The sequence below is a fragment of the Alosa pseudoharengus genome, unplaced genomic scaffold (assembly GCF_046254945.1).
Source record: "Alosa pseudoharengus isolate Yale_2024_CS ecotype anadromous, Long Island Sound unplaced genomic scaffold, YU_APseudo_1.1 YU_APseudo_1.1_scf_4, whole genome shotgun sequence".
Classification (NCBI taxonomy): domain Eukaryota; kingdom Metazoa; phylum Chordata; class Actinopteri; order Clupeiformes; family Clupeidae; genus Alosa; species Alosa pseudoharengus.
Window position 1 is genome coordinate 39,827,813 of NW_027468774.1, and position 72,089 is coordinate 39,899,901.

A 72,089-nucleotide genomic window follows, 5' to 3' on the forward strand; every position below is an offset into this window, starting at 1 on the left:
TTCTTGCGTATTTTAACGTGCGGTTTTTGATTGTGATTACGTGATCATGTTAATTTTGAGAGCACTGATATACAGTAGTAGTAGTGTTTATGCAGGTCATTTGCATTCCACCTGTCATATGCGCCCCTCACTTGTAGGCTACTGGGTTGATGCCACCTAAAATCTCACAGGCACACCTTAATTATAATTTCTGGCTACGCCCTTAAAGTAGCCCAATTTTATTTTTTTATTTTTTTATTAGCTTAGTCGCCTGCTATAGTTTTAGTGGTCACCTTGCTATTTTATAGTTGTATCAGGTAGCTTAGTTGACTTTATATTCTCCCATGTGGGCCTAACACTTCAGCCATTTGGAACAGAAGAACACACTAGAATAGGCCTGTTTAGTAAGCAGGATTTGATAGCCGCATTCCTACAGTTATAAAATGCAATTCAATGCGGAAGTAATCCAAGTATTCAGAATACGTTACTCAGATTGAGTAACGTAACGGAATACGTTACAAATTACATTTTTGGGCATGTATTCTGTATTGGAATACGTTTTGAAAGTAACCTTCCCAACACTGCTCATTCACACATGCACACACACACACTGTCTCACACTTGCACTCTACAACTCTGTCTCTCTCTCTCTTGGCATTGTTCTCTCATTCACACACACTGAACTTGGACAAACTCACTCAAACTTATCCACACAAAGACACGCACGTGCTCCCATACTTACATACACGGTCCATGATAAGCAACCCAAAGACAACAAGACAACGATTCCTGGAGTTGCAGAGCAGTGGTGTCCAAGAGTGCTGTTGCTGGATCTAGCTAGAGCTGTGTGGCTCGTATGAAGCATATTTTGGGTTCGGCATGAGAGCTTTTCTGACACCCCTGAGGCCCCGCTGAGCTGAGGAGAGGAATATTAGGATTGTTTACAGTGCTACCTCTCCGATACCGGCGCTAATACCGCCTTTGACTGGCCCAGCGCTGAAAGCCTAAATTGCTGCCTGCTGTTTAAATAGTGGCGATTGTTCCATTGGGCAGCTGCTATGCTGTGCGAGGGACAAAGACTGAGAATTGCACCTATTTCATGAAGGAAACAGGAAACAATACATCGTTTGCACAGTTTGCTTTGGGCTCAATTGTTGCCATTGGATTCTGAGAAGATTGGGAGATTTATGACCTCAGAACCATCGATCCAACAGTGAGACCTGAATATCAAGCAGCCTTCCAGTGCCAGTTAGGTAACTGGGGTTTGAATAGAAACCTCTCTTTCTCATTTCATACAAGTTGTAGTGTTCCCACCGCACTACCATTACCTTGCTAGAAGGGAAACGATGGTCCAGCAGTTGTCCAACTGAGTCCAAGTTGACTCAACTTGATAAAACAATCATCCTTCATTAAGCAGTCACTCATTAACTACATTATAAAAAAATATAAAGATATACATTATAATAAAATAATAACTGCACTTTCAGGGGACATTTTTGAGGGAGTGGAGTTCTGAAACAGGAGCTATGATGAGGAAGTTTTCTTCCTCAAACAGAAGGTTGTTTTCTGTAACAGAGGTACCAAACTAAGTCACTTACCCTGGTCACAGCTATGGCTACAATGATGAATTTCACACACACACACACACACACACACACACACACACACACACACATTACCACATAGTAAAGTGTCATACTTCTATGTAACAGATTTTTTTGTTTTAACAAAAGTGCTTTTTTAATCTACTGTTTACATATTATAAGTGTCCCTGTTGGGAACCCCTGTTTTTCGAATTGCATTTCCCATGTTGCATGTTGCAATTGTGATAATCACTACAGGTGTTGAATCATGTGTGCATGTGTGGATGTTTAAGTGTACGCATGTGCTGTGCTGGGCACGTGTGTGTGAGGACCTGGGCATTTGTGTGTGTGTGTGTGTGTGTGTGTGTATGCGTCCGTGTGTGTGTGTGTGTGTGTATGTGTCCGTGTGTATATGTGTCTGTGTGTGCGTGTGTGTGTGTGTGTGTTTGTGTGTGCGTCCGTGTGTGTGTGTGTGTATAGCACATGCAAGTGAACAGGAGCAGGCATGTACCTGTGTATGGTTAGGTATGTAGGTACACATGGGGTGACATGTGTATTCACAACTGTTGTTGTTCACTGTACAATGCAGCTTCTGAACGTGCCTCTGGATGCGTCTCAGGAAAGAGAACCTGATTCACCGGTAGATCGCCTATGCAAAGCTTGCAAAGCTGAGTATACAATACATTGCAACCTGTGGTGCATATAGAGGAGACCCTGTGCAGTTAATCAAAGCTTTTGTAGAGCAGTTTGTCTCAGTGCACTGGACCATTTCTTTGCTTGTGTAATGACCCAGTTTTTGGTTGGCGATGTCTTTTTATGGACCCCCATATACAAAGAATGTTTTTTGGGGGAAATACATGAAGAAAGAGTAGTGTACTGACCAAAAGCAGTATTAAGGGACTTGACATAACCTACAACAATGAAACAAAGGAATACATTTAGCTAACTGCTGTTTCAGACATTAGGACGGATGCCTGTCAGAAGGAAAGAGAAGGAGTTTTGATGTCACAAGAATGTGGCTAAAACTGACACCGCAGAGATTTAGTGGTTAGCATTCTTATTTGTTTGACTATTATATGAAAACTGAATCAATTCCCATATGTACCCACTAAAGAAAGTGTGTGCCTGCAGATATAACATAAAATTAGGTTAGCCTGCTGCTGTGTAACTTTGACTGATTGATTTAAAAAACAAAAAGCAAAAAAAATAAAATATATATATATATACCACAGATCCAAGCTTGAAAAACCAATGTCTCCTTTCTTTCCTTCCTTCCTCCCACAGAGAATCTTTCTTTTTTAATTTTAACAACCTCCAATTACCTTCCCAACGTTTCCTTGGACTACTGCAGTGGGCCAGCAGCTCATACGGCATGCTTAGCTCCGACTTCAGCCGCCACCGTCTCCGCACACTAGAGGCCAGAGAGCCACTTTTCCTCTCCAGAAGGACCTCACAATGTGCCCAAAAGCCTCTGTTAATATGTAATATGCTACTATAATGTGGGTTGGGAAACAAGCCGACATAGTATCCTACACTCTGTGGGTTTGCACTGTCAGACCGCCGCACAGACCTTGAAGAACCAAGAACAGCTTCGGTCTGAACAATTCGGGGGACACAGGATATTTCAGGCTGCCTCGCTAAGATCAGGGTTGTGTGTGTGTGTGTGTGTGTATTAATTAGAGGCATAGCACACTAGTGGACCTGTCTTGAAGGATCCTTATGACATTCCACACTCGCTCCCCAAGTGGGTCACATGACTCAGTCGCCACGCGCAAGATGCCATCATGGCCATCTCCTGCCCACATGCTGACACCGAGGTCAGCTTCCGAAAATGGCACCCCTCCCAATTACTCCCATATACTTGCTGTCATAATCATTAGTGAACTAGAATGATTCATGCAGCAGATGCTGACCTGCTGATGAGTGCAATCTGCTGCCTCATTGCATGGGTGGAGCAGGAGGAAACATGGCGGAATGACTATCTGTTGCTTACTCACAAAACCTCAAAGTTTCCACTTTTGAGAGAGACACATGTAGTGGAGGTGTATTGTATTGGTGATATTTAATGTGTGTTTATTTTTGTCTGTATGGAGTGAGTGGTGGAGAAACAGGGCAATGCTGAAAGACTGGTGCGATATCTGTCCCCAGCAGTGTGTGCGTTTGTCTGCTTTTGTGTGTCCGCAGAGTGATAGGTATGTGAGGAAGAAAAGGGCTGAGCTACAGTATATGGTTGTGAACATACACACACACACTGTGAGAGAAGGGGAGAGAGTGAGAGAGACAGAGAGAGAGAGAGACAGAGAGAGAGAGAGAGAGAGTGATAGCGGGACAGAGGGTGCTGAGTGGAATCAGTAAGCGTCCACATGTCCTGTTTGTGTTTATGAGTGTGTGTGAGAGAGAGAGAGAGAGAGAGAGAGAGAGAGAGAGAGAGGGAATATTAATATGATAAATATACTATATTTGCATGTGTGTGCTTATGTGTGTGCCTGGCAAATTGTAATTCTGCTTCCTGTTTGCTACCTCAATTGAAATGCAAGTGAAATTGAAGAATTTACGGTAATTGGAATTTAAAAGCCAGTTTCGATTCAATTCTGGAATTGTGCACAACCCTGGTGCCTGGGTGTGCGCATGTGTCATGCTGGTGACAGACAGTCAAGAGTGAAACAGACAGCAGGAGTTTGGGAGCTGAACCATCAGGTAGTGCCCACTCTGCCCACCCCCCACCTCCATGAGACCCCAAGTCCAGCCTACACTCCGCCTCTCCTCTTTTAAACTATGATGCACAGAGTCACATAGAGCACTCAGATAGTTGAGCAGCAGCCAGTGTAAGAGCTGGTGGTGTGTGTGTGTGTGTTTGTGTGTTTGTGTGTGTATGTGTGTGTGTGTGTGTGTGTGTGTGTGTGTGTGTTTGTATGTGTATGTGTGTGTGTGTGTGTGTGTGTGTGTGTGTGTGTGTGTGTGTGTGTGTGTGTGTGTGTGTGTGTGTGTGTGTGTGTTTGTATGGTGGGAGGGGGCGGACTCGGTACTTTAAAGAATTCTGCTGAAACAGTATCCTGCTTTGTGTCAGCAGATCCGTAACAAACCAGATGTGAAGCCTGAATTCTGCTCTGAAAATTTAATTCACCACTTTAGAGCATCTTATTCGGGGAAACACGACAAAAGAAGGTCAGCCACAGATGTAGATAAAAAAAACACAGAAGCAATGCTAAAAATGCTGCCTCTGTAAACTGAATCAGCTCTGCTAAGGAGACCCTTTTTACCCTATGGCACAATTTCAACAAACAGTGCAATTTCTGACAATTACCTGAATGTTAAGAAAACAGCACATGATTTAAAGAAGAACGGTGCCTTAAATGGAAACACTCTCTTTCTCTCAGCTGAAACACATTCTAATACAACTGCATTTTAGACCTAGTTGCATAGGTCATTGTCTCTGTGCGAAGATAAACATATGTCTATAAGTGAGCTGCATTGTGTCTCTAAATTCACACACGGCTACCCTCTGTTCAAAAAAAGCAAAACAAATGAAAAACACAAAAATCTGCTGAACATTGCAAGAGCAATAAGGATTTTTAGGGGCATTATGACTGAGTTGATAAAACACAGCTGCCCCTAAAAGTCCCTCATTTTTCTTGCTGCCTTTTGGCTCCTCTTCCCAGACATGTGTTCCAGCGGAGCTTACAAGCTTGCTTTTACCCACGCCATCTTCACTGGCCACTGGGTGCAGACAAGGCTTGCCCAAGGAGAGAGGGAGAGAAGAGAGGAGAGGAGAAGAAAACAGGAGAGATGTCGGACTGAGAAGAAAAGAGAAGACAGGAGTAACATGAAAGGAGGAGAAGAGTGAGAAACAAGAGAATATGAGGGAAAAGAAGGGAAAAAAGGGGAGAGAAGAGAGAGATGGTTGATTGGAGAGGAGTGATGAGACAAAAGAGTGAGAAGTTAGGTGTTTTTAAAAGGGGGAATGGCAGAAAGAATCAAATGAAAAGATGAAAATGGAGGATGAAGAGAAGGTGCAGGAGAGTGAGAGGACATGAAAGGTGGGAAGATCAGGAAAGGGGTGGAGGGGTGGAGACCAGACTGAAGAGGAGGAGAGAACCATGGGAAAGGAAATGAGTGGAGGGCTGAGAACAGAAGATTCTTGCACTCCTAAAACAAATGTGTTGTCCCTATCTGGATACAAAGATGTGTTAAAACAACGCAAGTTGTGTTGTTTTCAATGCAAGTTGTAATATTTATATATAATGTGTTATAACACATTTTGTGTAACAAATAAAAAAAGAACAGAGATGTGTTAAAAACAATGCCAGTTGTGATGTTTTCAACACATTCGTTCTTTCGTTCGAGTGTGGAATAGAAGAGTGAAGAAGAGACAAGATTTGGGGGAGGGGGGTGTGCTGACAGAACAGAAAAAGGGGACTAAGGACGATTTACGAACTAGAGGACAGCTATATGCGCAGAGTAGGCAAAGGAGAGAATTAGGCAAATGCAAAAGAACCAGAAGCACTCCACACCATGACCAAACTCTCTTTTGTCTCTCACTCTTTTCCTTTTGCATCCAAAATGAAACGAAACTCTTCAAGCTTCAAGCCGTTCCAAAATGGAATGAGCGTAACCTGTCCCATGCTACACCTTTCCACCAAACTACAATAGGTCATTTTTTGTGTAATCCTTCACACAGACAGATAGACAGACAGACAGACAAACCATATTGAAAAAACACAAAACATCTGAGACAGAAGTATTAATAAGAATGCTGGACTGGATCAGAGGAGAGTGCAAAGCAGCTCTTTTTGCTACTGCTACTACAACTGCCTCCAGCAATGGGGGAGTCAGCATTCTGTTACCCATCCAACAGCCAAAAAAATTAAATTAAGACGAGAAAGAGAGAGGGGGTGGGGGAGAGGGGAATTTCTCTCACTTCCTCCTCCAAAGTGGCATGCCAGCCATTTATAAATTACTCTTACAAAAAAAAGGGTCAAGGAATAGAGTGCGGGGGCTGCCTGTCTGCGCCTTTGGGGGAGGTGAACGAGTTCAGCGGACTCCTTTCCCTAAGTGAAGGCTTTCCCCGGCTGCAGAGAAAGTGACTTCAGCATGAACTCACAAATCACTCAGCTGGCTGCAGACATATGACAGTGAGAGAGGGCTGACCAGAATATTTGAGCTCTAATCAATCAATGCCCTTCTGTCTACTGGGAGGGCCCATGGAGACCACAGAGTTGCATGAAGGCTGTGTCTCCACCATTCACCTTTACAAATTGCCCACTGTTGCTACATCAGGATAGCAAAGTGGTAGGTTACTGTAGGAAATACCTGGTGCTAAGGCATTCAGTACATCAGTTACTCAACTGATGGACCTGACTGGACGATGCTGAATACCGTTGAGAAACTCTTGGCAGACAAACCGAAGCACTGCTTTATCTCACAACTCAAATCAGAAACCCTGGTCTCCATCCCAGAAGCTCCACAGCCAACAAGCTCATTCAAGCTGTGCTAATCCAAGCAGATATGTTCGAGCCTGCAGGTGGCACAGACATTGACAATTCCCAGTAGTATTCTGTAACCTTTTTCTTAGTGATGGCAAAAGGCACTTACCACCCTGAAAATAGGCAGATAGCCTACTACGTTTGCCTTTTTCTATTAGAAAACATTAATACTTTATATAGACAACTTGTAATGTAATGTACTTCTTAATGGAAGTTGTAATTAAGTTCGAACATAGCCTATTTCTTCCAGCAATAAATCCCAATATTGAGCCTACTGATCAGTGAACATGTTGTTTTGCACTCATGTGCATGAATACATTGTACTGTCCCAACTTTTCAGAACACTCAGTTTAGTTCTTCTAACACAACAAGACCAGCAGATTGAAACAAAAACATAAGTAGACTACCTAAAAGCAGGAGACCTTCTACTATCATTATGAACAATTAAAAATGTTCAAATGATGTTGACTCCCATGTACTGTTTTTTTAAAGAAAAGAGAGAAAGGAAGGAAGGACGAAAGAAAGAAAGAAAAGAAATAGAAAGAAAGAATGAGGTAACATTTTAAATATCAACAGATGACAAACTGTGGGCTGTTGCCTTCACAGCAGCTCTCCAAAGATCAGCATGACTTTGATGTTAACATTAAGAATAAAAGTATCAAACTGCCATGTTGGAAATACAAAGCAAAGTAGATTATATGAACCAGAGACTGGGACTTTGTAGGCCAGTTGAGAGATGTAGAACAACTCACTTTGCCCGCAAAGACCCAACTTCTGATTCACTGTTTTATGCCAACATCACGGTCGTTTTAACTGCGAAACGTAGCCAACCATCTCCATTGCCCGATTATAAGCATCCAAATGTTTGTTTGCAATGGGGAGTCCAGTAACCCACGTACATAAACATGTGAACTGATTATCTAATTTCAGCAAGTGGTCAGAGTTTGGCCCCAGAGCTGTGCGCTTCGGTCTGAAGCCTCACGTGCTTTGCATGATTTCATTCAAAGCAACCCTATAGCCTAATGTTTCCATATTCTTTCATTTCTAATGGGCTTAACTATGACCTCTAACTCACTAAAATAGCCACTTAAAATTGACAACATGCGTGTTTGCCAAAAAGGTTTCAAGTCGTAAACTTAAAATCTATTTACCTGTCCCGGATCTCCTGTGTAGGCAGTATAAAAAAGTGATCACTGAAGTTGGTCGACGTCCAATTCATTATCATAACCTGACTCCAAATACACGAAACTGCGATGCGCTATGTGTCCCACGATTGGCAACTGTTTCCGAGGGAACATACCCCCATACTTCATCATAGTCCTTATCCTCTTGAAAATCTATTTTTCTCCAAAATAATAATATACACAGTAGGCTATAGGATGTCATAAATCCTGATATCGACTAAAATAGAATTAGCGCTGGAGAGCTCCCAAAGTTAGCTATTGCAGTTCATTATGAGATTCAACAACTTACTGGAAAGTATATTACTGCAATGGGAAGCTCCACACGGGTGCTCTGCGTCCGCAGTGTGTGAGTGCGTAACAGCGTTTTGCAGCAGGAGACGACATTGATCTCATGTTTGGGTGTTCTGCAACGGGCTAGGCAAGTCGACACTCCCTAAAAAGGACAGCGTAGGCTACGAAATCCTGTGTGTTATGTCCGACGCACCTCTTTCTCTATCTCACCCCCCCCAAACACATTTGCGCGCGCGCGCACACACACAATTATTCATCAACTTATTATTTTTCAACCTTATGCTCCCAAAACGTTGACACACAAACACACTACATCAACATTTTTACAGCCGTATGCTCCCAAACGTTGACATTCAACAATTCAGCATCAGGGATGTATAATTACTTACGATGGATCATATGTTACAGTCCACTTTAGTACGGATCCACGTGGAGACAGTATATGTTCTTGTTCTGATTTAGGAACTGTTGTCAACCTTTTGGAGATACATCTTTGTTTGTTAAAAGTTATCTGAAAACGAGTTTAGTGTGGCAGAGTTTACATTGAGGACTGTAACTTACCTAGACATGATTGGCTGGTAACAGTTTCCAACATCAACTGTGGAATAGGACATTTTTTTGTTTAGGGCGACATCCTTTGGTCATCACTTGTAATAGCGACTCTAGGTCTATCACACGATGAGCCTGTTTCTATGTCCGAAAAAGTGTAGTTGGCATCGTAATCAGCACCAATGGACTAAATGACCATATTGTATGTGGGGTCTACGTGACGTGTAGGCTAGTCTACCTTAAGCGACATCTACAATTTGTCTACTTAGGCCAACATTTTGCAAGCCATAACTTTATTTTGCTGCGCTACTTAGCTTTGGCTTCTGAGAGCACAAGTCGACAAACGGCACAACTCTTCTACCGAATTGTTTTTCGGGTAGGCTACTTCCAGATTTTCTCTATATCAAAAGTGAATGGGTTTACTCACAGAGGCACGGACGGGGTTCGAACCCGCGATCTTCGGTTTACGAGACCGACGCCTTACCACTTGGCCACCGCGCCAGACAGCACTAGCCGAAGCAAGAATAGTACACATTTAAGCCTTCGATTAAACATGTTTTTATCTAAAGGGATTGAATTTAACCTATTGATTGTGTATAGTACAATCTCAACATATGCCATCACGAGTGAGTAGCATACCGTTCATAGATCTTGTTCACTTGGCGAATGAATAGCGTAGTTCTGGCTGTGCTTGCATCGTCCACACGGACTTGTGGCTAAAGCTTATCAAGAATCGTAGCTTGTCTGCTGCTTTGGGACACCAGTATGCCCTCTCCATTGAAGAATCGCAGGGACACGCACATAAGTGTTACCAACATTTTATGAACTGGTTCCACCATGACCCTCCCTGGCAATCAAACTGTTAGATTGTTGCCAGACCCGTAGCCTAATTCAATTCTTCCTTAAAACACAACAGCGGAAGAAACTGTAGGCCTTGGTTATTTCAACTTAATTTGTGATAGGGTTGCCACATGTAGGCTACTGGATTTCCCGGGATTGTTCTCTTTTTTGAGTGACGGTCCCGGATAATTAATAATATTTTCCGGGACAGGAATTGTCCCGGTTTTTGGTGAAAATTAACTTCTGATTATAATTTCTGTTAGTTTAAAATGAAACAGCTATTCAGTTTTGTTCTTGGTTGTGTTTATCGTACATCAAATCCTGTGTAATCCTGTGTTACACACACATAAAATGCATGCTTTTTGTTGATTGGCAGCAAAAATACGGTTTACCTTATTACCTATAGCAACTGCCGCGCAACCACTGGGCAAATATAGATAAGATAATCAATATAGATAATGAGACTATAGGAAATGTTTCAACATTGTATATATAGGCTGCTACACAGTAACGCCGCTCTCACCACGCGCATCACGCACAAGGGCACCAAGGGACAGAAGTACCAAAATGTAGCCAATAAAGAGCTTTACTGCAAACTGCTTTTCTCTCTTAGAGAATGTTTACGATGTCAAAATGCACCAACTCCGTGTTACATGCAAAGATGATCATGCAGCAGATCTAACTTGAACGTTACTTACTTTAATTAATTGGGAACTAATCATGAGTGCGCACCAGAGAGAGAGAGAGAGAGAGAGAGAGGATGGCAGGTTCCAGGTGGCTTGTCATTGTATCCCCTTTTTAATATAAGAAACGTATAATTGCTTGTAACAATTTAATATTATGTATGAAAGACTGGCTGGGCCACGTCCGAGAGACTACACCCAGGGATGACCGGAGCACTCAGAGAACTTTTAAACTTTTTTATTAAGGTGCACAAACGACTGACGTTTCGACGCATTGCGTCTTCCTCAGAGTCAAATCATACTGGTAACATTGCAGAGATAATAAAGTCCATTCTCCCCTCCCTCTCCCAAGACATTGGTTAGTAGTGAGGGGTGCATGGGTATTAACAGCAATTAACCAGTACAAGCACTCGTAGAAAGAAAAGTAAGCATACATCATTGGTCAGTGTAAATCAGACGTGAGTCAAAATAAATCAAAATAAAAAATGACATAGTTAGAGAAAACAGGAAAGACATAATTCTTCATTTAAACCATGGGGCTCAACTGTGTTGAGTGTATGGATCCAAAACGCTTCTCTTTGAAGTAGCATTCTGACAACGTCTCCGCCTCGTTGGGGAGGCAGTATTCTGTCAATTCCCCAGAATTTCAGTGTGGTGCAAGAGCCATGATTCACCTGGACAAAGTGGTGCGCTATAGCATACAGGGGCGCAACTACCCATTTTTGAGGGGTATGCAACAACAATATTGGCGCCCCCCCCCCCAAAAAAAAAAAAAAAAAAACACACAAACTAAAGCAAAACAAAAGACCAATAATTTACACTATTACTGTGTATTAGTGTCTATTGAATATGTTTTTAAAGAAATGCTGCCAATTTGATGTTTAACTTGATGTTATACTTGATAAGTAATTTAAATGGTGCATTGCCACTTTAAGAGAGTCTAAACGGTTCTCATAACGTCCTTTTGCCAGCTAATGCTCACAATGGATAAGGCTGATAGGCACTCTAGCCTTGTTTGTTTGCACCACATTGACAACACAATATTAAGTTATTACAAGGAGCCTTCATTGTTATGGAAAAATGTAATGAGTTACTGCTAGCATGACATTTCTGTTTGCAGTTGGCCATTAAAAGTACAGTATGAGCATGGTAGCCACCTAGCTATCTGAATGGAATAGGCTATGTTTCAATCGGTGTTATGCTTAACAAACGCTAGTTAGTCTTTTAACGTTCATATTTGCAAGCCTCCAAGTACAGACGTCATCACTTTAAATCCTACCTGTTGCCTTTCACCGTCCACTTATTTAACTGCTGTTGCATGACATGCCATCTCCTTTTCCCTCTTTCTTTTTTTATTTTTAGTCGTCAACAGCTTTTTTTTGCTGTATCCATCTTTTTCCATAGACGGCAACTCACTACTCGTAGGCCTATCTGCTCGCCCAGCGCTCACGGCGCCCCCACTCCCTCTTCTATGTCAAAATTCTATAATGGAATCTTATGAGATAGGGCGCCTACTCTAGCCTGTTAGTCCTCTAAAATGTTATAGAACATTGAGAAAAAGTTGAAATTATTTAGAAACGGACAGCAGTAGCTACATATAGAAAATACCAAATATATATATATATTTTTTACCATCGCTTTGGCGCCCCCATGGAGCTGCGCCCCTATGCGCCGCATATAGCGCATACCCACTTTTTGCGCCACTGATAGCATAGTCCATGTTTTGGTTTCGTTCGTAAGTTCGTAAGTTACTTCAAAATCGTAATGTACTATGCATTACTTATTACTGTCATTTCAAAGTAATTTGTTACATTATAATATTACTGTCTCTGAATTGTAAGGCATTACACTACTATTGCATTACTTTTAAGTTACTTTCACCAAAATATCTAGAAATATGGATTTGCCATTCTAAATGCAGTTTATTACGCTCAATGCAGCTCATTGCTCTTCCAATGGAGGGAGATGTGGTATAGCATAATGACTGAGATAGGCTTAAGGCTAACAACATACAGTAAGAATGCAATAGGCGCAGTGCTCATGATGCAAAACAAGGAACAATCATAGTCAGAATTTTGTTAAAAACCGACAAAAGGTCAAAGTCTGGTAAATTGTGATATAAATACTGTAACTTTAGGCCTGCTCAATAGAGAGCCTATTGTAAATCAAAGCTTAATAAAGACATGTCAAGATGATGGCCTACTGGCCATGTCGGTGCCCTAAGTGAGTGGCTTTGAGTGAGTGACATTTAAATGGTAACTCAAACACCTAAAGTAAAATAAAAGGCCTATTATACAGACCATTACTGTGTGTTTTTTAACATTAATTTCTTATAAATGGTGCACGGTCACTTTAAGAGCATTGATCTTTACGTTCTCATAATGCCCTTTTGCCAGCTCTTGTTTACAAGCCTTGTTTGTTGAGTTACATTGATAGCACAATATTAACAATAATATGCACAATGTTAAGTTGTTTTAAGCAGCCTTCATTGCTCTGGAAAGTATGCAATGACATGTTGCTTCACATTTCGTTTTGCAAATAAAAGTGAATTATGAGCCTGGTATCCACCTAGCTATCTGAATGGATTTTTTGTCGACTTGGCATATCATGTGCTTCATGTAGCCTAAATGCTTGGGAAACGAATTATTGAAGACCCACCAATTCCATTCTACTAGTACTACGTGGTGGAGATTGAGAGAACCCAAAAAGTATGTACCATGGTGTTAGTGCATTCTGACATTGTAAACGTTATTGATGAAGAGTGAAACGCAGTTTGCAGTAAAGCTACTATTCATTGGTTACATTTGGGTGCCCCCTCTGTCCTTTGGTGCCCTACGCAAAGTGCGTGATGCGCGTGGTGGGAGCGGTGGCACTGCCAGGCTACACAATCTTTTTCTGCATTTCTATCCCTTTATTCTCTTTAATTCAAGTTCACAGCTCAAAGCTGTCATGCACTAAAGAACATAGTTTGTGTTTTATCAAGAATAAAAAAGATTAGCGTGGCACCACTTTAGATGTTTCATTAAATGACTTGTGCTATTTCTCGAGGCATAGTGAGATCTTTTGGTTTCGCACACAAAGTGCACTAACTATTATGTTCTTCATATCCTTGTCTCTGACAAGCTAAAAATAATGAGCGTAGGCTTATGTCCATCCCGCAAATAGAGTCCGACTTTGAGTCTGCTGCAGCCACAGTCATCTTCAACCAGTATCAGGAGATACGTTCTACTATTTTGCGCGGATTTTTTCTCGTCTGTTGTTCTCGCGGTGGTGTTTGCGAATATGTATCAAAACAAAACAAGCGCTTACTTTTGGGTAAAAATGCATTGTAACGCGCGTTACTGAAGTTTGTACCGAGTAAATATTACCCAATTTTTTTTTGGTAATGCCTTACATTACCGCGTTACCGCAAACAGCAATACATTACAGTAATTACATTACTTTTGTAACGCATTACTCCCAACACTGCTAATTGTTGACTGGCCGTCTCCGAAATTGGGGCTTGCGGATAGGCTGTATCTCCCTTCAAATACAGGCCTGCAAAGAGAGGAGGGGAGACGGGGGAGAACCGACGCAAGGACGCACCGAGGGCCAGCTGATCGGGCGACGCTGGAGTGGCTACGAGGACCGAGGCTACTGATAATACGCACGCTAAGTATTTACGAAAGGAACGTTGATTGTTGATTCCCTTACCTGTGCTTTGAGTTGAACCGTCCAAGTGCTGTCTCGCGGTGTCCTGATTCCTGGTTTTACTACCATTGCAGCGGTGCTGAGGTGACCACGGAGTATTCCCCCAACGGGAGGATCAGCTGATTGGATCAGACGTCGGGTGGCTAGAGTCAACGTTCTCAACCTTCGCTGTTAAGGGAAGTCCTCCTTGTAGTAGCCTATGTAGCCAGTGTAACCATTAGCCTATCACCCCATAAAGTGTTGATTGTTGAGCCTTGCGAGAGCTGCCTCCTGGGAATTCCCGCGGCACGGCTCGTGTTGATGACATCACCGTCACGAAGGGAATCCCGAGATCTTCCTGGAACTCGAGCCCTGGGGGCGTGGCCTCGGCCGACTGGACTCCGACTACATTATAGGGACTGCGTGAGTTGCTGAACAGATCGAACTTGTGCTTGTTTTGAGAATACTTTTGTACTGGTCGGAGGGAGGCCTGCCCGACCAGTACTGTCTTCCCTTTCTACTTAAGACTGTTGGTAGGGGAGTGGCGCCCCTAGGGGTGGACAGCACATTACATCCCCTGCCATTGTCTGCTGCTCTCATCCTACTGTGTGGCGGGTGACTTTCGAGTGCATTTTGTGCCCTTGTGTATTTGCTCATTGTGGGACATTTTTGTAGTGAGATTTGGTGTGTTATCTTGCGATGTGTGTGCTGCTATGGTAATAGGTTTCTTGGTGTGTGTGTATACATATTAAGCTGGCGAAACTTGTGGGCGGCCAATCAGTGTGCTAGTGTGCTGTGTGTGCTCCTGCCCCTAGTGGTGATCTAGATCTCGCTTCCCCCTATGCCGAACAGTGTTTTATGTTGTTTGTACTAATAAATATTGTTATACTGATATTACTGCCTCTGTGTTGTCTGTGGCTCGGGAGGATTCAGTTATTGTGGAAAATTATCACAAGTGCGTTATCGACATTTGGCGTAGTCGGCAGGATCCTCCCTTAGCACAGACAATGACAGACGAAGCGCCACAACCCAGTAATGCAGCGGGTGCAAGTAATGTGATCATGATGCCATGGTTCCTAGGGGGACCCTGGGTGCCAAAATTTGGGGATAGAGAAACAAGTATTGGCTTTCATGATTGGCATATGCAAATTGAAACTTTGATCCGAGCTCAGAACCGAGCTCAGACCCAGCAGGTTGACTTTGTTTTAAGTACTCTCCAAGGTGACGCAAGGCGTGAAGTTCTGCTACTCCCCACAGATGACCGTAACACCCCAGACAAGATTTTCAAGGCCCTGACGGACCTCTATGGAGAACAAGCCACGGTGGTGCAACTCAGGGCGAAGTTTTTCACATGCAGACAGCAGGCCGGAGAAGAGGTGGGTGGATTTGTGTTGAGATTGCGGGAATGTCTTGCCAGGTGGCGGAAGAAAGAGCCAAGGGCTGAAGGAGAGCGGGATGATGACGACGAGATGCTCCGCTCCCAACTGGTGGCAGGTCTACGACCGGGACCCATACAGCAGGAACTCCAGAAGCTGCTACGACGACAACCTAGTCTCACATTTATAGAGGTGAGCAAAGAAGCTAAAGCTGTTGAGCACGAACAGGGCCACGACGTGGAGGAAGCCACTTCTAGGAGGACCTATGCGCCCGCCAAAGCCTCCAATACTGGCCACCCTGCAGACAACTGGCAGGAAATCAAACAGACCCTGAAGGCTGAAGTGCTAGCTGAAGTCAAGGAACAAATGCTCACCTTAAAGGACAGTATTTTGGGGGAAATACGCCAACAATTCCGGGGGAATCGACCCTCGGCCCAACAGGCCGAACAGCGAGGGACGTCCAGATGGGGGAATGACCAACGACGTCGGCGGGAGAGAAACCCAAAGTGGGATGACCAGGGCCGTCCCATCTGTCTGCGCTGCGACCGGCCCGGACACATGTCACCTTATTTAGTCGCACGTTTTTCAGCCATCATTTACACCAAGAGAAGGTTCAGGGGGCAGAGGAAATCCCTTGGCTGTCGTTGAAGGCCGCCAATGGACTTAAGTTGCCTTATGTGGGCTATGCGATACTGGACTTCCAGGTTGGGGGGGTGCACGTTCCTGCTAAGGGAGTCGTGGTAGTAGAAGATGACTGCCTGCAATCTGACTATGCCATCCTTGGGATGAACGTTATCAGCCATTGCTGGGAGGGGCTATTCCAAAATGGGCACCCAGGCCTGGCGGCCTTCAAATCTGCAATTCCCAAAAGAACCGGGGAGGCATGGGAAAAAGCCTTCCAGGTGTGTCGTCGGGTACAGACGTCCAAGTCTTCAGCTGTCTTCGAGGGCACTGCACGCTTGCAGCAACATGGTTCCGTCTCATTGGCCCCCATGACCGAGACCTTGATATGGGCACGCGTCCCTCAAGCTGGGGGCACACCTGATTGCTGTGTCATGGTGGAGGACCTGGGTGGAGACCTGCAAGAGTGGCGAGTAGGCCGGGCTGTCGTCCACATGCAAGCTGGTAAGCTGCCTCTCCGGGTTTGCAACCCCCACCCCTACCCTGTAGAACTGCCTTCCCGAAAACCTCTGGCCACTGTTGTGCAGATTGATCCAACTGATGTGCAAGGCCAAAGACATCTGGTACTCCAATACAGTGGAGAGCGAGAGGTGGAGGTGGATATTCGTTCCTTCACTGCTGGAAGAGCAGAAGAACACCTGGCTTTGTCCCTGAAGGGTGAGGACTTGACCGAAGAGCAACAAAGGAAGCTGGGGGGCCTGCTCCGTAAATGGACCCACGTCTTCGCAGCCCATGAGGATGACTATGGGCGGACGAGTGCTGTCCTTCATTCCATTCCAACCGGTGATGCCCCTCCAGTGCGGGAGCGCTACAGACCAGTCCCCCCTAGCCTGTATCCAGAGCTGCGCACGCTACTGACAGGGATGCTGAATAGTGGGGTTGTTACGGAGAGCTCCAGTCCGTGGGCAGCGCCAGTAGTTCTGGTAAAGAAACGGGACGGCAAGTGGCGTTTTTGTGTTGACTATCGAAAACTCAATGCGGTCACTCATAAAGACGCCTTCCCCCTCCCACGCATTGAAGAGTCCCTCACCGGGATGAAAAAGGCGAGGTGGTATTCCACCTTAGACCTGGCCAGTGGTTACTGGCAGGTGGAGGTCCACCCCAAGGACAAAGAGAAGACCGCTTTTACAACGCCCATGGGTCTTTACCAGTGGGAGCGTATGCCATCGGACTATGTAACGCGCCTGGTACTTTCCAGTGCTTGATGCAGCGGTGTCTAGGGGAGCATGTAAATTATTTCTTACTGATCTATTTGGAAGATTTTGACACCCACCTGCACCACCTCGACCAGGTTTTCGGAAGGCTGGGCCATCATGGCTTAAAACTCAACCCTCAAAAGTGCAAGCTGTTTCACCGAGAGGTTAGGTACTTGGGCCATGTAGTAAGCCAAGAGGGAGTGGCGGTCGACCCAGACAAGACGACGGCAGTACAGCAGTGGCCCGTCCCTAAGACAGTGAAGGAGGTACGCTCCTTTCTAGGATTCGTGGGGTACTACCATCGCTTCGTCTCGGGGTTTTCCAAAGTGGCGGGGCCTCTAAACAAGTTGTTACAAGGTACAGGGGGCAATAAGACCGCAAGCATAACGTGGACTCCTGCTTGCCAAGAAGCATTCGAGACTTTGAAAAGGACCCTCACTCAAGCCCCGGTCCTGGCCTATGCGGACTTCACAGCCCCTTTCCGCCTGTACACTGACGCCAGCTTCCAAGGCTTGGGTGCAGTCCTGGCACAGGTACAAGAAGGGAAAGAACGCGTTATAGCCTATGCCAGCCGTAGCCTCCACCCCACGGAGAGGAACGACAAGAACTATAGCTCCTTCAAATTGGAGCTTTTGGCACTGAAATGGGCTGTAACGGAAAAATTCAAAGACTACCTGTTGGGGGGCAACCTTTACAGTCTATACAGACAACCGGCCTCTCACCCACCTTCAAACAGCGACCCTAGGGGCCACCGAACAGCGGTGGCAAGCACAGCTAGCCTGTTTTGACTTCCGGTTGTGCTACAGGCCAGGGTCCCTCAATCAAAATGCTGACGCATTGTCTCGGTTGCCAACGGAAGCCTACAGCCAATCGGTGGAAGTGGAGCTCCCCCAGAGCTCGCCCCATGCAATCGACACTGGAGTGTCGGAGATTGAAGGCGGGGGGGGAGATTGGACTTGCATCCAGGAGCGGGACCCAGACCTGGGGAGGGTCCGGCAGTGGAAGCGAGAGGGGAAACAGGAGCAGCAAATAGATCTGCGGCTTCTCACATCTGGGGGGCGACGTCTTCTGAGGGAATGGGACCGCCTACGACTCCAGGATGGGGTCCTCGTCTGGCAAAGTAAAGACCCAGCCACCGGCCAACTACTGTCCCAAGTGGTAGTACCAGTCCAGGAGCGGCGTAAGGTATGGACCGCCTACCATCAGACTTTGGGCCATGCACGGGGGCAGAGGATGGTAGAGGCACTCCGGGGCCGCATCTTCTGGAATGCGGGGGACTCCAAGCGCTGGGAAAGGGAGTGCCACCAGTGCGTGGTGCGGCGTGCGGGGCAAGAAGAGAGGGCCCCACTCCACTCAGTGGTGAGTCAATATCCCTTTCAGATTTTGGCCATGGACTATTTGTCTCTGGGGCGGGTGAATGATTCCCATCCCTGTGTTCTTGTCATCACCGATTTGTTTTCTCGGTATGCTTTAGCCGTACCGACCAGAGATCAGTCCGCCCTGACGACAGCGAAGGCCCTGTGGAAGAACGTGATCCAGGTGTTCGGCTGTCCCGAGCGGATACTGACAGATCAAGACGGGGCCTTCGAATCCGAAGTGATGCGAGAGCTGTGCCAGTTGTACGGGTGTACCAAGAGCCGAACGACCCCTTACCACCCGCAAGGTAATGGGGCCTGTGAGCGGTTCAACAGAACCCTCCTGGGACTGTTAAACACCTTGGACCAGGAGGGTCAGGGGCATTGGGCGGAGCGGCTGCCTTACCTCCTCCATGCCTACAATAACACCCCTCACAGTTCCACAGGACTGACCCCATTCTACGTCGTCTTCGGGAAGCATGCCAGGTTGCCCCTTGATGTCGCCCTTGGAATCTCCCCACCAGAGGCCCCATGCTCCCGAAATGACTGGGTCCAACACCACCAGCAGCAGCTACTTGCTGCCTACAAGAGGGTGCAGGAACATAGCCAGCGTCGACAGGAGTGGGACCAGAGGCGGTACAACCAGCGGGCTAAGGCTTGTCCACTGTTGCCTGGGGAAAGAGTCCTCTGCAGAAACTTCAGACGGCGTGCTCGGGGAAAGTTGGGGCCTTTCTGGGTCCCAGAACCCTGGGTGGTGGTCTCTCAGCTTAACCCTGGGCACCCGGTGTATAAGCTGCGTCCAGAGGGCAAGGAGGGACCTATTAGGACTATCCACAGGAACAATATCCGTCCATGTCCGGCCAGTTGGACAACTCAGGACGCAGGAAGAGTCTCCCGAGGGGCCGACCGGGTGAGTGAGGTGGGGTTCGGGCCTATTTGTGTTGGTAGTGACCCAAAGCACCCAGGTTTCCCACAGGTTGAAAGGGGGGAGGGTGCTCCAGAGTCCAGACCCCCAAGTGTAACTGATGGGGGGCTGGAATCAGGTACAGGGGATGTTGAAAGTGGGGACTCTGCTGTAGGACTAAGACGCTCCACTAGGAGTAACATCGGGGTCCCCCCTGTGCGATTTGGGGAATAGCTGGTGGTCGGGACGACCACTGATCAAGGGGGGAGGGAAATGTAAAGTGGCTTATATACGTGTATATGAAAGGACTATCTGTGGGCTGAATGGGGGGTCATTTGTGTATATGGATGGACTAACTGGTTATGGACGTTTATATGATATGGACTCTTGTTGATTATACCCTAATTGGACTTCATGCTAGCAATGGCTAATTGTTGACTGGCCGTCTCCGAAATTGGGGCTTGCGGATAGGCTGTATCTCCCTTTAAATACAGGCCTGCAAAGAGAGGAGGGGAGACGGGGGAGAACCGACGCAAGGACGCACCGAGGGCCAGCTGATCGGGAGACGCTGGAGTGGCTACGAGGACCGAGGCTACTGATACTACGCACGCTTTTTTTTTTCGTATTTACGAAAGGAACGTTGATTGTTGATTCCCTTACCTGTGCTTTGAGTTGAACTGTCCAAGTGCTGTCTCGCGGTGTCCTGATTCCTGGTTTTACTACCATTGCAGCGGTGCTGAGGTGACCACGGAGTATTCCCCCAACGGGAGGATCAGCTGATTGGATCAGACGTCGGGTGGCTAGAGTCAACGTTCTCAACCTTCGCTGTTAAGGGAAGTCCTCCTTGTAGTAGCCTATGTAGCCAGTGTAACCATTAGCCTATCACCCCATAAAGTGTTGATTGTTGAGCCTTGCGAGAGCTGCCTCCTGAGGCACTGTTTGTTTGTTTCCGGAAGCTGGGAATTCCCGCGGCACGGCTCGTGTTGATGACATCACCGTCACGAAGGGAATCCCGAGATCTTCCTGGAACTCGAGCCCTGGGGGCGTGGCCTCGGCCGACTGGACTCCGACTACATTATAGGGACTGCGTGAGTTGCTGAACAGATCGAACTTGTGCTTGTTTTGAGAATACTTTTGTACTGGTCGGAGGGAGGCCTGCCCGACCAGTACTGTCTTCCCTTTCTACTTAAGACTGTTGGTAGGGGAGTGGCGCCCCTAGGGGTGGACAGCACATTACATCCCCTGCCATTGTCTGCTGCTCTCATCCTACTGTGTGGCGGGTGACTTTTTGAGTGCATTTTGTGCCCTTGTGTATTTGCTCATTGTGGGACATTTTTGTAGTGAGATTTGGTGTGTTATCTTGCGATGTGTGTGCTGCTATGGTAATAGGTTTCTTGGTGTGTGTGTATACATATTAAGCTGGCGAAACTTGTGGGCGGCCAATCAGTGTGCTAGTGTGCTGTGTGTGCTCCTGCCCCTAGTGGTGATCTAGATCTCGCTTCCCCCTATGCCGAACAGTGTTTTATGTTGTTTGTACTAATAAATATTGTTATACTGATATTACTGCCTCTGTGTTGTCTGTGGCTCGGGAGGATTCAGTTATTGTGGAAAATTATCACAAGTGCGTTATCGACATATACACCACATGGTGGTGTTACAGTTTATAAAAGCCTTGATGTTGTATCGTTTCCCAGTGTGTGGAAGCGAAAAGTACTTGGTGTCGTTAGAATTGGAGCAGTGAGTGCAACGACCGCATCTGTAGAACGCTTGAACGCCTGGGGTGGTACTGATAGCCAGGTTAACTGCTTAGGAGGTCTCATAGATGTGTGTACCAGTCTATCTCTTAAGGAGCGGGATCTCCTAAATGAAATTAAGGGGGGGGGGGGGTTCAGCACAAATGTCTTTTAAGGATGGGTCAGTTTGTAAGACATGCCAGTGTTTTTTGATTATGTTTTTTATTTCCCCACTAACATCTGAAAATTCCGTGGAGAAACAGAGACGCGGAGCTGAAGCGCGCCTATTTCTCAAGGAGGTGTGGCCTGTGGGTGGATTTGGCTCGCTGATACGCTGCGGAGATGTCAACTTCGGCATAGCCGCGTTCACGGAATCGATCAGCCATCTCCACGGCTTTGATCTCAAAGTCGGCTTCAGTGCTGCAATTTCTTTTGAAGCGCAAGAATTGACCAATTGGGATGTTTTTAATCAATCTCTTAGGATGGTGACTGTCTGCTCTGAGGAGCGTACCTGCTTAGAGGTTTGCGGTAGATGGTTGTCTCCAAATTGCCTTGGGTATTTTTCCGTATAGTTAAGTCCAGGAAATCTACGTTTTCAAGTGAATGCTCACTCGTGAACTTAAGGAAAGGGGTGGTGCCGTTGATATATTCCATACAATTGTTCAACTCAGCTAGATGTCCGGTCCAAATAAAAAATACATCATCTATATGTATCTCTTCCATAAGGGGATATTGTGTAGAAATCTATTGTTGAGGGAATTGTAGATACATTTTTCCTCCCAGAGTCCCATCACTAAACATGCATAGGAGGGCGCAAAACAACTTCCCATACTGACACCTTGTTTCTGGAGATAATACGTGTTGGTGTATTGGAAATAGTTTCTAGTTAAAATCAGCTCCGCCAGCATCAACAGAAACTCATTGGGTACTACTGCAGCTGGGCGAGTGGCAAAGAAATGTGACAGCGCCTCGATCCCCGCCGTGTGTGGGATGCAAGTGTAAAGGCTTTGTACATCACAAGTCACCAATCTGTACTCATCGTCACCGGTAGGCCTAAAAGAATTAAGAATTCTTAGGATATCCGTCGTATCCCCCAGGTACGAGGGCAGCTCAGTTACATACTTATTCAGAAAGAAATCAAGATATTGAGACAGTGGTTCTGTTAAACACCCAATACTAGACACAATAGATCTTAGGGGGGGGGGGGGGGTTGTCAAGAGACTTATGAATCTTAGGTAGCCCATAGAACACTGGACATATAGGATGTTTCACTGTTAGGAAATCTCTCTCCCTTTCTGTAATCCAACCGCTAGAGTGTGCTGTAACCACTACTTGATCAATTTCCACTTTATATTGATCGAGGGGATTTTTAGGAAGCGCAAGTGACACCTGTCTTAATATTATGTATATATATATTTTTTTTTTTGCTGGGGGGTGGGGGGGGGGGTCAGTCCAGAGTTTGTTATCAAGTGATTTAGACAGTTCTCTCATTAATCAAGTCCAATTATTATTATTATTATTATTATTATTATTATTGTTGTTGTTGTTGGTATTACGTTATTATTAGCCTATCATTAGCCTACATCAGTCTTTCTCAAACTTTTTCAGACGAAGGACCACTTAACCAATAAAAAAGAAACGCACGAACCACCAAGCTAAAAAGATTAGACCTACTTCAACAGTATATTAGCCTACAATAGGCCTACAACATAGCAAACAACATTATATTTTATTATATTATATTTTACCACGTCGGCTCATGGAGCACTTAGGATAGCTTGGGGATCACCAGTGGTCCCCAGACCACACTTTGAGAAACACTGGCCTACATTATTATAGGCCCATTGATCCCAGGTGTAGCCAAAACTAACGGAAACGTCTGTATTAAAGTTAAATCAAACACACCAATCTTTGCCATACGTCACTAGAGGAGTCAATGGTCCGCAGCTCTTCCATTTTACTGGATGGAGTCTGTCTGACAGTCATGGGTTCCCTTCCCCATTTAACCTACAGAGGACAGAGCAGCAGTGTGGTCTCCTGGCCCTGCTAGAGACAACATCAGAGCATCTGGAGGGAACCTATGGTTCCCAAAGAAGAAAAAGTAACGTCTGCCAGTTTGCTTGAAATGTTTGCCTCCTCAGTTTGCTAAACTTAAACTCACAGTGTAGCCACTGGATAAAACGGTAAAACTTTCTCTCTCCTATAAGCTTGTAATGAATCGCAATACTTTTTATGGAGCAGATACCTATGTTTACCTTTTTTGGAACAGTGTTGGCCTGACTTTCCACTTTGTCCACTGTCTTTCTTCCCATCACATACATCACACAGGTCTAGCCTGCACACATTGATACAGTCCTCAACACCTGAAGATGGCTGCAACACATCTTACCCTGAAACACAACCCTTAAAAGGAGGGCAAAGAAAAATGTGAGCAATTTGAATATGCTTCATATGAAGTAGAAGGATGAAAGTAAAACTTGGATGCTAAGCCTGTATTATAGTCCCACTGATCCCTTTAGTTTTATGCTTATGTGTATTGACGTTGCCAAGCTTGTTCGTTGATGCACTATCGTGTTCCCCTGGAAATCCAGAGTTCTCGCGAGAGCACAATTTGAATTGTGCCCGCAAGATACTCTGGCCACGAGCAATGATCCAAATAGAGCTGCACAGTCCCGCCCACAGCCAAAACGCGGTTAGGTGCCGGATGTAAGATTCCCATTCATTTGTCCCATTGACGTTTGGAAAAATCTGTATCTAAAGAGTTTTACAGCATGTCTTAGGCTAACCAGCTACGGCATAACTCATAAGCATACAACATATCATTTCGAGTGAAAAAACGAAGAGAAAATCCAAAAAAAGTCAAAGGTACAAGACTGTGTACATATTTTCATTTCCGAGCAAAGGAACTACTCATCCCATAAACCACCGCTCCTCACTGAATAATATATAAGCAATGCACGAACCGTGCGAAATCATTTCAAAACCGGCTACAGCACGCGAACCCTTTCCTCCAAACAGTGATTTTTATATAGTGAATGTGCAGTTAATAGCAGTTATTTCAGGAGTAATCGTGTAAATAATAGTGTTTTGATATTGAATTTTATATTTATCATCGTGTATTTTATATAGTGTGTGTGAAAGCGGTTAACGTTAACGGCAGTGCTTCGTAACGTTACCTGACTCATCCTATGCTGTCATCACTGCTCAGTCGGGCTGATGCATGGACTGGTGCATGGTCTGCTCTTGCCGTGAATTATTACACAAAATGTTCATTAAATGCACGAAGTATTCCTAGGTTAATGATTGATATGAATCATACAGTATGAAGGCTACAGTAGCCTAGCTAATGTTAACTAGCACTGCTAGCAGCATTAACATTACCAACCTCCCTGCTTAACTCACCACAACTTTGTAGGTCTTGTCCCTCATGCTGCTGACCCTTACAAAACCCACAAACTGACTCTCGGACACACAACAGTCAATAATGTGACCCGATTTAAAGTGGCTTTCACCTCTTTGGACACTCACTAAAACATAATATATTTCATACCTGTGTTGCAGCATGTAGGCTAATGTTAGCTGCATTATGTAATGACATACAATGTCGGAAATGCTAAAGGTTAGCCTGTCGACTAGTGCTAGCCTACCTGAAAAGTTTGAGTGTTTAAACTAACATTTACAGTGGTCTATTTGATAGTGTATTGGCCCTGACTAAGTTCGTGTGATGTATAAACCCCAATCCTTGTTGATACAAGTACCAATATTCATCAAGAAAGTTTTTAATCACATTAAGATTTTCGCCATAGGCAGTAAAAAACTCTGCCATGTTTGTCAATATTTTTCCACTGAGAAAGTTTCAAACTATGACCATAACGGCCTTTCCACCAATCAGAGGCATCACTGTGGGATTGTTCAGGATTGTGGGTAATGAAGTACTTATCCAAGAGATCGCGAATAAATTGCGTTTATCTCAAAACAAGGTTAGTGCCCCACGAACTCTTGGTGTCTATAGGAGCATATACAATCGCTTAGTACAACCGTAGCTGGTTTTAAGTCTACCACGTGCAGTTAAGTTTTTATGGCTTACACCGCAATTGTCAATGGAGAAATTGCATTGAATTTTTACATCCGGCATCGGCTGTGGGCGGGACTGTGCAGCTCTATTTCTTCTAACTCTCGAGCGAGAGGGACCATTCAAATCGGTGTAGGCGGGACAAAGGCGAGCTGCACTGATGACGACGGTGCTGCGACGTCCGGAATCATCTAGAAAACATTGCAAGATAGCTACCGATGAACACCAGTTGTTTGAAATGGCTTTGGCCGCTACAATAAAGGATTTAGATTAGGCTTTTCAACTAAAAGAGGAGCAGAAAATCGCCCTCAAATCGTTCCTTTGCAAGAACTGGATACGTCACACCGTGAATTGTTGTGATTGGTCGTAGCGTTATCCAACTGCGTGCAGTGAGATTTTCAAATGCATGCTTGGTGCCACCCCTCGAATTGGGCCATTTTCATTACTCGTGGCCAGACCCTTAATCTGAAAGATTCCAGGGTCTGGTTTACCAGGCTACTATCGTGTTGCATTTTAAAATAAACTAGAAAAGCATTTCCTGAAGGAAATACAGTGCATGAAAATGCAAAAATATGATGTAAAATATCATACAGAGTAAAAACAAACTATATTGGTTGCTAGGTAGATGAGGTTTAATATAGTTGGAATGACTGGACAGTTAAATAGGTGATTAGTTTAAATGGTTAAATTATTTGCTAGGTAGATGAGTTTTAATATAGTTGGAATGACTGAACTACGCAGATGAGGTTTAATATAGTTGGAATGACTGAACAGTTAAATAGGTGGATAGTGTAAAAGGTTAAATTATTTGCTAGTAGATGAGGTTTAATAGTTGGAATGACTGAACTAGGTAGATGAGGTTTAATATAGCCTGGCCACCTGGCCTAGGATTCTAATTGCTTAACGGCAGTCTTAATAGAGCCATATTGTATGCTTAAAGCCTGAGACAGAGTATATAGTTTAAAAAATGTAGATAGTGTAATGGATGTTGATAGACAGAAAGTTGAATGGATGTTGATAGGCAGATTGTTTAATGGATGTTGATGGATAGTTTAATGGGTGGATGAGTGAATGGTTTGAAGAGGATGAATGGATAGAAAGTTGGATGAAATGTGTCTTATATCCTTGTAGAATGGAGACAGAGAGAGTTGGTCTAGTTCAGTAGAAAGTAGTGATGGGTAAATGAAGCCTCGAGCGCTACTCGGCACATTTCCCTAATGTGCCGAGTAATGTGTCGAAGCTTCGAAACATGGAAGATAAGGAAAACACAGCGACATCTGGTTGCATAAAGCCCCGCAGTCACGGACTAGTGAAAAGAATGCCTACAACGTTCAACACAATGCCAAAGCTTCGAAATGTTCTCATTTATTACATTAAAAGTGTTGCAAGAAATGTGCATTTCTGTTTGTCTCAATTCAATACAATAAAATACGATTAGGCAACATAATCCCGTCACTCGTTATCACGTGAAGATTGGTGTTTCCGTGGAGGCGTGAAATCATGTTATCCCAGTCAATGATCCAATCGGTCTCCCATCCACTTAACGACCGCAGTAGACACTACTTAGCTTCTGAACCAGGACGAAGTATTATCAACCTCAACACGCTATGGACGAGAGTGAAAAGGAAACGACCAGGCGCCTAATTAAACCAAACCCTACATGGCCTGACATAGTTTGACGTTTCATGAATCAAACTTTCAGTAAAAGGAAAATATTATGTCAGCCATTATTGTTAGGCCTACATAGAAATGATTAGCCTGTATTGCTTTTAAATGACATGATTGAAGTTGAGACAAGATTGCAACGCAGACACGTTTGAATGTCATTGTTCTAAATGGCAAAGCTTTAGGCTAGGCCTAGGCTATTTCTTCTTTATTTCTATATGTGCATGATATTATGGATTATGGACATTTTCCGGAAAGAAAAGAACGTAAATTCACAAACAGAGAAAGCATCCTATATAAATCAGGGCTACCCACAAATTTCGCCTGGCTCTTGCAATACAACACAACTCATTCCGACACTAGAGCGGGTGCCCTGGTTCGCGCAATTCAAAGCCTTTGAATCAGATTCCGAAGCAGTCACGTGGGTGTGTGTCCCAAACGAAGCTTCAGACGTCACACTCACAAACCGAGGCCTCGTTTGTCATCAGTCACGTGATTTTTATGGAAACGACACAAGCCTCGAACCGGGGCTTCATCTGGCACGCCCCTTTCTGCTCGACACAAGCTCCGAAGCCTCGCTTCATTGGGCACATCACTAGTAGAAAGCAGTTTATACAGGTGCAATCAGTTGAACTGATTCTTTGATGGGGCCTAGATGAGCAGCTGGAAGATGATACAGGTGCAAATCAAGTTAATTAGTCCATTGTGATGTCATCAGCCCATGTTAAGTCTATGGGGACATTTTGAGTAGTTTTTAATTAATAGTTTAAAAAGTATAAAAGTTACAAACCTGAAAAATACAAAGCCCACATGTCCTAAGTAAGACCTACGCAACATAGTTTGAATGAAGTTTCTACGTTAAACGGTTGAAGCTGCATTAAGTGCGTTAGAAGAAGATGGTTGCTAGGTTACGGGGACGCTGGCGAGACTGACGCCGCTCCGTCTGGCTTGTTTTTGTTTGAGTTTTTCAATTTTTCGCAATTTAATTTTATTTATTTTTTCTGACAAAGTTTGTCACACGCTTAAACTATGTTTCGGCTATCTAATGTTATAATTTTCTTGAATTTTACCCCATCGTGTTTTTTTTTTTTGGAGCACTAACACCTGACCTGGACTGACTGGGCAATCGTTGCGCTGGTTGCGCTGTGTTCCACTGTCTGCTGTTGAGCTTGAGGCTGTTTTTGGGACTTTGGCTACACGGTGTCTCTCTCCCTCTCCATCCCATCCTGTCGGCGGATTTGACGCTGAGTTGGTTGACCAGCTGCTAGGTTAGTCGGTTGACTAGACCTTCCAGGGAGATCGAGGCTTTGTGCTGTGTTGCCTTAGCTGCTGCGCCTCCACATACAAGACCTACAGTGTCTGTGTCTTGGACATTTGTAGGCTAGCTTCTAGCCTACATGGGATTTCTCTACACCGCCGAGCAGCTCCAACAACTTGCCTCCTCAAATGCCAGCACTTCTATCGATGAAGCTGTGCTCCACCTTTGCCAGGCTACGGGGATCCTTCGGAGGAAGCGCTACATGCACAGAGGGTCGCGTCGCTCCTTTACCATCTATCATCAAGCAACGGAGGATGCTATTCCGACTCTGCAGTCCCGGTGTGTCTCTCCTGTGTGGTCCACTCCTGTAGACAACTCTGCTCCCCGCAAGAAAGTCTTCCATCAACACCTCATCACCATACGGACTATGCCTGTTACCGCTACTGCTGCCACTGATTCCACCTGTGCGGGCTCTGGTGGAGAGGCAAATCTCTGCCGGGTAAATCTCTCTAACTGCGGCCCCTTCCAAGAACGTCATGAACAGGACTCTTCTTTGGTTAAGTTTGCTGTCTTAAATGCTCGCTCTGTTTCCAACAAAGCATTTATTCTGAATGACCGTTTTACGTCCCACCATCTAGACTTTCTGTTTATCACCGAGTCGGCTCTCTGGTGATGACATCATTGCACTTAAACTCACCTAGGGTCTCTGGTCGTGGTGGTGGTCTAATTACAGTGTTTAAGAACAGTTTTAAATGTAGAATTGTACCAACTGATCTGTTTTCTACTTTTGAACTACAGCTGTTTAAGATCAATGCATCTGTACTTTGTGCCTTAGTCTACCGTCCACCAAAAATTAATTGTAATTTCATTCAAGAATTTGCTGAACTTCTATCTTTTATGGCCTCTCGTGCTGATAAGTTATTAATCTTGGGGGACTTTAACATCCATATGCTGCCCATCTAAACCTTTGGTCAATGAGTTTTTAGGCCTTGTGGACTCTTTTAACCTTGTACAGTCAGTTATGGCCCCAACACATCAGAAGGGTCACACACTAGACCTAGTGTTGTCCTCTGGTTTCTCAGTTTCCAATGTTAAAATAGTTGATATTGGTGTGTCTGACCATTTTATGATTTTATTTGAATCTTCACTGTTTTGTCCCCCCCCTCCACCCCCCTCATCCTACTCCCTTGTCAGAGCTATTAATTCCACCACAGCCTCACAGTTAACTAATACTTTTATGCTCTCTCTTTCACCTGCTGTCTTAGATTATCTTTCCACCTGCACCGACACTGAGGATCTACTTACTCTTTTTAATACATCTTGCCTTGCCACTCTTGATTCTGTAGCTCCTTTAAAACAAAAGCGATGTAAATCCAATAGGTCAACTACTCCTTAGCTAAATTCCACTACCTGTTCGCTCAGAAAGACTTGTAGGAAAGCAGAGCGAAAATGGAAAAAAGATAAACTACAGGTCTCCTATGATATATTTAGAGATTCTCTTAAGGCTTATCAAATCACTGTCAAAGCAGCAAAGGCAGCTTTCTATGCTGAGCTTATTCACAAAAATGCTCACAGACCAAAAGTGTTGTTTAACACAATTAATAAAATCATAAATCCTCCTACTACAATGTCCTCTCTTCCTGCTACAACAGAAACCTGTGAGATGTTTCTCAATTTCTTTATTGACAAAATTGACAACATAAAGTCTCATATCACACCCTCAATTTCTGATCCTGCTTTGTATCAGTCTGTAGTTTGCCGCCTCCAACAATTCCAACCAGTCTCTTCCTCACAGTTGTCAGACGTGGTCTCTCATATGAAGCCCTCTTCTTGCCACTATGATATTCTTCCATCTCACCTTTTCAAAGAAGCTTTTGCGGCTATTTGCCCTTTTATCTTGAGCATCATTAATAGCTCCCTGGCTAATGGAGTAGTACCCTCTGGCTTTAAACACGCTATTGTGCAACCTCTCCTGAAAAAAACCTTCCCTTGATCCCATTGATTTGAAAAATTATAGGCCAATTTCTAAACTGCCCTTTCTCTCTCATGATCTTAGAAAAAGTTGTTCTGTCACAAGTCTCTTCCTATTTAAACACCTCTAATATCCTTGACAAGTTTCAATCTGGTTTTAGACCACTTCATAGTACAGAGTCTGCCTTACTTAAGGTCCATAATGATCTATTGCTCTCTGTTGACTCTGGCTCTTGTGCCCTATTGGTCCTGTTAGATCTTAGTGCTGCTTTTGACACCATTGACCACAAGATCCTTTTAAAACGCCTTGGTGTTGAAGTTGGTCTGCAAGGCACTGTATTAAATTGGTTCAGATCTTACTTAACTGATAGATCTTTTTCAGTGCATTTAGGCAATGCTTCTTCGTCATCTTCTCCCATTAAGTGTGGTGTCCCCCAGGGTTCAATTTTAGGGCCTCTATTATTTTCTTTATACATGCTTCCCCTGGGCTCCATTTTCAATCAATTCAATATTCGTTACCACTGCTACGCAGAAGATACCCAATTTTATATACCGGTGGCCCCTGAAAATTCCTGCTCATTGACAAACCTTTTTCTTTGTCTTAATGACATTAAGAATTGGATGGCTAACAACTTTTTACAGCTAAATGACAGCAAAACTGAAGTAATCATGTAAGCAAGTCTCTTGGCCCTCTGTCTGTTAACCATCACAGTGTGGTCAAGAACCTAGGTGTTTTCCTAGACTCTTCTCTGACTTTTAATAAGCAAGTCAACAGCGTTGTCAAGGGAAGTTTTTACCAACTTAGGACAATAGCAAAGCTCAAGTCTTCTCTCTGCTACAGTGATTTAGAAATCCTTATACATGCCTTTATTTCCTCTAGGCTTGATTATTGCAACTCACTGTATGTAGGTGTAACTAAATCTACTCTAAACAGACTCCAGCTGGTCCAAAATGCTGCAGCCAGATTACTGACTGGATCTAAGAAACGTGACCACATTTCACCTGTGTTGGCTAAACTGCACTGGCTTCCTGTGGAACAAAGAATTAATTTTAAAATTCTTCTGTTTGTTTTCAAAGCTTTACATGGTTTAGCACCTCAGTATTTATGTGATCTTTTAATTCCTTACTGTCCTCCTAGACCTCTTCGATTATCTTCCCAGTGTCTTCTTTGTGTTCCTTCTGCCTCTCTTAAATCCAAAGGTGACAGAGCTTTCTCTGTCTATGCTCCCCAGCTTTGGAATAACCTTCCTGATGTTGTGAAATCCTGCCCCACTATTAGTAGTTTTAAATCCAACCTAAAGACCTACCTCTTCTCCCTAGCTTTTAACACTCCCTGACTCCCTCACCTCTCCCTTTTTTTTATCTGTTTGTATGTATATGTATCATTGTTATTATTATTCTTTTTATTTTTATTATTATTATTATTATTATTATTATTATTTTATGTAAAGCACTTTGGTGCAATGCTATTGCTTTGAAATGTGCTATATAAATAAATTTGACTTGACTTGACTTGACAAGAATAATAAGAAGAAGCCTAGGAAGAACAGTACAGTGCATTTTCATGCACTGTAATAAGAATAAGAAGCCTAGGAAGAACAGTACAGTGCATTTTCATGCACTGTAATAATAATAATAATAAGAAGAAGCCTAGGAAGAATGCACTGTAATGATCTATGTGTGAAACTGCTGTTGCTCTTAGTTCTTTGGGATTTAAGTTTTCTGTTTAAGGTGACAATTTGGCTTGTATTTATTTCTCCCTCTTTTAAACTGGAATGAGCGTGGAACGATTTCGCTGGAGCGGGATGATTTCTAAGTGAAGCGGGGAGCAAAATTGAGCGGAGCAACCTGATGCGAATTTGAGCGGAGGAGCCGAGTAAACAGCCACCTATGTGAGGTGTGTTGAATTGCTCGGACAGCTACTTGATGACTATGGTCTAACTCGTGCCGTGGCAGCACAAGAGGGACGAGCAAGAGGAGGAGTACAGGAGCCTGGTGGAGGACTTTGTGCAATGGTGCAAACTCAACCACCTTCAACTCAACACTTCAAAGACCAAGGAGATGGTGGTGGATTTCCGCAGGTCAAAGCCCGCTCTGCTACCAGTCTTCATTGATGGGGTCAATGTGGAGGTGGTAAACACCTACAAGTATCTGGGCTTACAACTGGACAACAAACTGGACTGGTCAGCCAATACTAATGCACTCTACAAGAAAGGGCAGAGCAGGCTGTACTTCCTAAAGAGGTTGCGGTCCTTCAATGTCTGCAGCAAGCTCCTCAGGATGTTTTACCAGTCTGTTGTTGGCAGTGTCCTCTTCTGTGCTGTGGTATGCTGGGGAGGAAGCACAAAGAAGAAGGATGCTGGGCGACTAGATAGGCTGGTAAGGAAAGCTGGCTCTGTTGTGGGAGCCGAACTGGAGTGCATCAATTCAATATCAGACAAAAGGACCATGAACAAACTGATCAGCATCTTGGACAATAAATGTCATCCACTCCACAGCACTATTGTAAAGCAGAAGAGCCTGATCAGCTGGAGACTTTGCTCACTGTCATGCACAACTGACAGACTGAGGAATTCATTTGTCCCCAGGGCCATTGAACTGTTCAACGCTTCGCTTAGGGTGGCCAGACGTCCGGCTTTAGGGAGGACAGTCCTGATTTTCAATGCCTTGTCCTGCGTCCTGCGCAACATCTAGCAGGACGCGTATTTGTCCTCCTTTTTGAGACAGACTTGAAGAGCGGAGTTCTAGAATCTTTGCTGGGACGCAGCACAATGTCCAATGCCATAACACTTACTCACTCACACACACACACACACACACACAACCACACACACACACAACCATATATACAGATGAAGACACTGAAGACAAGTCCCCAAAAGACTAAAGCACTTTAGAAATGCTATACTTTTTGAGCAGTTTATTTTGTATTATGTATTTAACCTGTTATTTGTTTTTACATTTAAGTCCAACCATGTTATGCTTTGTGGCACTCTGCACTTTAAAAGATTAATCTCAGTGGTCAGTTTTTGAACACCACAAGGTATTGAATAAATACAAATACTGTGAACAAACATTTTTTGACTTTTCATTAATATTTTTTCCTATTCAGCTACACAAACATCATCTTTAAACCACACAAAATTGTATTGTAAATGAGAGTATACCAGAGTCCTATGTACACCATAGTAATTATGACCGCCGCGCAGCGAAGCGGAGGTCATACAGGTTTAGTCAGATTATTATTATTTTTGTCTTTTTTTTTTTTTTTTCTTTTTCGCATGCCCAAATTTCCGTCAAGGATTCCCGGGACACTGAAAGACCGGGGTACACGAAACTTGGTGGGCATGTAACCCCACATGGATAGCATGAAACCATCGTTTTTCGTTTTGATCTGTAGCCCCCCCGCTGGACTGGACCACCCGAAAGGAGGGTAGGGCAGACACAGTTTTCTGTGAATATCTTGAGAACTGTAGGGACTAGGATGACCATTTTTTCCCGTATGTTTGCCTCCAGGGGTCATGTTAACCCATTTCATGTGCACACATGTGCACAAACAGATACACACACACACACATACATTCACAGTAATCATACGTATGACACATACTCACACAGTAGACATATGTACGCTTGCATGCACAGGCACATACGCAGGCACACACACAAGCATGCACACACACACACACACACACACACACACACACACACACACACACACACACACACATAACATAAACATGTACATGCACACATGCACACAATTCAAGAATTTCTCAGAATTATGAACAGGCAAGATGGAGGTGGGGTTGTATAAAATGAATTTTACATGTGAAATCTATGAACTAATCATGTTTTGGTACTTGTTGTCTAGCAGATACCAGTGAGAATTGAGTGTGGATAATGCAATTTAGTGAGACAGTTAGAATCATATAGGCCTTTCAGGGTGATTTATTTTTGTGGAAAAAATGTGCTGGACTGGGCGGCGGTCATATTTTGTACCGCTCTGCGGTACATCTAGTTTATTGATATGACGCCTCCTTTTTGGTGTTATGGAAATGGTCACCCTAGCTTCACTTAAGGGTAGAGGAGAGATAGACTTCTCTGCATAGTCTGTTTACATGCTATATTAGCACATTTGCACAACCCCTCCCTCCCTCCTGGACTGTGGACTTGCTTATTACCTCAATACTTGACCAATGGCTGTAACCCTTTTACCTCAACCTATTCTTGCACTGACATAGTTTTGTTATATTATCTTGTCTACATTATACATTATTCTCTTATATGTCCATATTACTATCCCCACCCTTTCAACTGTATATTGCATCTTGCTTGTGTGTGTTGAGAGGTCCACGACCATGGCACCCTTGACAGGGACAACAAGAAAGCATCATCCTCAGCTGCACACTGACTTACAGGCTCAGTCCCACTCCCTGCCCTGCTTGGTCATCCTTAAGCACACAATGTTGATATTTGATTTAGTTTATATAGTATATTTAGTATTTAGTATTTTAGTATCATGTTTATCTTCTACTGTCTCTATTGTACAGTGGAGTTTTTTCATAAGTATATTACTTTTTCTGCTGTAAGTGCATGTTGTGTGTGTGATGTCTGTATGCTACTGAGACCTTGAATTTCCCCTTGGGGATCAATAAAGTATCTATCTATCTTTCTATCTTTTCCCCCTCTAGTTCCATATAATATTTTCCTTACGCACAAAGTGCAGAAACATGCTCCTGGTTGTCGGAGTTTTTGACACCAGCTTCCAAAGGGCTTTTCGTCTCTACCTCCTCTATCCAAGACCAGTGCCATTTATTCTTTATACCTTTATCGACAAGTTTGGTGTCTTCCCCTGGCTTCATAAAGTTGCACTCTATGACTTTCGTGCAGAAATCCCGCGTGGCGCCGGAGCGCTATTAGGCCTGAAAATGTGGTGCATGTTGCGGCTTGTTTATGGTTACGTCCTGCGCCCTGTTGTGTGATTAATCTGGGTTGGTGACCGGCTGTGGACAGCACATGCTACATGCTGTAGGAGTGCATTAACGTGCCCTGTGTTTCGAGGCTGTTTCAAGCCAACTGTGTATTGCTGTTGTATCTTGCTTCATATTGTATTAATTTGGCTTGATTGTTGGTCGGCCACTGTGGGAAGTGCCTGACCAATAGCACAAAGTATTTCACATCTTTCCTGTGTATGACAGAATCAAAGATGAACTTGGGTCATGAATGACATTAAAAGTGTTGAGGCACCATCAACGAAAAAAATACCCCTGAGGGAGAGATGGGATTTGATAAAGCATATCACATGGAAAAAATGCATCTAGCATGCTGAATTTATATGTATGTTAATTAATATTTAAATGTTTATATGTGTGATGTCACAAAAATAGTCCAGTCCAATAGTCCAATATAAACCAGAAAATGGAGCCCACTGGGTGCTGCACACCAAATTCTCACCACTAGATGGCCTCCTTGTACTTGTACAACTGTTGTCACATCCGTTATGGAAATTATGTTTCAGTGAACAAATAATGCATCTGTTTCTGGGCTTATCTGTCTACTCATTTCATACAGCATCTGTCAATATATACTCGTATGATAAAAAATATCTTACATCAACAGTTTGAAAGTGCTCTCCCTGACTGCATACAACACACTCCTCAAAGGTCTGAAGGGATTTATACAGGCTAAGTGAGCTGCTACTTTACTGGCTCACTGGTGCATAAGGGGGCCTGGTCTACAGCAATCTGACATACAGCAGTCAAATACAAGTGAATTAAATGAATGATCCAAATTATGCACTTCATATTCCACATTTTCTTACAATTTCATCTAAAAATAGTACTCAAACATAGTATATTTTAAAAAAAAATCCATCAGCCATCATTTTTGTTTGATTTTTGTAAGAAAAGAAAATTTATTTATGATACATTTATATTTACGTTATATACAGGTTAAATGGGGGGAAAATAACATGGACATATAGGTGACTGCATTTTTAACCCGTACCACAGTGTGATGCTAACACCAACAATTACAATAAGCAATAAAACAGTTATATAAGTACACGTGTCAATAAAATAAACTCTGACATAGTAGCGAAATATGCATAAAACTATAATGGCCCTGATTTACTTAAGGCTTTTTGTAAGGTTCAGAATTGTTCATCCCATGCAAAACCAACACTAAACACATCTTACTTATTGGTGCATGACAATCACCTTGTGAGTAGTCAGGAATTATGTAATTGGTTTTGCACTTGGTAGAACGTTTTTCTAGTCTAAAGGGTTTAGTAAATCATAGCCTTCATCTGATCTTTGGGGCAATCAAGAGGATTTCAAAACATTCCCGGTACTCAAGGCATGTGTCATGTGACCTTGAGGTGACCTCAGAGGGACTAGCGATGTTATGGCACGGCAGGTTAAACTTCAGAGTCCTGGACTTTCCCCTCAGAGTGCTGGAGGGGAATCAATAGAAATAGTACTAAACCACTGAATGTATGGACACCACAGTAGATGCAACACTGCAGATAAAAACATCAACACTCAGCTCTGTCAGGTAAAGGTGCCTCTCTTTCTCTCTCTCTCTCTGTCTCTGTCTTTTGCTCTCTCTATGACTGACACTGCCATTGTGTGTAATATCATACAATTCATGATCACAATGACCAAAATAGCCAGACTACTGGAAGCAGCATTATTTCAACAACATTGATGGTCGATCCACTGTCAACACGACAATGGCCATGTGTGTTCTGTGAACACTTTTTCTGTAGTGGGTTATCTGATGACCTCTGGTCCTCAGGCAAGTCATGGCTCTGTTTGCCCCCGGGGTGATTCAGTGTTCCAGCTGAATCACCGTGGTTTATTCTATGGGTGTCGTTTTTTGATTCCACCCCCTTGGTTTTAGATATGTTCTCTTTTTCCTTCAGGGGGTTCTTTGTGATCTGTTGGCTGTTGAAGGAAGAGAGATCCGGAAGCCCCTTGTCGGAGAGGATTGAGGACTTGTCCGAGTTTGTGAGGCAGCACCTGGGAATTGCTGCCCCTAGTGGGCTCTCTGTGCTAAAGAGCTTCCCGTACCGACTGTTCCTTGTATTCAGCAAGCTGGTCCACGTATGTCGGTGGCTGTCGTAACAGCCCTCCAGGTCGTCGCTCTTTAACCTTTTCAGATCTTTTCCAAAATGGCGTTCTGGAACGTGGCACTCGAGCAGTGAGCTGGACCCCTTGAAGCTCTTGAACCAGTCCCACAGCGTTCTGGCCCGACAGTCACACACCCACTGGTTCCCGTTGAGGCGCAGGTAGCTGAGCGACACAAGTGGCTCCATGGTCTCGCCGCTCAGCGCCGTCAGGTTGTTGTGGAACAGGAAGAGCGTGGTGAGCCTGCGCAGGTCATGGAAGGCGTGCCGATGCACCGCGCTCACACGGTTCTGGTGCAAGAGCAGGCTGTCCAGGCTCAACAGTCCGCGGAACATATAGTCCGTCACCGTCTTGATCTTGTTGTTGTGCAGGTGCAACACGGCTAAATTGGCCAGGTCCAGGAAGGTGTCGTCGTGTATAGCCAAGAGGCCGTTATCCTGGAGGTACAGGTACTGAAGGGAGGAAAGACCCATAAAAATGCCGTACGGCAGCTCGGAAAGCCCGCAGCGGTGCAGGTGCAAGGTCTGCAGCCGGGACAGGCCACTGAAAGCCATGGAGCTGATGGTCCGCAGGTCGCCGTTATCTCCGATGTCCAGCTCCTCCAGGCGTTCCAGACCATAGAAGGCCCCCGCCTCGATGTGCCGCAGGTTGTTGGAGTAGAGCCAGAGGACGGTGAGGTTCCGGCACAGGCTGAAGGCGGTGGAGCGGATCTCCGTCAGCTTGTTGATCTGGAGGAAGATGCGCTGGACGTGGCCCGGGATCTCGGCAGGGACGGCAGACAGCCCGCGCTGTTGGCAGGCCATGGTGAGGCGAGGCTCACGGAAGCAGCTGCACTTCGGTGGGCAGCCGTCGACTGGAACCCCACCCGCCCACAGCCAGAGGAGCAAGAGGACGGAACCACGGACTGCAAAAGAAAAGGAGAGAGAATATGTTAGTCGGAGACATGGCTACCCACTGACCAGTGTATCATTATTACTGGGTGCTAATATCTCATCTTAGTACGTGTCCTGAATTTAATCGTTATGGTCACACCTCCCTAACACAATTCAATGACTGTTTACAGGGGTGTACTGGCAAAGAAATTCAATCCTGGACTTGTCTGCTAACACCGGCTGGTAACGTGGGTCAGTGATGTGGCATATAGGGCTAGTGAAAATGCAATGTACATTTTGTTCTTATGGTCCACCAGCCCAAAGATGCGGCAGCCCATCGGGATTTGTCCCTCTTTACCAGACTGCCAGTGCAGCACTGTGTGTGTGTGTGTGTTTGTGTGTGTGTATGTGTGTGTATCATAAGCTAAAACTGTGCTTTCCTCTGCCAGCGTGAGAGCAGGGCTACTTTCTCAAACAGAAACAGAGGAGGAGGACAATAGGGTGAGTAAGGGTTCTATTTTTATAATCTGAATCCCTGACCTTTATTGCTTATTCCTATATGGCCCAGATAAATGGGAAAAGATACACCAGAGGACTGTAGCAAACCTGCCAGATATCGTGCAGAGACTACAGCCATTTCTGCACTTTGCAGAGCAGTATGTTTTAAAGACATTTATTTCCCTATTGAGGAAGAAAGAAGCTGCAAAAATGTTCTGATTCTTCACCGTCTTTCCAGATCGCTGCTGTCTATATTAGCGTGGTAATGAACAATGAGTTATTATTTGATAAGTTGTGGGTTCAAGTCCAGGCTTCCACTGTTGTGCCCTTAAGTAAGGCCCTTAACCCTGAGTTTCTCCAGGGCAGAGATGGGACCAAGTCACACATGTGCAAGTCTCAAGTCTTAACCTTCAAGTCCCAAGTATTTTTTTCTTGGGCAAGTCAAGTCAAGTCAAGTCACAGGCTATATCAAGTCAAGTCACGGGCTATATCAAGTCAAGTCAAGTCAAGTCCTGTAGTAGGTCAAGTCAAGTCCAAATCAAGTCACCTTATTATTTAGATTTTACCTGCAGAATCTGATCTTAATAAAGTGAAAAGACAAAATATAAGTAACTGTCAGTAAATTACAATAATTTGGATTTGCTTTTTGTAGTTTTTATTTACTATCTTGCTTAGCATCAAAATCCTCCAGACTTGGCCCTTCTACACTGATTCTTATTAGTGGACGATGCTATTTGTGCCTGATGTTAATGGCTACTTCAGCTATTATTACTAGGGCAATGGATTGAAAATGTAATCTAATTAATTGCATACTCTGTGATTAATTCATATAAATTAATCGCATGCATCCATTTTTGCTATGAACAAAAACAATTTAGGCAGATGAGTGAATCAATGAAGAGCCAAACCAACATTATAGACTTTAAAGCTCAACGTCTCTCTCTTTTATTATAATTTTCCCTTTGGCTCAGGCATCAGGTAGTGCCTGGTGTCAGATTTTTAGCATGATAAATGCAAATGACTGAAGTTACCACTCACTCACTACCACAACACTGTTAATGACATGTGCAGAGTAGGCTACCCTAACACCAAGGTAAAATGTGTTATACCCCCTCTGATTTATCCTTTTTAAGGCCATTCAAACATAATAGGATAAGAAATGGAGCAGTTCAAGTTTGAGTAGAAAAACTTGTATGAACTTGTAGGTAACAGTAAAACGAGACAAAGAAAAGCAGCATAGCCTACAAGTGCAAACGGAAATGTAATGTTTCTTCAACTCCGGGCATTTTTGGCCTTTCAACTTTTAGAAAATTAATTATCTCCAAACACACATTCAAAATCATTGATACACTCATTAATATGTATTGAAACAAAGTATGATCCTGGGCACAATTGCATGACATGGAATATTGTTATTTTTGATTAATTTTCTAAAGCGTAAGGGAAAAATGTAATTTCCACCACGCCTTAAATTATGTCCTTTATTTGCAGATTATACAATATAATTCATTATGTTACATTATATATCAGTTACCATGTATATGACTACCTAATCATACCACATAATAAATCCTAAGACTTTGTGAACTAAGTGTATATTGCTTGAAGTTGCTCAGTACAATGAATTATGTTTTTCATAATCAAAAATACTCTTTATTGAAAGTATACATAAATTATTAAAGTCACTCACATGTTTTTCTATTAAGTCAAGTCAAGTCAAGTCAAGTCGGCTTTTATTGTCAATTTCTTTACATGCACTGGTCATACAAAGAATTGAAATTTCGTTTCTTACTTTCCCATGCAGACATAGACATACTTTAAATACAGACATAGACATAGACAATAAACATTAAATTAAAGTGCGAGACTGAAATATGGAACATATATCAAAATAGAAATATAGGACATATATATAAAAAAAATAGAGGTAGTTGTGTTGTATATTTACATAGTCTTAACAGTTACATTAAGTTTAAACTTGTGCTTGTGTGACCTGTATATTTACATTGATATGCAGTAATTTCAAGTATATCAGGCTTGATGTGAAGCAGCAACACGTTAGGCTGCGCAGTCACAGTGCAGTTCCACAGGGCGGTGTTGGGGGGGGGGGGGGGGGGGGGATTAGGGTAGACAGGATCCTAGGTTCCTAGGTTCCTGGCTGGCTGGTGGGGGGGGGGGGGGGGCTGTCAGTGATGGGAGAGTGGGTAGAGTGTTCAGCATCCTGATTGCTTGGTGGATGAAACTACTTGCAAGTCTGGTGGTGCGGGAGCGGAGGCTCCTGTACCTCTTTCCAGAGGGCAGGAGGCTGAACAGTTCGTGTGCAGGGTGGGTTGTGTCCTTGACAATCATTAGTGCTTTGCGGGTGAGGCGGGTGGTGTAAATGTCCTGCAGGGAGGGGAGTGGTGCTCCAATGACCCTCTTAGCTGTGTTAACGATGTGCTGGAGGTTCTTCCTGTTCTGATCTGTGCAGCTTCCGCCCCACACTGTGATGCTGCTGGACACGATGCTCTCGATGGTCCCTCTGTAGAATGTAGTCATGACGGGAGGCGTGGCACTTGCCTTCTTCAATTTGCGCAAGAAGTAGAGGCGCTGCTGGGCTTTCTTCGCCACTGATGCTGTGTTGGTGGTCCAGGAGAGGTCGTCGCTGATTAATAATGAAGTATGGATTATAGTTTCTGAAAAAAGTATAAGTCTGTGTCACCTGGAATTATGTTTTATTCCCTTAAAACAGTGTTTCTCAAACTTTTTCAGACAAAGGACCACTTAACCAATAAAAAAGAAACGCACGGACCACCTAGCTAAAAAAAAAAAAAGATCAGACCTACTTCAACAGTATATTAGCCTACACAATAGCCTACTCACTGAACCACCTTGCTTATTGTCTTTGCACTTTGCTTATTGTGTCAGAGGATTCCTATGATTTAAATTGGGATATCTTACATAGACAGTGTTGCAGAACTGTATGGATTTAGCCACATACAAGTTGGTTCAATATTGCAAACAACTCATCTATATTATATTTTACCACGTCTGCTCGCGGACCACTTAGGATAGCTTGCGGACCACCAGTGGTCCCCGGACCACACTTTGAGAAACACTGCCTTAAAACATATGTTGTGATGGTTATTTTGTGGTGGAAATGACTGTGGGAACTGTGGTGGAAATGACATTACATCACTGTCTTGCTGACTTTGTGGTGGAAGTGACCTCACTTTGTGGTGGAAATGACTGATGGAAATGACAAAAATGACACAGTTTCAGCCATATATAATCACATTCCATTGCCATACCCAGATACTTTTGGAGATAGGACACACTGTATCCAAAATACACACAACTATGATTTTTTTTCACTTATTTTGCATATTTTGACAAAGTTCCAGCTGTGGTGGAAATGACGTCGAATAAAAATACTCTATTCTCCAGTGATGGTTACAATGATTTTTCTTCAGTTTCTGATCACCATGTCTCTGATATTTGGCATCAACCTTCCTCTTTACTAACACTATGTTTTCCCTTGGTAAACAAATAAACATTTTTAGGTAAAAAGTATATATTACTGGAAATAGTTTGTGTGGTGGATTGTATTATTATTATTTGCATTAGAAATTGAAATGGTATGTGTTCATTTAACTCTTTCTTGCAACAAACATGGTACAAAATCATCTAGGTTTAATTGTTTTTAGTGTATTTTAACATTTAAAGGTTACAAGTCTGGGTTGGGGACAAGCTCAAAACAGCCAAATCCACTGATAAAAGCCCCTCTAAGAGCAGTAAATCAGAATATATAGGCATGGTTAATTTTTTATAGGATCCTGGTGATCTGGCCTTTGCAAATTGACATGATTGAAACAAAAATATTATATTTTTCCACAAAAACAACCACAAGGACATAAAAGTGCCCGGAGTTGGAGAAACACGAATGGAAATAAATGTAACCACCTTCAACATGCTTTTGAAGACATTTTGTTTCAAGTGTGCAACAAATGTAGTCAATTTAGTAAGGGAGGTTGTCTGTCAGTTAGTTAGTTAGTCGGTCATAGGGCCGGCTAAGCAAATAATATGCTACGTTAGCAAAGTTAACTTTGACCAGGCTGGCGGCTGGCATTATTATCATCAAGAGGTGTGCTGCTAACTCGTATCTCTGTATTGCTTTGCACTGTTCGTCTTTTGCCATCTTGTGAGTAATTCTTGAAGCCGAAAGCGATGACTCCCTCCGGCTGACATGTTGATGTGATATCTGCTGTAAGTGGGCGTGGTGTACCCTACGTAAGGTAGGCTACGAGAGGGCATGACTGATGATAGTGTCGTGATCCAGTCATGACAATATTCTCAGCCTGCGCTCCAGCTGGGTAGGCCTAATCAACTTTATTTTTTTTAAAATAATTTATATATTTTATATTCAAACTGAAAACATGACGTGAATAACACTCAAGTCATCGTGTCTCAAGTCAAGTCCGAGTCTTTAACTTCCAAGTCCGAGTCAAGTCTCAAGTAGCCTTGGCTATTTTATTTTTTGTCAAGTCAAGTCACAAGTCATAAAAATAGCGACTCGAGTCCAAGTCACCAAGTCTCAAGTCAACATGTCTGCTCCAGGAACAATGGCCCTTGTAATATAATTGACATGAGTAAGTTGCTTTGGATAAAAGCATCTGCTAAATGAATAAATGCAATGAAATGTAAATAATAGGCCTACAGTGTGCAACACAACAAATTATATTTCTGAGAAATATAGGCCTAACCCTTGTGCTCTTTCCAGTAGGAGTCAGAATATTAGTTTCCAAAAAGCTTTTATATGTTACTGTGCTGTAGGCCTATCGTTACTGTTCCTACAGTAAAGGCTTCTTTTAAAATAACTCCTAAATTTTCAGAGTTTGACTTGCTGATACAATAAACACTTGAAATATTTAATTACATTTTTTATATTTTAGGCAGAAATAATACTCTTGTGGTATACAAAACTAACTAGAGGTCTTAACCAACCTTTTAGTGTTCATGTAGAAGTCTTAACCTGTTTAATCTAATCTTACTTTTCATCTTGATAGGAAGTGTCATTGTGTCACCTCCAATCTATGCCAAAGGATAGGCCTACTGTAGGTTAATAAAACTGCAAGCTCAGGAGCTCCCTCAAAGACATTCAGTTTTATTTAAGAATTGGAGTGGATAGTTGCCCTAATCACACGCACATGCTTACACGTGCCACATTTTTACCCATAATATTTGAAAATGTACAAATGCTTCCAGGAGGGAAATGCTATTTTCTTTCCCCCATGAAGAGACAGAACTAATTTTTCCTCCTGGTCGTGCACAGCCTTCCAGGATGGAGTAGCCTGGGTTGACTCCTGTGAGAGACTTTTGTCAGGCAGGCCTTTCATAGCCCTGCTTCAGGAGGAGAGAGAGAGAGGTGGGGAGGAGGGGAGGGGGGTTGAAAAACGTTGCATTATTTAAGACCTGCTCCCCATGGGGCATGCCTGTGTGCACTAAGCCCCCGGTGCGAAGACAGCCCTTCCACATTAACTGTCACGATAAGCCGTAGTGGCCTGAGTACGTCCGGTGTGCTCCCAGCCCTGGTTCCAGACCACGGGCTACTCAGGCAAGCTAATCGTCCCGATAAGAGCCTTCTTGGTCAAGGCCCCTTTATTGATCGCCAGTACTTTTTCTACATTCCGCGGGCATGTCCAACGTCTCATCGCCTTCTCCCAGCTCCCTTGCTCACTCGCTGCCGAGCCATCTGTCTATTTCCTATGCTCCTTTTAGGCTGCTTTATCTGCCCAGTGAATAATGCAGGAGATGCAGTCGATGGGAAATGTGGATTTTTATTACACTCAATCCAGGAGAAAAGGGACTAAAAGCTGACCACAGCGACACACGGCTGATAAAGGAGGATTTGGCGGCTGTCGATAGCACTGCTGAAAATAAGGGTGTGTGTCTATGTGTGTGTGTGTGTGTGTGCGAGTCTGTGTGTGTGTGTAAGAAAGAGAGAGAGAGAGGGAGGGAGGGAGGGAGAAACGGAGAGAGGAGAGAAAATCGCAAGCTACAAAGGCTTGGGAATGCCAGAACTCACAACACAGCTTGTCACTCATCAATTCCTCTCCTACCTGGTCTGCTGCACTTGGTGCATTAGTATGCTACAAGGGTTTATTGACCTGCTGAGCAAATGACATGTCGCCACCGAAATCTGCAGCAAAACCGCTGTGGCGTAACATCCCAACTCCAAACAAGGAATACACATCAAGTGGTAATCCAAATTAAAATATGTTTCTGAACAAGACAAATTGAGCACAGCCCAAAACTATAAACGAGTCCCTAACAGGCTGGTGACTTCTGAGTCTCTTTTCAGAATGATGCTGTAGTTTTCCATGTGATTTCTTGTCTCCATTTAGACATCTTCCTTTTTAGGGAATGTATTCTAGAGATCATCTGTCAGTCACAACACACAACAAATTTGGAATGAAATGAATTTTGTCCCCATGATCACAGCAGGAATCTTATTTTTTCCCCTCCAGCATCTGAAAAGCACCAGAGATTGCACCTATTTTTGCATGGATGCTTTTCTGCCATGTCAAAGCGTTCGTGCCGCTGTAGCGCCCCTTTGCGTTTCTCATCTGCTGTTTTATCACAAGAGTCCTTCATGCTAGTCTACATACAGCACACACGCTCACCATCAGGAGAGCATTAGGACCAACGACAACGATCCTGGGAACCAGAACGCTGAGAGGCATCTGTCAGGAGATAGCGTGTTTGATTCAGGGCTAGCCTGACAGCAAGCTGAAGGGCATGGCCTGAGAACAGCAGCAGACACGGAGAAGGGACAGTAATAGACAGAAATGGTTCCTGACACTACTTGACTTGTGCTGCTGGAGAAAAAAAGCACGCACCCAACCAAACTCAGTTTGAGTTACAGCTACAGTATGAGTAGTGAGAAACCTTCACACTTCAGATGGCATCTGCACACATGGATGCAGATAGAGTACAATGTGCCATCCTCAAAACTCCATTGTAAGCCAGCAGATATACTCAATCTACCCCCATAGAAGAACAATGTCAGTTTCTGAGTTTGCAGAGCCTCTCATAAGGTTCTTTATTTGTCATCTCTACAGCAGCCTAGAGGTGCTCTAATGTCTGTTAAGGGTTTCTTCGTGCAGGAGTTCTCACTTTGTATAGGACAAATAAGGGATCTATTTATTCAGAGTGTAGGAACAAAAGGAGGAGGTGGTGAAATTAGTCATTTCCTTTTCTTGTGTTAGCAGAGAAGGTTCGTGCTGCGCAGTGCGCACACAAACCATGTGGGCACCTGCCTCAGCCGCCAATTCTGTGTTCTGCTTCACCTGTTTGTTATGAAAATGGCACCTGCCAACTGTCTGAATATGAAACGCAAAGTACAGAATATTGACAGGCTTTGTTACAGCAATCTGGCTTGCTTGCTTGTATGCGGACTCACAGAAGTCCTGATTGTTCAGGTCAAGTGTGGCATTGTGCTGCATCAGATCCCAGATCAGGCGTGAAGGGCAGACCGTGGCATGGAGCGGAAGGGGACGAGTCGAGTGGTTTCTGCCTGGGGCCCCTCCTGGCTCAACATGACTGTCAGATGGCGTTTAAGGTGTATTTAACAGGCCACAGAGACACAGGAAACGAAGCGTGGAGGGGAATCTCACTCACACAACCTGTTAAAGCCCATGCATGTGAAAGCGATGGAAATGTGCAAAACGTGCAATGCATTATTTTATATTATTATTTTTTTTTAAAGGCACTTCATTGTTTTTCAAAAGCTGAGTGGGCTGACTCCCCGTCACCTTTATTGTGTGGAGGGGGAGCGGATGCCACTTTTACTGTGCGGAGAGGCAGGATGCCAGATGGATTTCCACAGGGTATTTCAAGTCTGCCTCTCACGGTACTCTCTCCCTCCCTCTCTTCCTCGCGCCACCCTGCTCCGCGCGGTCTGCGTCAAGCTTGGCTCCGACTTCCTCCTCCCTTGCATAATTCACACCTGCAATTTCTAAGCCACAAACACAATGGAGGAACTGTGTACATTATCCCTTTCCTTCCCTCTTACTTGTCCGCCACCAGAAAAAAAAAAAGCTTCACCATTAAGAGTCTTCTCCACTTTCCGATCTGTCTCCCTCACAGATTTCATAAAGCATCCTGCAGCGTTGACAGAGCTCCATTTGAATGAATTATGAATCCCTTGTGTCAGTGAAAACACCAATTAAACCTTAAAACTGTTGTATTGTATTGAGTGCAATGTTACTGTAAGTAATTACCCTTTGCAAAAACACAATTTAGCCTTCAACTAAAGGTGTCATTATGGTGTATCAGAGGCACTTTGTTTTGAGAGAAGAGTGTAATGTTCTAGTCTCTATCTATACCTGTATTTATGTGTGGACAGACAGACAGGAAGATAGATAGATAAATGGATTTATTTTGGCTGCCTTTGATTGCTCTGATATTTAGATATTTGGGCGTTGTGTGTGTGCGTATGTGCTTCTCATCCTTAAAGCTGAAGAGAGAACTGTGGCTTCAAAGTAAGATTTGATCCTTTCAGGGCTCCTCACGCCCTTGTGCCAAGCGCTTGATAAGGACTGTGGCTATCTACAGAAAATGAAGTGAAGTATTTTCAATGAGCACTCTCTGAAGCTTTGTGTTCTGACGAGACAATGCAAAACAGTGGTAGTGTGAAAGGCACTCCATTGTACTGTAAAAGGAACAACCAAATTAATTAAATTGAGCAAATCAAAAGGAAAAAAGAAATTTCCCAACATCAGATCAAAATCGAAGAGAACACTCAATAACTAGAGGAGTATTTGATCATTGGGAAGAAACTCACACTGCCACGCTGCAGAATTTGGTGTGTGTCCTCCATGGTATGTTCTCTCTCTCACACACACACACTCTCTTCCTCTCACACACTCTCTCCCACACATTCTCTCTTCCTCTCTCTCACACACACACACACTCACTCTCTCCCTTTCTTCATATGCACACATAACCACACACACACACATCAGAGTGAACAGTGAGCCCTTCCCTTTCCCCTCACCTGGATCTCTCTCTCTCTCAGCACTGAGGTTCGGCCGGCCAGCCTGCACACACTCTCTTTCTCACCATGCTCACCAGTCCAGGGAAATGGGTAGATCGGAGGAAGCCTATATACTGAAATAGAATTGCGCTGCATTAGAGGAGAGGGAAGTGAAGGAGCCTCCATAGCCATCTAAGAGCGCTGGAGGAGAGCCACTGCATTTGTTAAGGGCCAGCAAGGGTCATGTTTGCGGCATGGGCAGCAAGGCATTAATATTCTATTGGCCCTTTCTCTTTCTCAGTGTTTCCCCGCAAATAGTGGCATTTGTTCGACTTCCATGACTCTGGTCGTGTAGGACCCCTGGCTCTCCCACTGGGTTTTACGGGTGTCCCAATCTTCAGGCTTCCCTGTCCCCCGTCTTCTCCTCACAAATTCTCCAAAGATCTCTCTCTCTTTCACTGTTTCTCTCCCTCTCTTAATGTCGGTCTAAAAAGACAGGCTGTGGTGGTGGCTGAGATCAAGGGATACATTTCTCCAACAAGGGGGAAAGAAATGATTTAGTTTTATTTGCTGCACAGATTGTCAAAGCTGCCTGGGCCTGCTCCAGTTTGCCCTGAGACTAAAAAGAATGTGTGGAATCAGGAAAGAGACAGAGATTGAGAGAGAGAGTGAAAACAAAAACTGCTGGAGTAAAATGGGGAAAAAAGCAGTTTGCTTGAGAATGAGATGAGATGCTGGGGAGGGATGGGTGGAGGGGAGGGAAGGTGGATGCAGATTGTATCAGAAGAGAAATTCGCTTGGGGAGTGTTTTGCCTTCTGAGGACAAAGTGAAGATTGCCGGCGTTATGATTTCCTGCAAACTGCTGTGTATGTGATGATGTACCATTTACATTGTGGATGTGCAATTCAAATGGCCTACTGCTATTTGTGAAGGTTGATTTCAAAAGCTTAATAACATGTAAAAAAAACAACAACAACAAAATACCGACCCGGACCGGGTACAATCATCTTGGTGGTGAATTTCATATCTATCATATTACAATAAAATATTTGATATAAATATTAAAGTGCCTTCAGGGGAATCTTTATTGTTAATGTATACATGAATAAAACAGTGGTGAGTGCAATGATGATCATGGCAAGTCAGCGGATTAATTAGGTTCTATGTGAAATGCACAGGTCTAAACAACCTCTTAATGCTACATGAAAAATGCATGAGACGGGATGGTACCCATTAGAGCAGGACAGCAAGCACCTTTTCCCACTGTGGACTGCTGCTTAGGGAACATCAACAAAAGAACAAGAACCATGTGCAGGATATTGTTTTATGCATCACCAATGACGCACCACTATGTACTGTAAGTGACCAATCCGCTGACAATCAAATCAATAGCATGGGTGCTAAGAGCCATTTTGTGAGCCATGTTGTGTGTTGGTACCGACTAATCTTGTTGGTGTGGTTTGGCGTGCTGTCATTTTAATGAACAGCAGGGATGCAATCTGTTCTCCTGCAGAACACTGAATCTGCCGCTGTTACAGCAGGTGACAGATTAATAATAGATTGGTTGTAATTTGTCAATTAAACCTTCACATAAATAAGCAAAAATCAACAAGGCAAACTGCTGCAGCAGCTGCACAGGTAAGGTTTCAGAATACAAATAATTAGGGCAGCCAGGCAACCTCTCCTCATTATTATACATGTATTTACTTCACATGATATTCTTCCAATTTGTTCCACTGAGCATCTTTTCAATCTCCCATGAGATGCCATGTACACCTTGTTATGTGCTTTTAAGATCTGAAAATATCTTTATCACAAATCGTCCCCTTAGAATTATAGGGTTCTATCTGCGTTCTGAGTAGTTCTGAGATATTGAGCTTCAAAGTCTTAGAATTCCATAGAGTTATACTGCTAAGTGGAACAAACCTCTTCAGATATAATGTCCAAAAATGCATACAACTACAAGAAACACTTCACCTCATCTTCTTAAGGTGTCACAGAATAAGAATATGTAAATAACTCAATTTTGACAAAAATGTCAGATAGAACCTTATAATTCTAAGGGGACGAAATATTTATCCAGTTGATGTGATCCAGTCAATAGTTGAAACCTCTCTGCTGGTGTTGTTTTTCCTCTCGCTTCCACAACATTTTTGTCCCCCTGAGAGGGTAACATGTTGTGAAGCTATGCAGCATGACCACTAACACTCCACCGGGGTGAGGGTGAGAGACACCTGGCTTCATTGAGAGCTAAATCACTGAGCAGTAGCCCCCTACGCATGCTGAGCAGTCGTTCTGCCATTAGTATAATGCCAGGGCAGGCAGTGAAACAGGCTCCAATCTGCACACTGACTCGCCTAACGGCTCCCAGACTATGGAGAGGTGAACTCTGTGCATGCTCTGAATTGCTTTGACTCCAGGGAGCTGGGAATGGGGGGGTTGGCGTGGATGCTGGAAGTGTGAGGAGAATTGAGAAGTGAATATACGTGCCAACAGAGAGGGGACGTAGACAGGGTGAAGATGTTATTTCCCCAGTGGTCCATAAACACAATACGTCATCAGCTATATGTTATAATTGAGGTACACACACACATTGCAAACTCACTTACACCTTTAGTCCAGTCCCGTGTCAGTGACAAGCACACACACGCTACACACGTTTCTTTCTAGTGTGTTAATCCATTAAACCCTGCGTATGGAGAGATGAAAGGGTCTACTCAGTGGGTGAGAGTGTGTGTACAGTCTGCTATTTATCCTAATCTCTGTCCAGCTGCACAACTAATGGCTTCTCATCACAGTCTTATCAGCACAGCCAATTGGCTTGAAGATTTATAAACACCACGGCTGAGAGGTGGCGTCATGAAATACAGATGCCGCCACCGCATCTGTGAACGGCGATTAGTCTACGCAAGTAAACCTAATGTCCTAGTAAACAGAGCATTTTCGCCACATTATATAACATTCTCTAGAAGTTCTCAAAATGTTACACGCCAACCTTCTGATGCACTGTTCTGAGAATGTTTTATAATGCCTGAAATGCCATGGTCATGGAACAAACATAATGGTTTAAATATCAGGAATATTTTTTAGGATTTTGTTTAGTGTTTCTTGATTATGTCTTTCTGAATATTACTGCAAAAGGATGCCAAAAACGGACAAATCCTTATTCCCACACAAATGGTAATATTAAAGTAATGTTTTTAAAGTATAAGTATATATATATATATATATATATGTATACTCTTTTGATCCTGTGAGGGAAATTTGGTCTCTGCATTTATCCCAATCCGTGAATTAGTGAAACACACTCAGCACACAGTGAACACACAGTGAGGTGAAGCACACACTAATCTCGGCGCAGTGAGCTGCCTGCAACAACAGCGGCGCTTGGGGAGCAGTGAGGGGTTAGGTGCCTTGCTCAAGGGCACTTTAGCCGCGGTCCACTGTTCGGGGTTCGAACTGGCAACCCTCCGGTTACAAGTTCGAAGCACTAACCAGCAGGCCACGGCTGCCCCAAGCATAAAATAAGAAAGAGTTGACCAATGAAACTAGAACATTTTTATACAGTGCTCATCTATCTGGGCATGTTGGACAGTTCTTTGAGTGTTGTGAAGACGTTTCTGGGTGATATGTTTGGAGAAGAGGCCTGGAACAGCAGGAGATTTGTAGACAATTTCTGAAGAATGCCTTGAGGAAAATACAGATGTATTTGTTATGAGCCGTAAAGAGTTTGCTTCATACATATTGATGTTGCCACTGTTTTTGAATTGCTTGTTTCTTTGAAGTATGACAAGTCAGCATTGTGCAAGAGGACATTCTCAACAGCTCAGCCACTTCCCTGCAAGTAATCAAAGTTGGAACAGATTGCCATTCATAGATCGAAAGTTTAGCTGGTGAACTTTGAGAGATAGGACACTGATGAAATCTGCATGTCTGTGAGTTCTTCACGGAAGAGAGAGGCTAACATCTTTAACCAAGCAATTTGACCTGTCAAATACAATTTAGCTCTCAAGTTGATTTGCTGAGTCCTAGTGATTATTGTTTTTTTCATAACTATAGAGAAGGTGACCACCACTTATTTATCCAGCGCCCACCAGAGCTCCTCCACTTCTAAAGATCCTCGTTCCACTGCTCTCCAAAATAGATGACTGCTGAGACAAGAGGGATGAGTCAACAGCAATATCCCAACAAGCCCGAGGGCAACCGCATGGAGTATCCACTGCAGAGCTGCAGAAAACAAACACCACTCAAGAATTTTCTGTCCTATTTTTTAATAAATTTAAAAACTACTGATGCGAGGAATGCTCCGGTACATTCTGGGGTTATCTATATAAACACAAACAGCAGCTGAATTATTGGGAGAGGGCCTGGCTCAACCCAGTGCTGTGTGTTAGAACCATGTACTGAGGAATCGGTCACTCTCAATGTATGGACTGATTGACCCAGTATCATCCTACATACAGCTCTTTTCCCCCCAATAAGATTCTAGTCTGTCAGGCGGGCCAGTCAGCGACCAGAGGGGGTGAAGTTACAGTTTCGATATTGAAGAAGCACTGGTAGAAGTAGAGGAAGCAATAAAACGGTAGTAGCAAGTAGTAGCAAACATCTCCAGCAAACATGAAAGAATTGAAGCTGGACAAATGTGTAGATCATGTGTTGATTCCTTAATAAAACTGCCAAAGCAGTTTATCAGTTTGCCAAGGTTAGAGGTACGAAATAACGAAGAACACATTATTCCCGACGGAGGACACTCCATCACAACAGTGGTGCAAGAATATCCTCCCTTCAGTCAAAATGGGAAAGGAATATCTCCCTCCTCTCCCCCTCCCCTTTTCTGTCTGCCCATCTCCTCGACATTGTTCTCTTTGAGCTATGGATAGATGTATTTTCAGTTGCAGCCATTTGGCTAGGATTACCACTAATTATTATACGCTTGTTTCACTCTCACTTCTGTTATCATCTGGCAAGAGTCTAAGTCTAAGTCAGTCCAAGTCATTGTGCCCTTGCCTGTATTTTCACCTATTCCTTTGTTTCTATTTTCTTCCCTATTGTATTTGCACAGGTGTCCTTCGTATTCTTTATCTACTGTCAGCAAAGGTGTAGCTGAGCTGGTGTAGCATACACCCTGACAACATAGCTGGCTCTGGCACGCAGCCAACTATCCTTTCTAGAAACGCACCCCAGATCAGGGCCACATCAGAACCAGACCAGGACCAGATAAAGACCGGATCAGGGTCAGACCAAATTAGGGCCAGATAAAGACCGGATCAGGGTCAGACCAAATTAGGGCCAGATAAAGACCGGATCAGGGTCAGATAAAGACCAAATTAGGGCCAGATAAAGAACGGATCAGGGCCAGATAGACACAGGATCAGGACAAGATAAAGACCAGATCGGAGCCAGATAGACTGGATCAGGGCAAGATAAGAATGAGATCAGGACCAGATCAAGACTGGAGCAGAGCAAGATAAGAACGAGATCAGAGCGAGATAAAGACCAGGCGTGCGTTTCTACAAAAGCTGTATTGTTGCTAAACCACCATGGACGCAACTTTCGCTCAGCCTTGTAACACCTGTGTATAGAAAGTGGTGTTGTTTGGTCAAAGTTCCGTCATTCAAACGCTGCAGTGTGAATGACGTCAGGCTAAGACCAGGGCCAAACAAAGGCCATGTCTGTTCCTATGTCCGCTGGTATCTCTGCCACCAACATTGCAATGACCAGGGCCGGCCCGAGGCATAAGCGAACTAAGCGGCTGCTTGGGGCCCCCAATTGAGTTTTTTTTTTTTTTTACATATTAAATAACGTAAACAAGTGACATAAATGAATTAATAAATGAAACAATTAATAATAATAATTAAAATTACCTTGCCTACTGCTACGGTGTCTACCAGCCTTTGAGTCATGCACATAAACTAGAAAAAGTTTATTACTGTTCTGTAATATGTGACATAGTGGTAAGTCTGATACCAGAGAATGTCTAATAAGGAGAGAACCTTCACTCTCGGAACTCTTCCGGTGTGGTACTGCATCTAGGGGCGCTCGCGGGCGAGTCCAGAATGAATGGAGGTCTATGGAGCTGTACCCCTCAAAATCCACTTTTCTCGGGATATAATTTTTTTTCAAGTAATTTTAATATTGTATTCGAAAGGGGAGGCAAAGACAATACACTTGGTTGAGTATTATATTTTTTAAAGTCACTTAATTGTTCTAAAAAGCCTTTCAAACGTGCCAATGACGTCATTCATTAGCATGATCATAACATAGCATAGCATCAATGCTAGCGTGTTATGGGCAACAACGACCCAACCTGTAAGAAAACTAAAGGACATGACTCCCGGATTATTTCACTTTTGATTGAAAATCCATATCCATTTTGCGAAAAATAAAATAAAATCTGAGGGTTTCAGTTGTTAAATAGGTGAAAACAACAAATGTAGCCATGTAGCTCCATAGGACCCCATGTATTTTGGACTCGCCCGCGATCGCCATCAAGGTGAACTCTGGTGAACTGCAGCCAAATTCGGTTTGTATGGGATTAATAGAGAGTGGGGAGGCTCTCCTTAGAAGGGCTCTGCTGATAGCAACAACATGCTAAGCCCAGGCTCCATGTCCCAACCCCAACCCACTGACTAGCGCGACTCTGGGCGTCGGTAACGTTCCAGCTTCATAGGCACACATGGAACACTACGTGCGTTCTGCTCTAAGATCTTTGGTGAGAGATGGTATTGGTGTTTATGAGAAAATATACCATGTTGGGTGGGGAGACTTCTGTGATGAAAATAGAAAGTAGATCACCGTGTTAATCGTTCACCATACTGCAATTATGCCTCATAATTGTTAGATGTGGAATTGCTTGTTGATGAGTGTAAGTAATGATGGCAAAATAAACTCATTCTGCTCGATCAACTATGCACTTATGCAATGTTATTTTTTTTTTTCAGGAACACTGTTGAAGTACTTTGGAGCACATCTCTACCTCTACCCAATTCTATCCCGGATGTTTCATCAAGTGTCTGCCTCCATGGCTTATGACACAGAAGGTGAGGTTTTTCTTGATGGCAAATGGTTACATAGCCTGTTAATATGACATGACACATTTAACATAGCTTTTGTATTTATTTAATTATTGCAGGTTCGTCAACTGCAGAGTTGCAGATGCCTGAAAGCCAAGAACGAAGTAGGAATAAGTATCTTTTTTGGGACATATTTTTGATTATTAATGTTTGTCTATTTTGGTTTTATTTTGTAGTTGAAGATTGCTCATTTAATGCACGTTTGTTCTGCAAATCTGTTGAGAAACAAGTCATTAAATTACAACAAATACAAATGCTGTTGTATTTTGTTATTTGTCAATTCAACTTCAGTAAACCACACTTAGTGCTTCACTTTGAATATGAATCCATAAGTCAAAAAGCAAAGGGTTATGAATCTGAACAAATGTAGGTATTGCCATTCTCTAGCTGACCATCCCAAAAATGCACCAGAATACAAGAAATCACATCTACCAAATTCAGATCTCCGTGGGTTATCGCTAATTAAACTCAGCTGACTGGTGTTAGCGCATAGCCATAGTTGCTGTTGAAATGCCTACTAGGCTAGCACTGGAAATCTAAACACTTCAACACCGACAAGTAGCCTAACATGTTCAAAACTATTGCGTGTTATGGGTAAAGACATGAAATTTCTTGAAGCATTTGGGAACACACTGAATTAACTAGAAAGTAGAGTCCCTGTTAGATTAGCTTGCTTGCAAATGCCGTTGTCCATGACCTGGCAGTTCTATGGCAAGCGGTTTTAACATACCTTATGGCAAACAGCCTACACTGGGTAAACTTGAAAGCAGAGCTTACCATTGTGTGTGCATGCATGGCAAGCTGTTTGTTTTAACATTTAAATGTATTATTTGTAGGAGCAATGAGATATTGACAGTAAATTGAATATAACAGTTCAATTTCATGTTCAAATTTGTCTTATCAATAAAAAAAAGCAATTGATGCTTTAAACCATTTTAATTTAAAACATTTTAAAAACAAAGTACCGGTTCAGGCAGCGGCACCGTTTTAAAAGTATCGATTTAGCACCGGTATCAGATAAAACCCAAACGATACCCAAACCTAGTGATTTGATATGAAATTGGAGGTATGTTAATATGGGAAAATTGCAGCCGTCATCAAATCCAAAATATATTTCTGGAATGCATTTTTGCTTTGAATGGTATGCTTTGAAAGTGTTTTATGAGTTATATGTAACAATTTTACTTTATTTTATCGTATGAGTTCTGTGTAACAATCAACAAACTTATTGTAACACTCAATGTTTTTCATAATTCTGCTCAACATTGCCCATGTATATCTATGTATGTCTAGGTATCTATGTACGTACTTGTATGTGACAGCCTGTGCATGTACTGAAACCCATCTGTTTACGATCATCTCACCTAAAAATATTTCAGGACAAATTTGAGTGCACATTTCCGTGATGTAATCTGTATTCCTCTATTCAATGAAGTCATGTTTGAAGCGTGTGTGTGTGTGTGTGTGCACCGATGTGTGCTATATGAGTGGCCACTGCAGCTTATGTGTGGGTGGACAGAAGGCTCTCATCTTTTCAGATATGAGATATGAGAGCTTTTTAAGGTGCTCTCTCTACTTGGCATCAGATATCCTCAATCTGCTACTAGCCAAAAGATGAGATGGTACTGTTACCAAGCAAAATGAAAGATGACATTGCCTTGATGACTATATCTGATGTGTATTTTTGTATTTTCAACACAACTGAGCATTGTCAATGTAAATGAGCATTGAGCACTATTTAAAATAAATGTATGCGTATTGGTAAAATGAGGGCAAGAGACAAGAAGACATGGCTGCTGTGTTGTATGCAGGGATGGATTACTGCACGGGCCTACCGGGCCCAGGGGCCCAAAGGGTCAGGGGGCCCTGAAGCCCAAGCCTTTGCATGGAATCACTGCCTCAATATCAACAAATCAGGATGTACTGTAGGCTATTAATCTGATTGAATTAAAGTATTGGCCCTCCCCAAAATGCACCAGAATACAGGAAATCACATCAAACAAATTACATTTGGGCCCGAATTACAGGGGCCCGAAAGTTCATAATCCATCCATGGTTGTATGCAGAGGCTACTGATGTGTAAGTAGAGTGAATCATAAGTATTTAAAAATAACTAAAAGTCACTGAATAAAATGTGACTATCAGTTCTATAATGGGCTCCTGGCCTTGGTCCACCTGACATAGGCACGCTACTACTCATGAGTCAGACTGGCATACCCACACAGAATCTTAGTCTCCCAGCTGTGCATGCATTCAGGTGTGGCTGATTGGTTGACATCATGCCAATCAGACATTTTTCAAAGCTTGACGATGCTTTTAGTGATAACTCAATCACAGAAACACACAGATGCAAGTCTGATGTGAAAGTGATCTGAAGTAAATCACTTAAACCAAGTTCACAGCGCGGAAGAGGGGGAGATTTACCCCCCCCCCCGCTCCCCAACGCAAAAACAACCAGCTCACTGCCCGCCTTGACCTGCCACCCCGAACACACGCACCTGCTGTCTATATTTCTTCTGCTCACATTTCAGCATCATAGAAAATGTATATTAACACCAGGCAGCAAAAGCACATATCACCAAAATCCATGCCCCAATACCTGATTATTTTAAACACAACCATGTTCTCATCTCGTTACATTAGCGGGTTTGTTCCGCGTTTGATCTGACTGTGTTATCAAAACCACTAATTAATGCCGTGACCTACCTTCGCATATTATGGGCGTCATTTTCAAATCTGATGAAATTGTTAACAGCCACTTCTTGTCTTCATACGATCAGGGTTCCATGAGTCTTGATGAGGATGACATGTGCCGATCTTCAAAACTTTAGCAAGATGCCACTACACGGTAACGACCCGGAGAGCTCTGTCTCCTCTCAGAGCCGTCATCTGCCATTTGGGCAAGCAAACTGCCAAACGATTAAAACAGAAACTGTCATTCACGCCGGCTCCTAAATATCTCTCTCAAGATATCACATCTGATCCGTTCCAGAAGCACAAAAGTGGGCAGGATCTAACACAGATAACGAAGGACTGAGACGACGATAGGCTGACTATCTCTCGACACGATCCGCTGCAGCAAGGATGCACTCTTCCAGGTGATTATTATGGGCTCGGCGATAGTTATCGTGTCTTGTTGCTTTCGGCATGCCCGCGAGGGTGGGGACTCGTGGCGGATCTGCGCCTCTGCATGGGATCCGGGGGGGTTTGGTGCGCGTGAATGTGTGTTTGTTGTGTGAGAGAGAGAGAGAGAGAGAGCGCACCACATCAATTCCACCTTAAAGACAGTAGTGCTATACATGGGGTTATATAAGATTAATGAACAAAATAATTCCAGTAGGCCTAAATGAACAGTAACCACGTCTATAGTCCATATTTTAGACTCCTATGGTCAACACACACTTAAAATGTAGCCTATTTCATACTTTATAGGCTACATCGTTAAAAACATTATATTCGTTACATGCATCATGCCCCCAGAGTTTCGGAGAGAAAAACGGTGTAGCCTATATTGATTCATTTGACTGAACACGTCTTCCATTCAGTCAGTCCGAAATTATGAAACCATGAATTAGATTTAATAGTTATGATCATTTGTCATATACAGTCCTACATTTTAACGAATCAGATTGAATAGTTTTGTCAGTTGTAAATCCACAAGGTTCTGAAGTAAAAAATAATATAAGTACTGGCTATGGGAGAATTTCGAAAATGACCATCAATAACAATAATAATCTAAAATTATGCAGAATCAACACACTTCAAATAAATACATTTTGTATTCATTAACAAGATTCTATCAACTAAAATTCATGTCTCATGTATGAATTGTCCATATAATCATGGGCGGATTATGAACTTTTGGGCCCCTGGGCCCAGATGTATTAAGGGCCCCCCACTTATTGTCGTATATGTGGGAGGGGGCGTTTGGGGGTCCTCCCCCAGAATGTTAATTTGTTTGATGTGATTTCCTGTATTCTGGTGAATTTTGGGGATGGCCAATACTAAATTCAATCAGATTCATAGCCTCCTGATTTGCTGATATTGAGGCAATGATTCCATGCAAAGGCTCGGGCTTCAGGGCACAACTTGCCCCCGGTGCGGGGTAAGTTGTGCCTTTGAAGAGAATGCATTGGGGTAAATTGTGCCATCGATTATTGAAGTAAAACAGTATATTTTGATCTCAGACACTGTAATGCTTTATAAAAGCTAGACAAATTCAATACAAAATTACTCATTTAAGGTTTATTTAAAGTTATTTTATGTACAACATCAAAGGCCAATTTTCTACAAGCCTATTGCGCCGGACGAGCACATCAAAGGTCATTTTCCATTGTCACACCAGTTTCATCCATGTTGTAGATCTTGTGTGGAGGGAAGTCATACCTGAAATGAGATTAAAGTTTTGTTGATCAGAGAAGTTTACAGCAGATTTAGGTGGTTGGATTGTGTAGATGTCAACTCTGCCACTGCTACTACCTAGAGATGATGTTCCCCCTCTCCTTCCCAGGCTTCCTGGTCAGTGTGTGTGTGTGTGTGAAATTCACAGCATTTCGTGGACTTAGACCGTGACACATTACTGCTAGTGCCTTTATATGTTCTGCCAGCTCCTTCTCCATACAGTATGCCCTGCCTGTCTTCCTCTTATAACTCTGTGGCATGATGGTATATTTCTATTTTTGGTCTAAAATAAAGAATGTCACATAGTTTTAGTAATAAAATGTAAGAATAAAATGCACAATTACAATAAAATAATATGTTTAAAACATTATTTATAAGTGGGGGTGAGTATAAGTGGAGGTGCCACTGGCACAACTTAACCCAGGGCCTTTGGCACAAATCACCCCAACCCCACCATTTTGGAAAAAATGCATCATCCATCAGATTTGAGCTAACATCATGCTACCTGTATAGACTCATAATGTAGCTTACCAAAGCACTAAAACATGTGTGAAATGTTTCAATCTTGTCTATAACTGTTTTGACACAACAATCAAAAAAACATGATCATAGAAATTTTACTTTGAAAGGCAAAAAACAGTTCTTTTAACTTAAATGTGCTTACCTCTCATGCAAATGAGGCTCTCTTCTCTGCAGGATAATTGAAATGGCTGAGTCTTCAAAAATGTGTGGTCACATGACCAATTTCTTCTATAGTTTCCTAGAAAAAGGGGGTGGCACAACTTCCCCACTGGCACCAATCACCCCACTCTCCCCTACGGATATACCACTAACACGTCTACACTTTACTGTACAAGAACACAGCCAATCCCACTTTAAATAGTATTTACACTGTATGTCCATAAAAACTTCCGTTCCCATAATAAAGGGTATCCTTATGCTGTTTAGCGCTGGTAAACCCATACAGTATATGTGGTAGTAGCAAGGTGAATCTTGATATTGTAGTGTTCCATATGATATAGGATGGCTTGAATTATAATCCCTTGCCCTCTTTTTGAATGATAAAAACATGAGGGAAAGATTAACTTGTGTTGATAATGAGTATACAGTCAATGGTGTCACAGAAGCAAAATATGATTGAAAAGTCTATGAAAGAATGTTTGTGAACTAATTTGAATGATTTCTTAAGGGTACATTCAGACCTGGCTTCTTTTTCTGACAAGAGAAGTTGTACAGACCGCTTTTTTAGTTTAAAAAAAAATCTGCTATTGTTTTTGTTCTGAAAAGCAGCCGTATGCGTCTTTTTCAGTTATCTGTTTATGATTGCAGCTGTCAAAAAACACTGTGACGTAAGGCGTTTATCCACTAGAAGTCGAATATTTCTCAACTTTGAACAGCTCTGAGCTGCAGAAAAAAAACGCCCGCGATCGCGTTTTCAAAGAAGCCGAGGACTTTTTTGAAAACACAATCTACTCCATAGGATTGTAATGTAAAACAGCAGCTGTGAAAAATACGCCTTGTCTGAACGTAGCCTAAGACAGGCAAGACAGATAATGCACCATGAAGTGATGTTACATGTGGGTATATCCAAAGTCCTTTTAGGCAAGTCCCTCCACTCAGCAGCCATATTGCAACGCATTTTGGGCACTTATCGGGCATCTATTTCGGCAGGCTTCACAACACCAATCTTGCTCCAGCGGCAAGATCACAACACATGATTGGCACAATGTCTTCACAACACATGAGGAGACACAGCACTGGCTCAATGTATTCACATGTCCACGTTTTGCCACGGAGGGGGTGTGATATATGTAGACAACACCATATGTTACAAACTAACCCCATGCATTTCTATGGAGGATTTTTTGAGTGCTGTGTCTCCTCATTAGAAAGTCTACCTCCTTAAAAAGCTCATGGTGTTCATGTATTCCAAGGCTCCCGAGCTGTTCTTGACCAAACGCTGCGACACTCGTTGCTTTAGGCGCCATGCCAGATAGCCCGTCCCTCTTGCAGCATCGTAGAAGTGTTCCTGCAAAATAATGTGGGCAAGAACTATGATTATCCAGATCAATAGTTGAACATTATTATTATATATAACCTTACATGGAAATGAGTAAAATCTTACATAGCCATTGGTGGAGTAAGGATCCCTGAGATTAGGAAAGTCACAATGCTGAGTGTATATCTTTTTCTTTGACTACGTACTGGTATCCTTCTAAAAACAATAGGAAAATTATATTAGATATATTCAGACAACATTACAAGCTATAAAATGGAAGAGTGATTAAACATGGATTATGGATAAAATATAGACTTAACGCTTCTTGCCACTAAAATATGCTTAAGTAATATTACATTACATTTGGCTAACGCATTTTTAACCAAAGCGACTAACATGGTAGCAGTTTAAGTTTTAAAGCAATTCTCTCAACAATTTTAGGAGAATTTAAAAACAGTACTGTACAGTACAGTAAGAATAAGTGCATCAGTGAGTGCTGTTTTTAAACAGTTGAGTGTCAGTTCAAGACAGGTGGTAAGTTAGCCTGGGTGCCATTCCGAACTTAGTCCCGCCCACAACGTTTGAGGTCGGGAAGTTCGGTCTGGCATTGATCCATAGTGGCGCGAGTATGCTCGCCCAAAAGCTGGCGGGCCAATCAAATTGTCAGGGCGGGCTTTATACGATGATGGACAGATGCTCAACAGTAACGTAATCAACCACGTCACCAAAGAGCGCTTGGGTTGAATTCGTTTACAACAACGATGGCTGCCACTGGAGAATTGAGATGTGTAGAGTCTGCTATCAGGTCTGTTCTAGAAGATATCGACAGCGAATTCATTTTAAAAGAGGAACAGAGTAACGGGATCAAGGCATTTGTTGATAAGAAAGATGTTTTTGCCGAAGCAACTGAAATGGGCATCACGGCGATGCAACTCAGCGTGCACGACGAGGTGGATATAGCCAACGGTCATTGCCAGATCCTTTTTTGAAGCCCGGAATCCTGGCTGCTGAACAACAAGTGGAGGGACATGCTACCCAGGTAGCAAACAGACGTGTTGTACACGTTTTTTATCGGTGCTCTGTTGGTGTCAGACACGTTCAGAATTGGTTCAGAATAACGTTCATTTTTGGTAAAAGTGTAGGTTCCCGATTACGCTTTTTAACGTTCCAGAATAGTTCATATTAAGTGTCCAGTACGTTTTATGCACGTTGCAAAAGGGTGTTAAAACACAATGTTGTGAAAAACACGTTCAATGGAAACTTCGATGGAAAAGGCATAACCAATGAATAATTGTAATAAATATAGCTATATTTATTTATTATGACCGCCGCGCAGCGAAGCGGCGGTCATATAGGTTTAGTCAGATTTTTTTTTTTTTTTTTTTCGCATGTCCAAATTTCCGTCAAGGATTCCCGGGACACTGAAAGACCGGGGTAGACGAAACTTGGTGGGCATGTAACCCCACATGGATAGCATGGAACCATCGTTTTTCGTTTTGATCTGTAGCCCCCCCGCTGGACTGCACCCCCCGAAAAGAGGGTAGGGCAGACACAGTTTTTTGTGAATATCTCGAGAACCGTAAGGTTTAGGAGGACCATTTTTTTTATTGTTGATCTCAAGGGGCCATGTAAACCCATTCCATAACCACTCATTTCATGTATAGCGCCACCTAGTTAAACACAAAAAAGTAAAAATTAGGTGTTGTAATCGCAGGTATCTGTGACCTAACATAGTCAAAACTGCACGAAATTGGAAGTGTAGGATCATTATGACACCCTTTGAATGCACGCCAAGTTTCGTGGAATTCCGTTCATGGGGGGCCACACAATAAATAAATTTATGTTACTATACACCAACTGGCCTGTAGGTGGCCGGAGACAGTTTTCTGTGAATATCTCGAGAACCGTAGAGCCTAGGAGGTCCACCTTTTTTTTGTATGTTGGTCTTAAGGGGGCATGTCAACCCATCCCATTACCACTTATTTCATGTATAGCACCACCTAGTTAAAAATTAAAAAGTTTTCTGTGAATATCTTGAGAACCGTAGGGCCTAGGATGACCATTTTTTCTGTATGTTTGCCTCCAGGGGTCACGTTAACCCATTCCATGTGCACACATGTGCATAAACAGATACAAACGCACACACATACATTCACAGTAATCATACGTATGACACATACTCACACAGTAGACATATGTACGCATGCATGCACATGCACAAACACACATACGCATACGCAAGTAAACACACAAGCACGCACACACACACACACACACACACACATAAACATGTACACGCACACATGCACACAATTCAAGAATTTCTCAGAATTATGAACAGGCAAGATGGGGGTGGGGTTGTATAAAATTAATTTTACATGTGAAATCTATGAACTAATCATGTTTTGGTACTTGTTGTCTAGCAGATACCAGTGAGAATTGAGTGTGGATAATGCAATTTAGTGAGACAGTTAGAATCATATAGGCCAGTGGTTCCCAAACTTTTAACAGGCATGTACCCCCTGAGACATTATGATCTTCCGGAGTACCCCCAACACCACCAATTGTTAACAAGTTTTTTTAAAATTGTTTTATTAATATTTATTTTTATCGATTTTGTCGAGAATAATGAATAGGATCATAAACATATGATACAAATCTCATCAATAGTCAACATATGATAGGCCTACAAATGTGCTGAATATAATGATTTTAAATAGATCTGCACCTAATCTCACACACAATCGTCTTGTTGAATGCAGTGATCTTATCTGGTGCTTGTCTTTGCCTTGTAACTGGAGATTTATTGAGCTTTATTGAGCATTGAGCTTTCCAAATATATCGCTAAGATAGGCCAGCTTCGTCAAGAAATGTTCATTAGTGAACGTGCTTGCAGATTCAAACATGCGCTCTTCCTCCAAGAAGAGGCGACTCGGAGCTCAAACACGCGACAGCACTTTACCTCGGGAAAGCCACCTTGCCTCGCTGTGAAACAGTACAGCCTTTTGGTCAGCTCCCATCTCCTCTCAAAGTGCGGAGAATAGACACGCTTTTAAGGGCCGGGTCTTGATGAAATTCACCATTCTCACAACCTCGTTCAAAATCTCATTCAGGTCGGGACTAACTAAGCTGCCTTGACACGAGCGCTTCCCTATGAATAACAGTGCGTCCATTGCGCATCGGGTGCTACCCGGGCCTAGGCTACAGATAAAAAAATAAATAAATAAAACTCCTGTTTTTCACGTCAGTTCGCGCCCCACCTGGCATGTCTCCGCGACCCAGTAGTGGGTTGCGACCCACAGTTTGAGAAACGCTGCTTTACCCTCTCTTTTAATCCACTCTCGAATATTTTGTTAATGCGTAGAAAATACGTTTTTAATGTGCAGTGCAAATGCGGAAGTTAAGTTACCAACGTGGGATAGAGAAAATGTTTGAAAAGGCATAGGCTATGACTTAGATCTTTTTTCGCGTACCCCCTGAAATCAGTCCACGTACCCCTGGGGGTACGCGTACCCCAGTTTGACAACCGCTGATATAGGCCTTTCAGCGTGATTTATTTTTGTGGAAAAAATGTGCTGGACTGGGCGGCGGTCATATTTTGTACCGCTCGGCGGTACATCAAGTTTAAAATAGCATCAGCGACTGTGACGGGCTTTGGCTTGATGTCGGGCTTGGGCTGCCGTGGTGCCGCTCGAGGTCATCCAATGCTTGGCCTGCTGAAGTTCCTCTCTGAAACAATACAAACATATATGATGTAAGCTTATTTCTATGAACAGTTTCTTTACTTCTTTACATAAAAATAGTGGATCAAAACAAAACAACAATGAGTGTAAACCGGAGAATCAACCTAGTAGTAGGGGGGCCTATGTGTCTAATTTGGGGGCTTGTGGGATTCGCATGTTAATTTTTGGAGAGTATTATTTCTTTGTTCTAGGGGTTCTTAAGAGTAAAACAAAACATGTCTCCATTTTTTTTAAGGTTTTAAAGGACCCAAATCAAAGGTCAAATTCAGAAAAGGTCAAATTTGGTGTTTTGTCCATAAACCTCACATTGCTGGTATTATAGCATAGGGTTTGGTGCCAAAGGTAGTGTGCAAAAGTGGGCCACATAAACAATACAACATTATAAAACATTTTTAGGCTGATGATTGATCTCTTTAACAAGAAATTGGCCCTAAAATTCTCGAAATTGTCCACATATAAAAATAATACTTCAATATCAATACTATCAATTCATGCCTATTAGTGTGCTTGAGTGTAGGCCTAGTCTGCTCTGTCAGTTCTTGTCTACACCCATTCAGAGCACAAAGTGCAGAGATCTCTGTTAAATCAAATTTAATAGACTTTTACATAGTACCAGCTGAAGTCTGTAAGGCCTTCCGTCGCCTATGTAAGTGTGAAGAAAAGAAAGGGTAAAGGATCAGATAGACAAACATACAGTTGTGTGTGTGTGTAAGAAAGAGAAAGAGAGATACCAGCATGGACGGATTATGAACTTTCAGGCCCCTGGGCCCAGATGTATTAAGGGCCCCCCACTAATTGTTGTGGGGGACATTTTTTAAAATGTATTTGATGTGATTTCCTATATTCTGGTGCATTTTGGGGATGGCCAATACTTTAGTTCAATCAGATTCATAGACTATGTGTTGATATGATGTGTTGATATTGAGGCAATGATTCCATGCAATGGCTTGGGCTCCCTGACTCCTTGGGCCCCTGGGCTTGGGCCCAGTAGGCCTGTGCATTAATCCATCCTTGACTACCAGTGACAGTTGGCTGATGATAGCTGGCAGTGATAGAATTTAGAATATCGAATAAGCACATAGTGCTCTGTTCTTCATGGTTGGTGATATTAGTGACCACCTAGCCTTCTACATTTGAGCAAGCACATTTTCATAGTTCATGTTGGCACAGTCTAGTTAGGTTATATTCTGAGGTGTGTCTTTCTGTTAGTCAGGTGATGGCACACATATTCTAAAAGAAACAGATTTTGGGCTATGTATCCAGTGGCAGATATGTGTGGACTGGTGAATGACCCATCACTAGAGACATATTGTTTTTGTCCATGTATGGAGATGGGGATCACAGATCAGCCAACGATTACATTGTTACAGTGCAGTTATTTTACAACAGAACAAAGCAGTTTGGCACAGGAACTGCTACAAATCCACCTGTAACAGTGATCATCTGCAGCATGCTAAGATTCACTACTAGAAATCATGTGAAGCAGGCAGGACTTGTCTTCAGAAAAGACGTGGTAGACCATCTTCTGAACCTGCAGCAACACCTGCAACTGCATCAAGTCCATCTAGAGGGACTTTGTACACTTGTTCAGCAGCAGCTGCTGCCAGCATAGATAAGTGCTTCTTCTTTCAGAAGCAGACAAAAGAGCGTCTTCATGAGGTGTCCTCTTTCAATGCAGGCCACCAACCAAGAACTATAAGTAATATTTTGAAGTCAATGACTTTTAACAGGTAGCCAGTGTAAAAATATGCTAGGATGGGGGAAATATGTTCATATTTTTTGTGTGTGTGAGCAGCTGCATTTTGAATAAGCTGTAAGCTCTTTAGACAGGTATTATTACAGCCAGCATAATAGCATTGCAATAGTCTATCCTTGAGATGACAAAACATTAATTTCTCGGCATCTGGTAAGGATAAGGACTTCCTTATCTTTGAAATGTTCCTTAAATGGTAAAATTAAGTTTTGCTGATCTGTTTTATGTGATTACTTAGCGCTAGGTCCTGGTCAATTATAACTCCCAGGTTTTTAACACTCGTGGATGAGGTCAGTGGAAGATCACTATATGTAGTAGGGGGGATTATCAACAAAAAAGGGCCTAATCGTTACGCGGTGGATAGAAGCACCAAAATTGGTACAGACACTCTTTATGATGTATCTCATCATTTGAGAAGGGGTGCCCTAAATTTCTGGTTCATTTAGGTCATTTTTTAAGGGAAAATCCAAGATGGCCACCTAAAACGACCCAAGGATAATAAAACATTACATAGTTGGGCATCATGGTTTATTCTGCTACTTTATTATTTTACATTTGATATATATAGAGATGGTTAACAAATAATACGTGTAAGATAACCCATGAAAATAATCTTACATGCCTTTTATACAGCTTTAAAGGGGGGAAAACAGGCTTAAAATGGTCAGAATGACATGACTCCCCAAATTAATCCTCATCTGAGATGTTAATTATTTATGTATGCATAACATAAATATTTTTAAAAACTTTTGGAAGAATCACTTAATAATTTTCAAAAGACAGTTTATTGCTAAAATGTCCACATGATCAGAGATCAAGCCCTAAATAGGGGCACAACTCATTGACCAAATGTTATGCCAGTGTTAGCGTTAGCATTAGCCAATGTAGAACCACTAGCTGGGTTCCAATTATCAAGCTAAATCTAGGCAAACAAAGGCATCCCTAGGCTAATTGTGTCCCCATGATCGCCTGGGGTGCGTATTTGTGAATCTGTGGGGCTTCCTGGGGGGTATTGTACCATTATTTTGGGAATAACATTAGAAGCTACAAAATTTTGATTTGTACTACAGTAACGGTAGCCAGCTAGTATTTAGCTGTGCAGTATGTACATTGAGTAAACCTCCCTCATGATACCTTGACGTGCTAGTGAGAGAACTAGCAGCCTGGGCTTTTAGCTCAATTACTAGCACGCTCGCCTCCCGATCCGAGATGCTAGAGAGCAAATATACATTCAGCCAGCTCAAAAAGCGCAAACAAATATGCTCTGTCTTCCAGAGAAGTATATACTACAATTCCAGCTGTTACTTGTCAACCAAAGGCCATCTTAGTGCCAAAAGTTAACCAAACCGAACTTACTTACTTACTGCCCTTTATGCCTCTTGGCATATAGGGCAGCAACAAAAGTTTTCCACTCTAGTCTATCCTGGGCGAGTCGTTGAATGGTGCCCCATGAGTGGTTTAGGCTTTGCATCTCCTTCTCCACAGTTCTTCTCCATGTGTTCTTCGGTCTTCCTCTCTTTCTTTTCCCCTCTGGCGTCCAATGTAGAGCTATTCTTGTAATGTCAGTAGGATCTTTTCTCAAAACATGTCCTATCCATTTCCACCTTCTTTTCATGAGGATGGTCTCGATGCATTCTTGTTGACATTTCTGATACAGTTCTTCATTTGAGATTGTGTTTGGCCAATATATGTGAAGTATTCGTCTTAAACTTTTGGTGTGGAAGGTTGACAGACTGTTGAGGTCCCTTTTTACCATTCTCCAGCATTCAGAGCCATACAAAAGGGTGGATAAAACACAGCTCTGATACAATTTGAGTTTGGTCTTTGTAGAGTATCGTTGTGAGCGCCATATATTATTCAGTATGTAAAATGCATTTCTTGCCTTATTGAGACGGTTCTTAATGTCTTGATCTGTGCCCCCCTCATGGCTAATGGTACTGCCCAAATATGTGAATTCATTAGTTTTGGGGGTCTCTTCTCCATTGACTTCAATTGGTGAGGGGTTTGGAATGTTTAGAGTTAAAACTTCAGACTTCTTATGGTTGATCTTTAAGCCAATCTTCTGACCAAAGACACTAAGGCGGGATGTTTTCTCCTGCATGTGTCGATGAGTATGTGAGAGAAGAGCCAGATCATCCGCATAGTCTAGATCCTCAAGTGATGAGAAGAGTGTCCATCGAATGCCTGTATTTTGGTCTTTGGTTGTTTGCCTCATCACCCAGTCAATGGCAATGTTGAAGAGCAGTGCTGACATTACACATCCTTGCCTCACACCTGTTTTAACTTGGAATTGTTGAGGACTATTTCCAACCCTGCAGGTGAAGTTGTTGTAGAAGCTTTTAATCACAAGAACTATTTCCTCAGGGATCCCGTACTGACGTAACATCTGCCAAAGGCTGTCACGATGAATCGAATCAAAAGCTTTTTCGAAGTCAATGAAGTCAATGAAGTTAGCATGGGCAATAACAGAGGAGGAAAAGTGGGGTGAGCATGCAATCAAACTGATGCTTCACTTCAGCCAGAACTGTCTGACCCACCTGCTATAAACTCACTCCTTCCTCTCTTTCATGAAAAAGCTGCCAGCTTTGCCATGGTCAGACATGGTATGAATGTTGTAAAACAATTGACAGAGAACCTAAATTCCGGCCAGGTCCCAGTTATGGCATTTGACCAACCACTATATACATTTACAAAAATGGTTCAGTGGAGTGATCCAGACTGTTATGGAGAGAGGTTTGTGATGCTTGGTGGGTTACACATAGAGATGGCTATATGGAACACAATCAGATAACTTTTAGATGGAAGTAGTTGAACAACTGCACTATGTGATAATGGGGTGGCTACCTCTGGAACAGCAGACTCCTTCTAAAGGGTGGGCTGCATGGAAGCCATTTCCAGAAGTAAACGATGCCTTCATTGCTATGACAGCAAATCCTTTTCAACTGCTTAGCCAGGAATCAAACATGTTTGCATTGCTGGAGAAGTACACTTGTGTTCTTTACGATAAGAAAACGGATCTTGAAAAAGTCAATGATCTCAGGAAGAATGAAAAATATTCCTCCCACACAGGCTGCTCTGATACAGCATTCAAATAGAGCAGTGTACCAAGCTAGCATTTGTATTAAGTATAGTATAGATACTTTTTTGATCCCGTGAGGGAAATTTGGTCTCTGCATTTAACCCAATCGGTGAATTAGTGAAACACAAACAGCACACAGTGAACACACAGTGAGGTGAAGCACACACTAATCCCGGCGCAGTGAGCTGCCTGCTTCAACAGCGGCGCTCGGGGAGCAGTGAGGGGTTGGGTGCCTTGCTCAAGGGCACTTCAGCCGCGGCCCACTGGTCGGGGCTCGAACCGGCAACCCTCCGGTTACAAGTCCAGAGTGCTAACCAGTGGGCCACGGCTGCCCTAAGTCCAAAGGTGGTCCAAAGGTCTGCAGGCTACCCAGTCAGTGCCTTCTCCTGAAAAATATGGATGGACCAAATTAGATGATTTTTGGACACCTTTATGGACACTTTTACCAGAGGCAGCCAAAGTATGTAGAGAACCTCTTAAATGTGGCAGCAAAGGTGAGCCTCTCTGCTCTCGAAAGTGCCGATGCCAGGATGCTGGGTTGCCTTGCACAGTATTATGCCAATGTGCCAGAGCATGTGAATAGATGCAAATGTGCAGTATGTAGACTAGGAGTCTGTCTCAATTGGTGTACTTACGTGAGTACACTTTCGTGTAGTACACTATGTGCACTGTGTGCTTACTGGCGGAGTGTGCAAATTTTAACAAAATAGTATTGTCTCATATCAAACACTAACTCCGTGCACTTCACGGAAATGACGATCGCAAACATTTTAACATAACTTTATTGGCTTCCTCAACTCGACAGTGACACTGTGTCAAAACATGAACCGTTTATGTTATAACTTGCTTGTACCTCCGTAAAGTCTGTTTTCCACTGCTGCTGCTTCAGCTTTCTCAACCGCGATTTCCACGAGTTTGAAAACGCTCCCTCCCCTTCCGCTATTTGGCCAAGATGGCGTCCGTTAAGAGCGAAAAGTGTCCAGCGTTGCACACTCAGCTTTTTGACTGTTAGGAGTGCACCATCCGGGAACTTGCAGCGCCCTTCGTGTCGTTGGAATTGTCAGTGTGAACACCCTCATGCACTCAAATTAGGTATTGTAAGTGCAGAAGTACGCAATTTGAGACACAGTCCAGGACTAATGTAATCTAGTGTGGTGTTTTACTGTGTCTTAACAAGTTGCAGGGGACATGTGTGCTTTATTGTATGTTTTTTATGAGGTCTGCCTGAGGTGCTTGAGTGTCTGTGTTTATAGTATCCTTGAGACAATTGGTGGATATAGCCATAGTGTAGCCGTATTGTCTGCTTAAAACAGAGACATATCTATGACACTTATACCTAATTTCATGCTTTTAGGTTGTTTAGGTCAGTGTTTCCCAAACTTTTTTCTAGGGACCCACTTTTTAAAAATGATAGACCATCGCGACCCATTTCACTTCATATCTAACATGCAACCACCAATATTGTTTTAGGCCACAGGTTCTCAAACTTTTATAACCTCAGGTTTTCCTCATCCTGCTTTGAACACAGTTGTGTTGCATTTTGAGCACCATCAGCGTGGAAAGTTACCTAAAAGATAACGTTTTAATGCACATCCGAGAGTTTGGGGATATTCTTGCATTCTACGCAATCGTCACTCTTCAACACAGTAAGCTGTTCCTGTATATCTAAAGAGAGATGTTGTAGGCTACGTTGCGTTGCAGACAAATGGATCCATAACAGCGTTAATTCCAACGTAAACATAGCAAATAACTCAAGTCGTTATATTGTAGCCTATTCTGGAGGTTTCCGGCGGAAGTTGAATCCGCATTGAATCCGCAAGTGAAACGTTTGCTTGTTTGTAGGCCTTATACTAAGGCTGTGTATTGATGTTGTGACAAGCTATGTTGTTGTAAGAATGTGAAATGAATAAATATCAGAACAAGAGGCTTTTGCGCAATAGCCAAAAGATAATAGAGTTTGCGAGGTGGAAAACAAGAGGAAATAGGAAGGAAGGAGGAAAAATTATTTTTTTAAAATAGCTTTTAAAATGTCCATTTAAATTGCAGCCT

The 72,089-nt window shown here is 43.0% G+C and overlaps 1 protein-coding gene and 1 non-coding gene across 2 annotated transcripts; both read right to left on the reverse strand.

Moving 5' to 3' along the window:
• Window positions 1-9,498: 9,498 nt before the first annotated feature.
• trnat-cgu (transfer RNA threonine (anticodon CGU)) lies at window positions 9,499-9,570 on the reverse strand. Its single transcript has one exon. It is a non-coding gene; the product is annotated as a tRNA-Thr (tRNA).
• Window positions 9,571-21,790: 12,220 nt separating this feature from the next.
• LOC143102943 (reticulon-4 receptor-like) lies at window positions 21,791-44,030 on the reverse strand. Its single transcript, XM_076266736.1, has 5 exons — window positions 44,006-44,030; window positions 41,391-41,590; window positions 38,638-38,641; window positions 37,261-38,509; window positions 21,791-21,935 (listed from the first exon to the last, which is right to left on the reverse strand). The coding sequence occupies exons 1-5, from the start codon at window positions 44,028-44,030 to the stop codon at window positions 21,791-21,793; spliced, it is 1,623 nt and encodes a 540-aa protein (XP_076122851.1).
• Between the last annotated feature and the right edge of the window lie 28,059 nt (window positions 44,031-72,089).

Coding starts and splice junctions, on each gene's coding strand:
- LOC143102943 (XM_076266736.1), bottom strand. CDS start 44,030: ATGACACTTCCTATCAAGATGAAAA. Junction 41,591..44,005: donor ACTTCCTATCAAGATGAAAA/GTAAGATTAGAT, acceptor CCACCAACACAG/CATCAGTGGCGAAGAAAGCC. Junction 21,936..37,260: donor GACTTGCCTGAGGACCAGAG/GTCATCAGATAA, acceptor GCGCTTCAAAAG/AAATTGCAGCACTGAAGCCG.